This window comes from Gossypium raimondii, chromosome 10, assembly GCF_025698545.1.
Source record: "Gossypium raimondii isolate GPD5lz chromosome 10, ASM2569854v1, whole genome shotgun sequence".
NCBI lineage: Eukaryota > Viridiplantae > Streptophyta > Magnoliopsida > Malvales > Malvaceae > Gossypium > Gossypium raimondii.
This window is the reverse complement of record NC_068574.1, coordinates 16,490,349-16,562,437: the sequence shown is the minus strand read 5'-3', so window position 1 is coordinate 16,562,437 and position 72,089 is coordinate 16,490,349. Positions and strand designations below refer to the sequence as shown.

Genomic DNA, 72,089 nt, shown 5'->3' with positions numbered 1-72,089 from the left:
TCCGCGAATGGTGCAATTTTGTCTAAGTCTTGTAATGAGGCTTATGAGATCATCAAGAGGATTGCAAGTAATAACTATCAATGATCAACAAATCGAACAGCTTCAGGAAGATGTGTAGCCGAAGTTCATGAAGTTGACTCTTTCATTTCGTTATCAGCTCAGGTATCGTCTATTTCCTCTATGTTAAAATAGATAATCGCTAATAGTACTAATAATTTTGTAGCTCAGCTACCAAGTCCATTTGAAGTAGTTTCCTGTGTGTACTGTGGGGAAGGTAATTCTTTTGAGAATTGTCTATCAAATCCCGAATTAGTTTACTATGTGGGGAACCAATATCAAAATAGGAGTGGACAAGGACCCCAGTCTAACTTCTACAATCCTTCATGGCGTAATCATCCTAACTTTTCTTAGACCAACCAAGGAAATGGACCAAACAACAACTTATTGCAGCAAAGACCCAACCAATCTTAAGGGTTTAATCAGCGAGCTCCAAAACCACCTCAAGCTAAAGCATCAAACAGTTTGGAAAACTTGTTGAATGCATACATGGAACAAAATGACGCTTTGATCCAAAGCCAAGCAGCAACACTGAAAAATTTGGAAAACCAAATGGGTCAGTTGGCTACGGAGCTTCGTAATAGACCGCAAGGAACCTTGCCGAGCAATACTGAGAACCCAAGGAATTTGGGTAAAGAACATATCAAGGTAGTGGCATTGCGAAGTGGTAAGACTGTAGAACCCTGATTGATTGATGTCGAAGATGAGCATGTTGAAAAGGAGGAAAGTCAACCAGATGTTGAAGTTCCTACACCAAAGGAATTAGAATCTACAAAGTCTGACAAGGTAAACCCTGACTTAATGAATTCATATATTTTAGCATCTTATTTGGATGCAGATTTACCTACTCAGAAAAGTTGTCCGGTTCAACCAAAATTTCCATCACCTCCATATCCGTAAAGATTGCAGCAACATAAGCAAAAATAGGAGGTGCAATTCAAGAAGTTTTTGGATGTTCTGAAGCAGTTACACATCAATATTCCGTTGGTGGAAGCTTTAGAACAAATGCCAAATTATGTGAAGTTTTTGGATGTTCTGAAGCAGTTACACATCAAGAAGAAACGATTGAGTGAGTATGAGACTCTTGCCTTGACAAAGGAGTGCAGTGAGTTCTTGCAGAACAAATTGCCACCGAAATTGAAAGACCTAGTAAGCTTTACTATACCCTGTAACATTGGTGAATCTTACTATGGTAAAGCTTTGTGTGACTTAGGAGTGAGTATCAAATTGATGCCTAAGTCTATTTTCAAGATGTTAGGGATATGTGAAGTAAGACCTACAACTGTGACGCTTCAGCTAGCGGATCGATCATTAGCATATCTAGAAGGAAAGATTGAGGATGTTTTGGTAAGAGTCGATAAATTTATTTTTCCTGCTGATTTCATTATTTTAGATTTTGAAGCACATGAGGAAGTGCCAATTATCCTTGGAAGACCTTTCCTAGCCACAGAGAGAACGTTAAGTGATGTGCAGAAAGACAAACTCACTATGCGAGTTCAAGACAACTAGGTATCTTTTAACATTTTTAAAGCGATGAAATTTCCTGATCTGGCAGAGGAGTGTTCAGTTATGGAAGAGATAGAAACCTTGGTTTCTATGGAAAGCAATTTTAAGGAAGATCTATTGGAGAAAGCCTTAGAGTTTGACCCTTTGGATGATGAAGAAGGTGAAGAAAACATGGCTTTGATGGAAGCCAATCCAAGAAATTTTATTCAATCCACACGATTTAGACCGTTGAGTTAGAAGTTAAAGAATTTGTGCAACCTAAGTTGTCAAATAAAGAACCACCTAAACTCGAACTAAAGGTACTTCCTTCCCATTTGAAATACGTTTATTTAGGTGACTGTTCAATTTTTCCTGTGATTATTTCAACAGAACTAACGAAAGATCAGGAGAAGCAACTAATTGCTGTTGTATAGAAATTTAAGAAAGCAATTGGTTGGACCATAGATGATATTCGAGGTATAATACATTCTTTTTGCATGGATAAAATCATTTTAGAAAAAGGTGAAAGAGCTCGAATTGATGGGCAAATGAGGCTCAATCCTATTATGAAAGAAGTTGTGAAAAAGGAAGTGATCAAATGGTTAGATGCAGGAAACATCTATCCTATTTCAGATAGTTCGTGGGTAAGCCCGGTGCAGTGTGTGCCGAAGAAAGGTGGAATCGCTATTGTTGAAAATGAGTGTAACGAGTTAATTCTAACAAGAACTGTTATCGGTTGGAGAATCTGTATTGACTACAGAATGCTGAATAAAGCCACTCGGAAGGATAATTTTTTGTTACCTTTTATGGATTAGATGTTAGATTGACTGGCAGGTAATGAATTCTTTTGCTTTTTAGATGGCTATTTGGGATATAACCAAATAGTTGTAGCCCTGGAGGACCAACATAAAACAATCTTTATTTGTTCGTACGGTACGTTTGCTTTTAGGCAAATGCCTTTTGGTTTATGCAATGCACCTGCAACTTTTCAACGGTGCATGGTGGCAATATTTACTGATATAGTTGAAAATTTTGTTGAGGTTTTCATGGATATTTTTCTAGTTTTCGTAATACTTATGATATCTGTTTGAGTAATTTGGCTAAGGTAATGAAGAGATGCGAAGAGACGAATCTTATCCTTAACTGGGAGAAATGCCATTTTATAGTTAAGGAAGAGATTGTCTTAGGCCATAGAATTTCAAAGAAAAGATTTGAAGTCGACAAAGTAAAGGTGGATGTAATTGAAAGATTAACGGCCCCAATTAATGTGAAAGGATTCAGAAGTTTCTTAAGCCATGCCAGTTTTTACCGATGGTTTATCAAGAATTTTTCGAAAATTTCTAAGCCACTGTGTTTGTTGTTAGAGAAAGATATAGTGTTCGATTTGAAAAAAAGCATGTTTGGAAGCTTTTGAAGATCTAAAGAAATGGTTAATCTCAGCCCCAATAATCATTACACCTGATTGGAACTGACCTTTTGAGTTGATGTGCGATGCAAGTGGCTGTTGGAGCTGTGATGGGTCAAAGAAAAAATAAAGTGTTCCACCCTATTTACTATGCAATTAGAAACTTTGACGGGAGCCCAACTCAATTATACGATAACTGAAAATGAAATATTTGCTATAGTTTTTGCTTTAGAAAAATTCCACTCATATTTTATAGGTACCAAAGTTACAGTATTTACTGACCATGCGGCCATTAAATACTTGCTCACAAAGAAAGATGCGAAACTGAGGCTAATTCGTTGGATACTTTTACTCCAAGAATTTGACCTTGAGATCCAAGACAAAAAATGTGTTGAAAATCAAGTAGTTGATCATTTTTCGAAGTTAGAGCAAGATAAGGTAACACGATCACGTGTGCCTATCAACGAGAATTTCCCAGATGAGCACTTATTTGAGGTGAGTCGAATTCATGAAACACCTTGGTTTTCTGATTTTGCCAATTATCTTGTATGTGGAATAATTCCTCGAGAAATGACATACCAACAAAGGAATAAATTCCTTCATGATAGTCGGTATTATCTTTGGGAGGATCCGTTTTTGTTTAAACAGTGTGTAGATAATATAATCCAAAAGTGTGTAGCTGAAAGTGAGATTACTGAGATCTTATACCATTGCCATTCATCTCCAAGTGGGGGACACTTTGGTGGTTCACGTACTGCAGCAAAGATTTTGCAAGTAGGTTTCTTTTGGCCTACATTATTTAAAGATGCTTACGCTTATGTAAAGAACTGCGATAAGTGCCAAAGAACCGGAAATATATCAAGGAGGAATGAAATGCCTTTAACAAATATTTTGGAGATTGAATTATTCGACGTATAGGGCATTGACTTTTTAGGCCCGTTTCCTTCTTCGTATTGGAACAAATACATCTTAGTTGCTATGGACTATGTATTCAAGTGGGTTGAATCTAAAGCATACCCTACAAATGATGCTAAGGTAGTCATGTGATTTCTACATAAGCATGTGTTTACACGATTTGGGACACCAAGAGCTATTATTAGTGATGAAGGTTCTCACTTTGTGAACAAATGGCTTAAGTGGTTGCTTGACAAATATGATGTGAAGCACAAGATTGCTACTGCCTATCACCCCCAGTCCAATGGGCAAGTTGAAAGAGTGAGTTGTGAAATCAAAGGTATCCTTGAAAAGGTAGTACGCCCTAGCAGAAAAGATTGGTCTCGAAAGCTCGATGATGTATTATGGGCCTATCGAACAAAATTTAAGACTCCATTAGGAAGGACTCCTTATCGATTAGTCTTTGGAAAGGCATGTCATTTGCCATTAGAATTGGAGAATAAAGCTCACTGGGCTTTGAAGCAGTTAAATTTTGATCTTAAGCAAGCTGGTGAGAGAAGGATGTTACAACTGGTTAAGTTGGAAGAGCTGAGGCTGTTTTCCTATAAGAATGCTAAAATGTGTAAAGAAAGGTCAAAGAGATGGCATGATACTCATATACAACTTCGCGAGTTTAAAGAAGGTTAGAAGGTGTTGTTGTTTAATTCAAGGCTGAAGTTATTTCCTGGGAAGCTGAAATCCTGATGGAAATGACCCTATACCATCTACCGAGTTTATCCTTACGGATTTGTTGAATTATATGACAATTATGGAGGTATGTTTAAAGTTAATGGTCAACGTCTCAAACACTACTGGGATGGTGAAGTTGAGTGAATTGAATCCTTGCTCATCTTAACAGACCCTTAATTTTTCATGAATTCATTGTGTAAATAAATAAATAGTTAGAACTTATTTTCTTAATTTATTACATTTAATTAATTCTGTCTAAGGAGATTGGAAGTTAAGCGGGACCATTGTGACCCCTCCAACCTTTACTGGGAATTAATTTAATGTAATTTGTTAAGAAGAAATTTTCTAATTAAAAATTTGTAAGTTTCATTTTGTTCAGTTTAAATTTCAAATTTTTATGTTAATAAAGGGCGTCAAATTTGACCCAAGTACTAATCAGTTTTTTTTAAGATACAGTCTAATTTTGAGGCCCAATACAGCAAAAAGGAGGGAAAAATCTATGCCTTGCCGTCACACCCATTACTTGCCGCCCAACTTTAGTGTAGCTAAATTTTTGCTACATGTTGCCCTAACTTTTCCCTATATGAACCCCTTTCCATTCTACTAATTTTCATATCCCTCAAAGAAATTTTCTTACACCTTAAAAATCTCTAAATCTCTCTTTTGTGCCGTCAACCTCAAATCCCAAAAGAAACCTTAGTTCTTTTCTTCATTTTTCTAAATTCCCTACTACCACCGTAAAGAGACTGCCGCCGTACCATCCTTGCTATCGTAAGATTTTTACCGTAGCAAGTTCTACCTACTTTGTCGATTTCTATTTTCTCTCTTGTGTAGAAACTTCACCAAATTTTTGGGAAAATACCATGTCTCGGAAAAGAACTAGATCGTCAAAGACTACTCTTGAAAACCCGATTGTGGTTGATGAAGAAGTGAAAGAGTGATTTGATTCAATTTTCAGGCATCAACCTATGATGCCTGAAAAATGTTTTAACCTGAAGAGAAATGATGTGATGGTTGTTCCTATGCCAATTAGAAAGATAATCAATGCTCTCAAATGGGAACGATTCTGTGATGCTCAGTTACTTCCCGATGATGAACTAGTTCGAGAATTCTATGCTAGTTTGATTATGCAAGATGTGATTGAAGTCATCGTTCCAAATAAAAAGGTACCTCTTACTTCTAAGTCCATCAAAGATTTGTTTAATTTACCTGATGTTGAAGAAGATGAGTACTACCCTATGAAAAAAAATATCAATTGGGATTTTCTTCAACAAGTGCTTGATGTTTTGACAAATTCGGGATCCCAATGGATTATAAGAAAGTATGGGAGCCATTCTTGTCGAGCAAAGGTATGATTTTATTTTGTTCACTATAGTTTTATGCCTATCTTGTTGGAACGTCGGTACCCCCATGGTGCAGCAAAAATTAATAAAAAATATAATTCCGGTGATTCAACCCATGGATCCATATGTGAGGAACGAATCGGGGTGAAATAATGGTTTTGAAATTATCGAAATTTCAATCTGAGTAGACAGCGACGCCTTGGCAACGAGAATTCTTATCTACTATCGAACCAAGCCGCAACCTTTTATGATTCTGACCTCTACGTAATCCACCCAGTTTGACAATAAACGGAAGAAATCTCCAAAACTGTTTTTGGAAGATTCTTTGCTTGACGGCTGCTAGACCTCACAAGCAAAGTTTTCTTTTTTTTAGGGTTTTTGTTAAAAACTATATCTCACCCTTTTATAATTGATATATATATGATGAATCATAATTCATAAAATTTTTATCGGACATAATAATCATAATTAAAAATAAATAAATATAATAATGTTTTTAATAAAAAATTATAATTACATTAATTATAACAAGGATTTGATAAACTATATTTATTTAAATTTATATACTGAACCAAATTCATATATTAATAGAACTATGTTCTTATTATGTACAATGACCTTGTACATATAATATGTTCGATATTTGATTGCCCAATTAAATTAATTCTATAATTAATTTAATTCATGTGACAAGCAAACACAATACCAACTATGTTTTATTCCGTTCATTTCAACCATAGGGTGTGACCCTGTAGGTTCTTATAACGTTAGCAGTAATACTAGAACAATTCTAATGTTACAAACAATGAGTGGCATCTAGCAATGCATCATTGCTACCTAAGTTACAAGAAGTCATGATTCGACATAACTTTTTTGTGATTAACCTTTCATGCATTAATCCTTAAGTCTTTTATCTCTGGAATGGACACAAGTCATGGGATAGTCACACTTGCATAGTCCATTCCATGTTCCTTGATATCTTGAGTAGATTATGATATATAAATAAGTATGACATCTCATATCAACTTATTTGAGCATGGCCATGCATTTCTAGTCTCACTCAATCAAGTGGCCTAAGATATTACTCCCATTATGTAGGAGGGACTTATCCTATATTGATCAATCATATCCCTCTACATAGGTTGTGGTATATACAACATCAACCTTTATAGAACAACCACTTACGGTGTACGTTTGAATGTATCAAAATATACAACTCACGATGTTGGGATAATGATGATTTCAAGTCTGAGGATCATATACATATTAATCACTATGAGTAATGTTGTGACAATTACATAATAATCCAAGAAACATACTTATAGCGGGTCAGTCCAATATGTTGTTCTCGAACACACATATTCATGCATTGATTTTGACACTCCATATTAATGACAACTCTTTATCATCAATCAACTACATGTTAGTCTTAATGCATTATTGTTGTCCTAGTCAACAATAATACTTGACTAAGGATCTTTTAAGAATAATCATATTATTCTCAGGACATTATTATAAAACAGTTTATATATACGCATAGAAAATAAACTGAAATAATAATGGCAACGCCTTATATTAATTAACATGGTAAATCAAGTATGTTATTACAACCATCTCATGATTGATCTTTGGGCACACTCTTACATATCTCACACAGTTCCACCATCTCGATGGAATGAATGTCCTTGTTATATGCAATCTTGACAGAAAAATCCATTAATGTTGGGAAAATTATCCTCAAGGAAATTCATGATTTTGCTAAAAAGAAGGCAGGAAGTGCTTATTTCCCATCATTAATCACTTCACTTTGCTTAAGGGCCCGTGTTAAAACACAAGCAAATCTGAAGGGGCAGTATGTTCAAGGGTGTATTACAAGTCATGATCTAGAAAGGTTGGTAGAAAGAGTGCATGAGTTGAACCAAGGTGAGCAAGAGGAACCAACTGAGCCAGAAACTGAAGAGTCAAAAAATAAAATAGAAACTGAACCTGATTTAGTTACAGACACTGAACTATAGATGTTGCTATTGCGGGAATTTGATTTGAAAATCAAAGATAGGAAAGACACTGAAAATTAAGTTACTGATCACTTGTCATGACTAGAAGTAAAGAGTGAGTATGGTAAAAGTCAAATCATTAAAGACGAATTTCCTGATAAGTAGGTATTATTGGCTATGACATTGCCATGGTATACTGATGTTGGTAACTTTCTAGTCAGTGGATTACTGCCACCTGCGCTCAATCATAAAGGACAAAGGAAATTCCTTCATGATGTCAAGTAATATTACTAGGACGAGCGATTTGTATTCAAGCAGTGTGCAGATCAAATAATTCAGAGCTGCATTCCAGATGATGAATTTCATAGTATCCTGCATCACTGTCATTATGCACCTTACGGTGGACATTTTAGAAGCATAAGAACCGCAGCAAAAAATTTCCAGCATTTTTTTATTGGCCCACCATGTTTAAAGATGCTAATGAGTTTTGTAAGAACTGTGACTGATGTCAAAGAACTGGTAACTTATCAATAGGACACGAGATGCCGTTGCAAAATATTCTAGAGGTGGAATTATTTGATGTTTGGGGAATTGATTTCATGGGTCCATTTCTATCATCCTAGGGGAAAAATCTATATTCTTGTTACTGTGGATTATGGGTTGAAGCTATGGCTTTACCTACAAATGATGCCAAATTAGTTATGAGATTCCTGCATACAAAATTTTTACAAAGTTTGGAACCCATCATGCTTTAATTAGTGATGAAGGCTCACATTTTGACTGCAGATTAGTTGCCAACGCTCTGAACAAAAATAAGGTTAAACATAAAATTGCCACGGCATATCACCCCCAAACAAATGGACAAGTTGAAATTTCTAATAGAGAAATCAAGCAAATTCTGAAGAAAGATGTCAATCCCAATCGCAAGGATTGGTCAGTAAAGTTAGATGAAGCCTTGTGGACTTATTGCACAACTTTCAAGACACTGTTGGGAATATCACCTTGCAAGCATGTCTATGGTAAACAATGTCATTTGCCAGTTGAGCTAGAACACAAGGCATTTTGGACAGTCATGAAACTAAACATGGACTGGGGTGCTGCTTCTACTCATCACCTACTAGAGCTTACTGAGATGGATGAATTATGAGCTGAAGCTTATCAGAATGTGAAACTATACAAAAAAAAGATAAAGCATTGGCATGGCACAAAAATTTTGTCACGACAATTTGTACCTAGACAACAAGTCTTGCTTTTTAATTCCAGACTTAAACTATTTCCTGGCAAATTAAAGTCAAGATGGTATGGACCATTTAAAGTCAAACGTATATATCCTCATGGAGTTTTCGACGTTAAAGATGGAAAAATAGGACCCACTTTTAAAGTCAATGGTTAATGCCTGAAACATTATTTTTGGGCTTCTATAATGCATGACAAAAAATTTGTTTCTCTTCGAAATGCTTAATAATTGTCTTTTGCAAAAAAAAATTATTTGTTTATTTTATTTTTACTTGTTACCTAATAAGCGTATTTAACTATTTATTTTCTTTTGTTACAGGTTCTTTTTGCTCGAGTAAAAATAATTTGAAAAGCTACTTCTGTTCAGTTTGACGAAGATACTATTAATGCCTACAAAAATTTACCTAAGGGTTCTGATGAACATTCCGAGTTTATGTCAAAGATTGTAGTAGAAGGGTTACAACAGGTTCTTCAAGATCTTTGTATTAAGGGAACTAAATGAACTATATCTTGTCATAATTGTCACACTATTGATAGAGTTGCCATGAAGCCTCATTGTAGAGTCTAGTATCACTTTCTGAAATCCCTACTGAGTCCCTCCACTCATAATTCTACTATTTCCAAAGAAAGGATGTTATTACTACATTCTATTATGTTTGGTAGAAGAATCAATGTTGGAAGAATAATTTTCCAGGAAGTTCATTGTTGTACGCAAAAGAATGTCGGCATTTGAAATTTCCTGTCTCTTCCTATGGCCCTTTGTCAGCCCGCGAACGTCCCTATCCATAATAATAAGGAGACCATAAGTAACAAAGGAGTCATAACGAAATCAATTGTACTATGTTTCTTGGGCAAGGATATGCCACAACCATATGGGCAAACATTTACATTATCACCCTTAGCTGAAGACCTACACACTTTTACTGATATGTTGGAAAAATAAGTAATAAATACTCTCAAGAAAATCCAACATCAGTTAGATATGGTGGCAAAATAGAAAAACTAAATCTCCACTAATTTTGCCATAGCAAAAGCCAAAATGACTTTATATTGGGAGTATGTCAAGAAACGCGATGTTGTACTCAAAAAAGCTCTTCAGAACAACTTCACCAATGCAATGCATATATTTCTTTTGTTTCTTGAAGAATTTTTACCTAATGATGAAGAAGAAGATGAGGAAATTTCCACTACAAATAAGCATACTAGTGAACCCACGAGAGATGAAGAACCAAAAGAGTTTTCACACCTTGACTATGATAAGGAGGACAATGACCGACAGAACACTTTTACACCAACCACTACCGTACCTGAACCATAGTCCAAGGTACCAATGACTAACCAAGAACGTGAACTCACAACGTTAGATACTGACGATGCTGATGAGGTGCCCATAAACCAGCTTCAAAGGAAAAGATTCAAGAAAGCTGTTGGAAAAATAGTCCAAGAAGATGTTTTAATAGAAAAGAAACAGTGTTACAAGCGAGCTGCTAGGAAATCCACCCAACCTAAGTGAACTAATTTCTTTCTCCTCCAAGCTTTGATTTTTATATTTTCATGAACCATCATTTTAGTTTTTATCTGTTCATGCATTCATGTAGTTTTTATTCATTTCAATTTGTAATGTTCATGCATTGAGGACAATGCATCCCTTAGGTTTGGTAGTGTGTTGTGATATAGACTGCATTATTAATTGTTCATACAGTCCATTTGCCATAGCATTCAAGTGCCATTTAACTTATGGAATAGGTGAGTATATGGATATCAATGATGTTCATTGAGGATAATAACTCTTCTTTGTAAACTTAGAAAATATGGTGATAGTTGTTTAGGCACATTTAGTTTAGGACAATTGTTGAAAACGACTTTCTAAAAGTAGAATAATTGAAATATAAATGTAATTAGGCTATAGTAGCATTCTTTGAATAAAATTAGGATTTTTAACTTAATTTTAGTACAGTAATAGGGTATAATTTTTTTATGATAATAATATGAATACTCCAATGTTTGAACCTGTTGAGTAGGTCAGTAATATTTTGTATGCTCCATTATATTGTTGACCAAAAAATTGAGTTCAAATATGAGTGTTTGTCTAAAATATATATATAGGCACATACTCTAGGGACACTCCACTGAATCTTAAGGCTAAATTGCTAAGAAGGTAGTTGTTTGTTTCATCCATCATTTTAGTTAAAGACTTTTGTTTCATGAGTGATTTATATTCAAATTGTGACATCATATAATACGTGGTAGTCTAGTGTATGCTCCATTGAGGTTGTCAAGTATATAATCATATGACAATATGAATTCCCTAGAAAATTTTGTGTTGAAAATTGAATAATTGCCTAAAAAAATGAGTTTAGGGATAAATAACCTAAATATATTTAGAGAGATCTGCTATAGTTTTAATTGCTAGAGTATTTAGAAAATTTTACCTGAAGGAACCATTTTTTGCATTGCAATTGCTAAATAGGTTTACAACAATTGGAAGTATTTTTTTTCTGTGTTTCAATAGAAGATTGCTAAGAATAGAGATACATAGTATGCTCATTACGATTTGGCAGTACATTTGTTGACTGATTTTTTTGGCCATTCTATGCATTCATGCCTATTCATAAATCATTTACTTGAGGACAAGCAATAATTCAGGTTTGGGGTGTGATAACTCTTTAAAAGATTTATATTTAAGGCCTCAAGATGGAATTAATTGTTTGAAATAAAGTGAATACATCTACATTTTTAGGATAATTTTAGAACATTGCATAAAAAAAGCTTGGATTGCGCTACACTGGCCATTGTTTGTTACTTTTATTACTCGAGGAGGAAATGTGTGGTTTTGTGTGAATACAAGTGTAGGAAGAGCAAGAAGACGAAGAGGGAAACTAAGGGAAGTGAAACATTGATATGGCAATTGGCAAGATTGACTGCCAGCAGAGTTGCCATGGCAATTCCAAGAAAATGACTCAGCATTCTATCCACGTCACTCTCAGCCAACTAGACGTGTACCAGAAAAACCAACCTAAAAGGAGGAATGAAAAATGTGTGTTGAGTTGGGATGGATCTACCCAATAAAAGGAGAGAGAAGAAGAAAAAGAGGAGGAGAATTTATGTGAGAAAGAGACTGGTGACAACAACCTCTCTATACAAAAAAAAATTCCATTAGAGAGTTTTAGAGAAAGAAAGGTTAGCAGCTTCAGATAGCAGAATGCAGACGTGAAGAAGGGGAAGAGACCTCTATTCTAGATTCACAAACGATCGAAAAATAAAAGAGAAGCTGGAGTGTGGTGAGAAATCCTACTGTTCTGCCTTTAGTTTTCTTGATTTCTATGATTCAAACTTCTTTAAAATATTAATGAATAATTTAAATTCGGTGTTTACTTTTCCACCCATGAACTAAATCTTTTCTGAGTTAGAGTTATTTGGATGGATGTTGATTATTTTTAATGTTCATGATTTGAATTTTCCTATATCATTGTTTCATTCGATTTATGCTTATTTTAAATACATGCATGCAAGCTCTAGACATAGTTGATTGTATATTGTGTTCATAGATGTATTGTTAATTCTAAAAAGGTTAAATATATTGGATCTAAAATCATGTGATGCAAGCAAATATTCGACAAAATACTTGTAGCACTCTAGACATAGATGTTGCGAATTGTGCAGAGAAGATCGTTCATTGCAGTTATTAATCCAGAGTTCTGTAGACATATAGTAACTCAGATTTCTAGCTTAAATCTAGCTATCAAAAGAGGCAGGTTATAGTATTAATTCTCTAAGCAGTTGATTAGACAATATTTTGTCATGACATTATTTTGATATGAACATTTCACATGAATAATTCCAGCCCTGTCCATTCAACAATAGAATTACTCTTGCTTTTCTCTGTAATTTGCCACTACATTTTATTTGCCATATCAATTTTTCTATTTTTAGCATTAAATTACATTCATGCATTATACCAAATTCTTATTAAGTTTAAAATTATTTCATGCAATTTAGTATAGTTAATAGGATTATAATAACTTAATCAATTTCTTACCAAAATATCGATCCATGTGGAGATGATACTTACTTATCACTTTATTGCTGAATGATGTGTACACTTGCACAATTGCATTAGTATTTTACACGTAACACTTCCCTGGCCCGATTCTTGTACCCGTTTTTATTCTTTTCCCTAACCTACTTTCAGCCCTAATTCCACTCAATTGTTCCTCTTCCGACCTTAACGCATTTTTCAATGTGTTCTAACATTTTTCATTATCATTTGATTTTTCAAGGGTAATCACATTAATTGCTTCGTCCTCCCAGCGTTATGGCTCCTCTGGATCCTGTTCCAATCTTGGTCTCATCATCAATTCAGATTTTGATACGAATATGTCGTCCCTCTCCTGTATTAATTCCCAATCTTCTCTTCCCTTCATGCCATGGACCTTCCTGTTATCACCTAAAGCTTCCAATAATCCTATTTCAACGACTCTTATAGGAAATTTAACCTTCCCCACCTCTAAATAGATTAGATCACCTATTCTTTTCGACAGATTTATTGATACCAGCATTGACTGTAACAGCCCAATTTTAACCCTAATCGGACAAAGTGGTTTTGGGACAAAAAATTTGAGTCAAAAAAATATTTTAAAATTATTGTTGGCATTTACAATATGTGAATTACTATGTGTGAAAATTTTGTAAGAAAATTTGATCGTTTGAGTGATCAATTTGATACTCAGGTCAAATTTAAAAGCATCCAATTTTTGTTGTTGTTTAAAATGGGAGGATTTAAGAAGCAATTAGCCCATAAATTAGATAGTGGGTGGCATATACATTAGTGACCTTAGTATATGTGTTTTATAAATTTATATTAATAAGGTTAATTTGGTCATTTGGTAAATTAAACTTTATAATTAAAATTAAGTTAAAATTTCCTATTCATTCATCTTTCCCAAGCCTAATATTAGCTAGGAAGAACTCAACTATTGCTTTTAGGGTTTCAGCAATTGTTTAGCTTGATTAAGGTATGTTTTGGTCTGATTTTTTGATGATTTTTACGTTTTTGTGATCGTTGCTTCGTGTTCTATCTAGCCCATGCTATAATTTTAGAATTTAATGGTGATTTTGAGATATACCATTGATGAATTCTTGAGCTTTTTGTTAGTTGATGATGAAATATTAAAGATAGGTGAAAGATTAACATGTTTTGTCTTTGAATTTTTGGTGAAATTGAGTAATTAGGGCTAAATTATGAAATTCAATTTTTGGGGGACTAAAATGTGAATTAAATGAAATGTGTGGACTTGTATGAGTACTAGGAATATTCGGACCTTATATAGTGTGGGAAAATTTTGTGTATTTTGTGTTTTATACAATAGGGACGAAATTGCAAAAAGTGTAAATGTCAGGGGCAAAATGGTAATTTTCATATTTATGTGTTTTTGGACTAAATTGAATGTAATTATATTTAAACTAGCTCATTTTGAATATTTTAGATCAAGAACTGAAGAAATAGGAGTTGGATCGGGGAAAAGCTAAAGTTGTCGATTAATCGTTTGGTTTTGACTTTTCACCGTCCGAGGTAAGTCTATTAGCTATTTAATTTTATTAAAACAGTTTATATGTATGAATTTCAATTATAATTATGTTGATTTAAAATTAAAAGTATATAAATTGAATGGAAAGTATGAAAATTATGTAAATATATGTGTTAGGTTCGAATGAGTATGAAAATACATATATATATATATATACATCAATGACCTTGTAAATAATTTAGGTAAGGAACTATACGGTATGTGGTATATTCAACCTGTATGTAAATATGTGAATAAAGTTTGAAGTCGATTAATGTTGTTTGTTATATATGTTTACATAATGTTCGAATGAATATATAAAGATATATATATATATATATATATATATATATATATATGAGTATCAAATATTTGTATAAGTTGGATGGAATAAGCATGTATATATATATATGAATAAATACTTATATTGAGTATAAATATGCAATTATATTTATATATATGTGTATTAATTTCGAATATGTATGTGTATAATGTATAAAGGTATAAGTCTTTGTTTCAAATTAAGTATAGAATTATATATATATTTGTTAGATTCAAATTATATATATGTATATATATAAGATCTTGATTTGAATTAAGTACGGATTTATTTATGTATTTTATAAACTCGAACATTTATATATATATGTACAGTATAATTTATTGTGTCGAAGTTAGGTTGGAATTATATATGTACATATGAGGTCGAATGTATATGTATATATATGTGTAAGATTTGCATTGAATCAAACGTATGAAATGGTTAGCTTAATTTATTATAATGTATTCAAATGTTAAATGTATATTATTTAAGTATAATATAAGTTGAATATTATGATAGTAATATTAGAAATCTATATTATAAAGATATATAAATATATGTATTTGGTTGAATCATTGAAATAGTAAGTTGGAATTGATGATCGAGCTTATTATATATCCATGTGTATTAAAGAATATGAGTTATGAATTTTAAGCTGAATCTTTATGCAGGGATTTTGTATGCATATATAGTTTGAAAAATGAACTATATCTTATGTAAGTTGATTATTCAGGCTCAGTGCCTAGCAAACTTATTGCTGGTGAAACCATTCAGACTTTACGTCTAGCAGGCTAAATGCTGGTGAAACAATTCAGACTATAAGTCTAGCAGGCTTAAAGTCTGTGTACTGAATCAGGTTTTAACCTAGCAGGCTAAGTGCCAGTGAATCTATTAGATTATGTGTGTACATGCACTTGATATGTCTATGATTTTTTTTTAATTATAGGAAATTGATGAAACATAATTATTCAGTTCTTACGTGTTTGGTGAATATATACAAACATTCAGGTTTTGCATTGGTTAAATATAGTTGTATGCATTCGGTATATGCATTTAACAAAGGCATATATATATAAATACGGTATATGCGATTGTTGAATTTATAAAATGCATATGGTAATATGTGGTTGTTAAATATACATACAAGAAGCCTATGTGTTTAAGAATTATTATGTATGAAATTGAGAGTTAAATATAAATGTATTCATTTATATATGTATATAAACTAATTTGAATTGTGTTTGAAATATATAACATGATCGATTTTATGCACATGTTAAGTACATATGTGCATTCGGATGTATGCATAGGACAAATGTGTATATACATTCGGTTTTAATTGTTGATTTATGTATGCATTTTTCTATAAGTATTTGTTAATATATATGGTGTTTACGAATTCACTAAGTGTACCAAGAAATTTTATAATTTTTTATATATATTTTTGTTATGCTATAGCCTTACTAAGATATAAAAGCTTACTTGGTTTGTTTATTTCTTTTTGTTTTATAGTTTTAAAGATCAAGCTTCAAGCTCAGGGATAGTCAGCAAGTTCATCACCCTATCTATTGTCTTGGTATTTTTAAGTGTTTAAATTTTAACTATGGCATGTATAGACTAGATAAATGCTTTGAAGGTCGTACTTTGTTATTTTTGTATATGAATTTAATAGCCATACGAAAATGGTTTATTTCCTTATGGATTTGTTGGATTGTAATTCTTTATTTTGTTTTGAATGATCTAAGTAAAGCTTATAGTATGTTATATATATTATTAAATTAATTTTGTTAAATTTTAAATATTTATTTATACACCATGTATATGCTTTGATTTTTAAATGGTTGGGTTTTATTCAGTAATGCCTCGTAACCTTAATTCGGTGACAGATTCGGGTTAGGGATGTTACATAGACATTTTATCGAAACTATTAACGATTGTCGGATTCTCTCCAAGGGGGATTAACTCACCCCACACACCAGCTATCCTTTGAAGGAAGTATAGTTCCAACAGTGCAGGGAGATGTCATACGCTTCAATCTATGACACTCTTTCCTCGACCATTTTTTTCTTTGACCAAAGTTCGATTTTGATAAAAAAAAACTCTTTAAAGTGCGCTTAATCGTTCTGCTTCAATACATCGAACAGTTCCACATCTGGTATTTCAATAAAAAAAAGGTACCTTTCTTGAATTCTTCTGATTTTAATTTCCTCTAATCCATTCCTAACTATTCTTTCAAATAAGCTCTTTGTATCACAACATGTTGCTATTGTTCCTACCAAGCATCTTTGAAGCTTCCAAATTTGCTCCTCTTCGACATGTCCCTGAACCATTATACTAGTATTCTTCGCCTTGCAATCCTCCCTTTCTATCTTATTCAGATTGTTGTTAGTTCTCAAAGAGTTTTCTCTTACTTCCATTCTACTAATTTCCTGCGACTTTCAGTTCTCCTCCCTTTTGTTTTTTTCATTTTGCCTCTATTATGCATTTCCTTCCATTAAAGTTTTTTTCCATATCTGTCTCCTCCCCTTACACTTTGTGAAGTCCATCAATAATCTATTTCCTAAAATCACATAGTCATTTAACATATTTATACTTAAAAAGTATTCGATAATCATGTGACAAAAAATGGCATTCTAATGGACCTAAATTTTTAAAAAAACATTTTTAACAATTGTAACAATTCTTAAAATTCTCATGTCAACTTTTTAGTTAGAATAAAATATTTAGGTTGACTAATGGCATTATAAATGTTAAGGTACCAAATTATATAAAAATTAAAGTATAAAGATTAAATTTTAAATTTGAGTGAAATATAGGGTTTGAAATTGAAATTTGACAATTTTATATAATTTAAATAAATAGAGATATCAAAATTGAAATTTAACCATTATTGTTAATAATGAAAAGAAAAACAAGAACACTTGTCAACGAAGGAAGGCTCTAACATATAGTATTAAGGTATACATCATTTCCTTGAAATTATTGAAGTAACAATTTAGTGCAAAACCATGTTGAGAAATGAACAAATTGTATAACTCAAAATTTCACAAAATGGATATTGTAATAAATAAAAAGAACCAAAATTCCAATTTAAGTTATGATACATATATGTAACTAGCATGATTGGTTACGCAATTCTTATAAAACTTAATTATCATTTTTTAATCTGAAAAGCAAAAAAGCTCAGATCCAACAACCTCTGTAAGAACAAGCAAAGATTTAATAATAAATAGGTCTTATGGACATTGATAAGGACGAACCATGTAACAACTTGTTTTTTAGTGGTATCAGAAATAGTGGTTTCAGGGTCACCAAATCTGATGGGTAAGTTCGTAAATATTATTATTTAATATTTACGAGTCAAACATGGTTTTATAGAGGTTTTTGAGACAGTGATTTTTGTTATATAAGCAATTTATCAAGTTCAAGTGGTAAGACCCTAAGGTCAAATGGTTTTAGAAAATGAGGTATCGGGACCTCGTTTCTTTAAACAGAGTCGTAAATATTTTTATAAATATTTACGGAGTGTCATTAAGGTGATATTAAAGTTTCTTTGGAAAATTTAACGTTTTGATGGTTAATTAATTAAAAGGACTAAATTATAAAAAATGTAAAATTTGATCACATTTGATTTGAGTGATTAAATGGTTAATTGAATAAAGGAAAAGAGACTTAAATGGTAATTAAACCATGGTCAAAGTTTCCAAGCTGTGGTGTTATGATTGAATCCACTAGCTTTTGGATTAATTGTTCTTTTAGTCCTAATTAGTTTATGATTAAATTGTAAATAAGTTTATTTAGTTAGAATTTAATTTAATTGAAAGACCAATTGTGAAATTAAACCTTCCTTTTATGGTAATTATTTCATATATTTATGTGATGGACAATTATGGTCATGAAATTGGTGTTTTATTTGTTTATTAACCAAGTTTATAATGGTAATTTGATAAATTAAATTAAAATAAAATAAAACAAAAGGTTAATTTGATATCATCTTTTTGGTTTCTTCTTCAACAACTGACAACACCATGGATTTTGATATGAAGCTTTCAACCATGTTTCATTTCATGCATGTAAGTAAGTTTTAGCCCCGTTTCTAAAAATTTTTATGTTTTTAAGATTGTTGCAACTAGGTCCAGCTAGCCCGTACCTTCGATTTTGAAATTGTTAAAGATTTTGAATGTCTTCATTGATGAAACTTGTGATTTTAGATGTCAAATTATAAATTTAAAATATTACTTATTATTTAAAAGTATTTTATTAAGTGATTTTTGATGAATTTTTCGATTAGGGACTAAATTGTTAAAATAGTAAAAATGCAAGGATTAAATGTGAAATTGTTGCATGAATGGGCTGTTTTGGATACCATGAACACTTGGATAAGCTCAATTTTGGGTAAAAATGGTTAATTTGCATGTTTTGGGCTCAGGGACTAAACTGAATAAAAGTAAAATTTTAGGGGCAATTTTGTAAAAATTTCAAAAATGACCAAATTGCATGAAATGAATTTTTTATTGTCTAAATTAATATTGAATGAAATTGTTAATTTCGATCAAGATCGGATGGAAAATCGAGGAAAATGGGAAATTACCAAAATTCCCCTAAACTTTGGTATGAATTGTATTTTGAATAATTTTGATTAAATTGAATTTTAATATGTGATTAAATCAATATATATATATATGTTAGTATGCAATTTATCGTGTTATGAAACGACATAAATCCAACGACGTACTACGATTACTGAGCCTCGTGTAACAGCCTGATTTAGGGCTTAGTCGGAACAGTGGTTTTGAGACCACAAATTCGAAGAGGAAAATTTTATTTTTACAATATTTTTATGGTCTACAATTTCACGGAAAGATTTCGTGAAAATTTCGTTCGAAAATTTTGACGTTTGGGCACTCAATTTAGTCAAAATGACTAAATTGCAAAAAGTGCAAAAGTTGAGTTTTATTTGTTAAAGGTATTTAATTGTTATGGAATTATAAATTAGGGGTACTTATGTGGTAATTAGACCATTAGTTAGTGATGGAAAAAAATGGACGAGAAATAAGTGAAATAGGATTTTTTTAAGTAAGGGCATTTTGGTCATTTAGTAAATAAATAGAATTAAAATGGGAAAAAGATGTAAAAAATGGTGTTATCATATTTGCTTGCTGCCGAAACTTGAAGGACTCCATAGCTATGGTTTTGGCCACTTTCAAGTTTGATTGTAAGTGCATTTTAGCCCCGTTTTTAATGTTCTTTGCATTTTTGAGATTCCCGTAGCTCGGTTTATCTATTTCTACTGTTATTTTGAGCTAGGGTTAAAATTTGAAAAATTACCCACGTGTGAAATGTATGTATTTTAATGTTTTATGAAATAATATGAAGCTAGAATTTATGTTAAAAAAACTTTTGCTAGTCGATTTTAAGTGAAACCGAGCAAAATAACATAATCGGTAAAAATATTTAATGTTCATAAGTAAGAGTTAGAGTGAGAATTTGATGTTTCCATAGAAGGGAAAAGTGTTCAGCATGTTATAAAACATAAGAATAAGGAATAGAATTTAATTTCCAAACTTTGGGGCAAAAATGTAAATATGCAAAAGTTTAGGGACAAAATTGTAATTTAGTCAAAAGTTGAGTCGAGGATTATTTTGATAAATGTGAATATTAAACAAGCTAAATTTGCTATTATAGATCAAGAAAGACGTGGAATCAACCCCGATAAGGGAAAGGAAAAGATTGTGGATTGAATTGCAAAATTCCTGTATTTTGCACCGAGGTAAGTAGTATGTAATTAATACATTGTTTATAACTATTTCTAATATTTTGTTAGAATATATGAGAAATAGTTGAATACGAAATAGTTATATAACAATTAGAAATTTTGAATTGATAGTTGAATCGATTAAAATCTACTTGAATTGTGGATATATCATTGACAAGTAATAAGTGAAGTAGTTGAATTGAATTATTAAATTTTTTATGGGATTGGATTGAAATATTGAAATTGTAATTTGTGTACGGATAAATTGTAAATCCTTAAAAATTAAGAATCTCTGTGGGACTGTCGGAATAAGAAAGGCTTGAATAAAGTGCCTATAAACACGTGTGTAGTACTAAGTGTAGGCTACTACGTGTATCGATAGATAATGGTCACATGTGTAGTACTATGTTAGGCTACTATGTGTACCAGAAGGCGTTAGTCACATGTGTAGTACTATGTGCAGGCTACTACGTGAACCGGAAAGTTTGATCACGTGTGTAGTACTATGTGAAGGCAACTACGTGTATCGAATGATAATAATTACACGGGTGGTACTATGTGCAAACCACCGAATATTCGCTATTATACTGACGTGTTCAACGGGATATGAGTATTGATAAACAAATATGAGTATGTGATTTAAGTGTGAAAATTTGCTAAACAGTAAATGGAGTGATGAAGTTTTGTATTGTGCTTACAAAATAAATTGTTGTAATGTTATGTAAATGAGTGAAATTGAAACAGAATAGATTCGAACAGTGGAAGTGATGTTAGTTTGAAAAATCACCAAAAATTTTAGAAATTGAGTTATTGGTTGAATAAGAAATGGAATTAAATGTTAATCAGTCTACTTTCATATAAAAGAAGCAGATTAGGCAAAAGAGTTGTATATTTTGAGATATTTGAACTTTAGTGAGGCAGGGTCGGATTGATTTCGGAATCCCCTATTTTGAATTGGAAAAATCATTAAAAATTGTAAAACAATAATTATGAGATATAATTTACATGCTTAGAATCCTTAATGAGTCTATTTTCAAAAGAAAGAAACAAAAATATCATCCAAATTCTGTACAGTGAGATAATTCATTTTTAGTGAAGAGAGGTTAGAGATGTTGAGCAGTGAAATAGGGGTTACTTTAGAGAATAAATTGTGCCGGGTCAAAAATTCTGAAAATTTTATGATAAGACGGTATATGAGTCTAGTTTGAAGGAAAATTTTCGAAACATAATTTGGAGTTCCGCAGCTCTGGATAAAAATAATTTAGTGACTGCAATGCAGAAAAACATTTTGCTAGAATTTGAATAAATATCAAATTTATGGTTGATTAAAATTATGTTATCTATAGAAACATGTTTTAAATTTGTTTATCAATTACATACGTACTTACTAAGCTATATGCTTACGTCTCTCTTTTTTTTTTCTTGTTTTATAGTGTTATAAATCATCTTGAAATTTGGATGAGTGGGGATCATCCACACTATCTACATCTTTTGGTATTTTGAAACCAATATCTCTAAATTATGGCATGTATAGAAGACTTAATGTTAATGTGATGTATTTATACACTAATTACTACTTAGCTTAAGATATTAATGTATATTAATTGATAGGTTGTTTTTTTAAATGCTAGCGAGATTACTTTGAATGTCGTGAATGATTTAATTATGTTTAAGTATATAGTTGTATTAGTTGAAATATTGAAATGGTTTGAGATTGCATTTTGAAAATTTGCAGGAGGGATTAGACATTTGTAAAAGGGATTATGCCAAAAATTTTATAAAAAAAATCCGATTGTATGAAAATATGTATTTTATGTTTATGATTTATTTGATCAGTTGAAAGGTACGATAGTGTTTTCGAAAATAGTTATCAGATTTGGTTATTATCAATTGCGAGTTAAATATGTCGACGTTCCGAAAAATACTTTCCAAACTCATTATGGTTATTATGAATTTCTGGTGATGACATTTGGATTAACCAATGTCCCTACTACTTTTATGGATCTGATGAACCGGGGTTTTCAACCTTATCTGGATAGATTTGTGGTTGTATTTATTGATGATATACTGATCTATTCTAAAACAAAATTCGAGCATGCTAAGCATTTAAGAATTACTTTACAGATTTTGCGCAATAAGCAATTGTACGCAAAATTTAGTAAATGTGAGTTCTAGCTCAGAGATGTTGGATTTCTTGGTCACATAATTTCTACAGACGAGATTCGTGTTCATCTGAGCAAAATTTCTGCAATTATTAACTAGAAAGCTCCAAAGAATGTTTCAGAGGTACGTAGTTTTTTGGGCTTAGCTGGTTATTATTGTCGATTTGATAAAAATTTCTCGATAATTGATTTACCAATGATCAAGTTATTACAGAAAAATATTGGGCTTGTTTGGTTAGATAAGTGCCAGCAAAGTTTTGATCAGCTGAAATCTTTATTGAAGGAAGCTCTTGTATTGACTTAGCCCAAATTAGGGAAAGAGTATGTTGTTTACAGTGATGCGCCACATAGTGGGCTAGGCAGTGTATTGATGCAAGCGGGAAAATTTATAGCATACGCTACTCAACAGTTATTGTTTTCGCTCACACGAGAGAAATTACCCGACTCACGACCTAGAACTGGCTATGATTGTTTTCGCTCTGAAGATTTGGCGATGTTATTTGTACAGTGAGAAATGTCATTTATTTACTGATTACAAAAGTATGAACTATTTAATGAATAAAAAATAATTTAACTTGAGACAACGATAGCGACTCGAGTTACTATAAGATTATCATTTAGTAATTGATTATCACCGAGGAATAGCTGATGTGGTTGTTGACATATTACGTTAAAAATCATTGTTTGCCTTCATAGCATTATATGCTCATTTGACTTTGAATGGTGATGGTTCTGTTTTAGCTAAATTGAAAGCTAGACCATTGTTTCTTCAACGAACACGGGAGTTACAAAATGATGACCCAAAATTGTTATCTAAATGAGAACAAATTTAGAATGATCAATCTATGAAATTTAGAGTTGACACTAATGATATGTTGTACTTCCGTAACAGATTGTGTGTTTCAAATAATGTAATTTTAAAACGAGACATTTTATCTGAGGCTCACAGTAGTACGTACTCTATTCATACGAGTAGTACTAAAATATTTGGTGATTTGAAACAAATATATTGGTGGCTGGGTGTGAAACATGAAATTTCAAAATTTTTGGCTAAATGTCTAGTTTTCCAACAGGCGATAGTCGAGCATCAAGTTTCATCTGGGTTATTACAGCCTATTATGATTCCTAAGAGGAAATGGGAATGAGTTACGATGGATTTCAATCGGGGTTGCCTATAATAATAAGAAAGAAAGACTTGATCTGGGTTGTTGTTGACAGATTGATGAAATTGACTCATTTTATTTCGGTCAAAATTGATTATTCACTCGAAAGGTTAGCCGAGTTGCATGTGTCTAAGATCATTAGATTGCATAGGCTATCGATATCTATTATCTCTGATCGAGACCCAAGTTTCACCTCTAAACTTTGGGGTAAACTTCATGAGGCTCTAGATACTAAATTCAACTTTACTAAAACATTTCATCCATGGACAGATGGACAGTCAGAACGGGTAATACAAATTCCGAAAACATGTTATGGTGTTGCATCTTCGAGTTTGAGGGTAGCTGGGAAAAATATTTATCGTTGGCTTTTATCTTATAATAATAGTTATCAATCCAGTATTAAAATAACATTGTTTGAAGCTTTTTACAGAAGCATATGTAGAACACCATTATACTGGTCAGAGTTATACTTTTATATTGATCGTTAGAAATTGTATGTAGACTTGAAAAGAAAAGATACCGAATTTGTCGTTGGAAAGCGAGTGTTTTTAAAATTTTCATCGTGGAAAAAGGTTCTATGATTCGGAAAAAAGGAAAATTGAGTCCGCGATTTATCAGGCCGTATGAGATTGTTGAAAAAATTAGTCTTGTAGCATACAGATTAGCTTTACCTCCTGAAGTTCAAAAGATTCACAATATTTTTCAAGTTTCAATGCTGATACAGTATGGTTCAAATCCTTCACATGTGATTAATTCCAGTGAGATTGAATTACTGTCTGATCTGTCGTATTTTGAAGAGCCATTATGGATTTTAGCTCGTGAGGTAAAAGAGCTCCGGAATAAACAAGTACTTTTAGTAAAAGTTTTATGGTATCGACACGATATTGATAAAGCTACCAGGGGAACTAAGGAATGAATGAAATTTCAATACCCAAACTTATTCTCAGGTAAAATTTCAAGGACAAATTTCTTAAGAGGGGAGAGTTGTTACAACTTGTTTTTTAGTGGTGTCGAAAATAGTGGTTTTAATACCACAATTCTGACATGGGAGTCCCTAAATATTATATATTTAATATTTACGAGGTCATTATAGTTTCAAATTAATTTTTGGTCTAGTAATTACAATTTTTGGTTAGTTAATTAAAGAAAAAGTAAAAAATTGTTATAATTGCAAAAGTTATTCATTTTTAGTTTAATAGGACTAATTTAATGCAATGACATAATTTAAAGGTTTTAAGTAGCAATTATGCCATAATTATTTATATGGATGGATTACATGTAACTTTTGGTTAAAATTATTTGTATGTTAAGGTTAAAATGGCAATTATGAAAATGTCTTAAATGATTAAATGAAAACAAAACAAGTTATCATCTTTTCAAGTGTTTTCACCGTTTCTTCAACCTAACATCAAGAGAAGCCATTGTTTTCAAAGCTTGAGGTTCGGCCATTGCATATCAAGAACCGACAAATAATCGTGGAAAAGGAAAATTACTGATTAGTCCCTGACATTATAATCTTTGTTGTTTAGCCTTAGTAAGTTCATAAGGTATTATTTTGTGTATTTTAGTATTGTTAATATTAAAATTCTATGATTTGTTGATAATGGTTTTAAACTGAAATGTTACGATTGAAAAGGTAAGAAAATGGATTGAAATGTAAATTGTTATACGGTTACGTGTATTGAGCCCAGATGAACATAGGATAGGATACAATTGGCATGCCAATAGGTTATATTGCACGTTCTGTGGGATTGACTTGTGATGAGATGATAATTCTCGACTTGTTATTATTCACTAAATATACCGTAGCTTAGCATTTGTTGTGAACCATAATGATATATTTACAGTGATTTTGACGTGTTACCAGGGGCAGATGTAAAGCCTACGAGCTTGGCACTTGTTTCCCAGGTGTGTTTTTAGAGGGATGTTTACCTCCGAGATAAGGACTTGGTGCCTAGGCGTGTTCTCAAATGGTTTGGCTTGTTTGAGCTTTTTAGTTGTTTTGGGTGGATAACTGCGTATCCGTATCTATTATATTGTTCATCGGGCAAATTTTTAATGGTTAGATGACTTGTTATTGAATTATATAAATGTTTGCATGATTTTTTGATATTATCATGACTTGATATTGAATGATCTCATAAGATTGAATAGATTTAACTTCAAATCCGATTGGCTTACTTGTGTCATTTTCTCGTTTCTTTGTAGATATCATTTTGTGGAATAGGCCAATCGGGTCAACTTGAAGATCACACTATCTATATATCTTTTGGTAGATTTTGACATGTTCACTTTTGGGTTTTATGGCATATATATATCTAGGATACTTACTTTTAGTGATATATCTTATACTTGGAAGATATTGTTTAAACTTGTTTTTAGCTTACTTGTATATATATTTGGTTTTGTCTTGTAAAGGTTTATATATATATGTTAGTCATTTTGTTTATGCTATTTGTAAATGAATAGATTATGGTGAAATTGGACATGAATAGAATGGATGAAATGGTAAGTTTGGTATGTGTTTATGGAAGAACTTGGGAACTTTGAATGTGAGTTGGTTGATGTACGAAATGTGGTTCCATTGAAGGCAAATTGGTTAGGCACTTAGGTAGTCTGTTTTGGTATGTTTTATGCTTTTTTGGATGTGTTTTTGAAGGCATATTGATGGTTGATTTTGGTTTGGCTTGGTACCTAAGAAATTGGTATTGTTTTCCCTTGTTTTGGAAGCCATTTTCGTTGTACATGACTTCAGACACAGGCTGACACACGGTCGTGTGTCACACACAATCACACCACACAGCCTTGTGGACTATTTAATTTTGGTATAGGTTTATTACACACAGTCACAAGTTGTTAAACGGTCTAAAGACACGACTGTGTGACCCTATTTTGAATTACACACGGTGTGCGACACGTTTATATAACCCTATTTTAATTAGCACACGGGTGGGCATGTAACTGCTCGTTTTCTGTGAAATCAGAACAGTGGTTTTGGGACAACAAATCTGAAGTCAAAAAATTTATTTTATTATTATTTTATTGTCTACAGCATTGTAGTAGTACCGTATAAAAAATTCATTAAGAAACTTTACCATTTACATGCTCAATTTGATAAAAAGGACTAAATAACGTAATGTGCAAAAGTTGAGTTTTAGTAGCTAAATGTATTAAATGGCTATAGAACCCTAAAGTTTGAGTTCTTAAGTAGTAATTAGACCATTTTTTTAAGTGGAAAAATATGGGCATCAAATTAAGTGATTTAAATATTAATTATAAAGGTTAAAATTGTAAATTAATAAAATAACTTAAAATAAACTAAAGTAAAGAATGATATCATCTTTCTTTTCTGCTTCATTAAACAAAACTAGGGCATAAGGAAGCCATAACCAAGCTTCAACTTTAGGTTAGCATTAAATTCCTTGCATATCAAGATAATCCACGTACGACTTTAGATCGAGGCAAGGAAAAAACTTCGGATTAGTCGACTTCATTTCCTACGTTTATCATTGAGGTAAGTTCGTACATTTAAATAGTGTTTTCAATTATGATTTAAATGTTATTATTGCATAGTATTAAATTGTGTGTTGACGAAAAAACTCAACGACGTAACGACGATCATCGACGAATGAAAAGGGATAGGTTCGACTATCAAATTATGAAAAGGGATGGTGACGACCATCGAACAATGAAAAGGGATGGTGACGACCATCAAATTATGAAAAGGGATAGCTTTAGCTATCGAACTATGAAAAGGGATAACTTTAGTTATCGAATCACGAAAAGGGATGTATTAACCATCGTATTATTACCTTGTGTGAGCTTCCGTAAGAGCTTTCAATGTAAATTTCATTATTATGATGAAAGGTAGGTAATGTGTACCTTTGTGGAAATTAAGAGTATGAATGTGTATATATTAGTTTTTGAAATAGTTGTTCTCATGTTGAATTTGGATATACATGATATGTGGTTGTTTAATGTATTGACAAACTTAATAAGCTAGGAATGCTTACTTTGTGTTTTTTTTTTTCTGTATTTGTAGTTATCAGAAGCTCGATCGGGTTGGAAAGTCATCAAAGATCTATCACACTATCCATCGGCTATATCGGTACCTATGGATGTTTTTAAGTTTGGTTATAATGGCATGTATAGGCTTTTGGGTTGTTGAAGTTGCCATTTACTTGGCTTGTATTTAGGATTTTCTGTGTTAATGTGAAATTAGTTGGATATGTAAATATTTAGTCTTTAAGTGGTTGTTACCTTTGATCTTAATGCTTAGATGATTAAGGATGAAATGATAATCTAAAATGGAAACTATGAGTGTCTTGTGATGTGTTGGAAATGTGATGTATTGGTACCTTGTTTTATATGAAATATATGTACATTTTGGTACTAGTTGTTGAATGGGAATTTTTGTACCAATTGGTATGTTTTAGTAGGTGAATTCAATGGTTTGGTTATTGATGTAAGATTAGTTCAAGTTTAGTTGAACATTTTAGTCAAATTGAGATTTTATTTTTTACAAGATTAAATGTTGAGTTGAGGTTCCCCATGGGAATATTGGTTGTACGATTGTATACCTTAAATTTATAGCTTGATTATGCTTGAATTTGGTGCCCTGTTTTGGCTTGCTTATATGTGAACTTTTTGTTGTAAGTTCATGGCATGTTGGGTAAGATAAATGGCTTGTAAAATGGCCTATTTTCATCCACATAGGCGTGTGTCTCAGTCGTGTGTGACACACGGCCAGATGACACAGCCGTGTGTCCCCTGTATCTTTCAAAGGGTTGCAAGTTAGGCAGTTACACGGCCTAGCACACGGGCGTGTGGGGTTATTTCGAAGTGTACATGGCCTGACACATAGGCGTATGGCTTGGTTGTGTGACCCAAGTCAGTGAGTTACACGAGCACAGACACGGGTTGAGACACGATTGTGTGTCCCTACTTCAAATGGCCACAAGGTCGTGTGACCCCTGTAGCTTCAAAAATTTTCTTTATTTCTTGAAAATTTTTCTAAGTTTCTGATTTAGTCTCGGCTTGTTTGTAACATATATTTAAGGCCTCGAAGGCTCGTTTAAGGGACAATATGTATGTTTTGAATTGAATTTAATATAATTATTGATGTGATGTGAAATGTTTGAGATTTATGTTCATTTAGTTTAAAAAATTTAGTAATGCTCCGTAACTTTGTTCCGGTGACAGTTACGAGTTAGGGTGTTACAGGGCACACATTCGTGTGACCAAAATTTTGAATTTTACATGGTTTGGCCATACAACCATGTTTCTAGGACTCACGACCTGGACTCTGTTACATGGTCGTATGACCCCTGTTTCCAAAATTTTCAAAATTTTCCATGTTTTTCTATTTTTTCAAATTAGTCCTTGATTGTTTCCAAACAATTTTTAAGTTCCCGTAAGCTCGATCTAAGGCCTATAAGTGAATATATGATATGTTTAATTTGTGGATTGAATATTGATATTGAAATTAATATTTGAATGGTTTTGTGATGTCATTTTATTGAAAGTGTGTTGTAATACTCCGTACCCTTAATCAGGTAATGAAGACAGGTTGGGGGTGTTACAAGTATAGCATCTAGAAGGGGTTCAATACCTCATTAGTGTATCTTTTAGAGAAATTACTGTTTACTCTCTCTTTTTTCGATTTTACTTTATTTTTAGTTTTTAATTTTAAAACTTATACAACAACATTTACTTTTCTTTAAAATGTCACATAAGCTTTTACAGGCCATTTAACAGTTACATTAACAGTTTCAATAATGACAATGCCTGATTGATTTAACATCGATAGCTTGGAAATGTAATTAGAATGTTTTGAAATTTGTGGACCAATTTAAAATGAGAGACACAGTTCGAGTATATCTGGTGCAATTAACTAAAAATTTTATGAATAATTTAGGAAAGGAATAAATATCAAATTTATACATGAACGTTGGTTCAATGTGTAATTTGATACATGAACTTTAATTATACACATGAAACTTGAATTTTGGTTCATATATATACATGAAACTTTTATTTTGATTCAATTATACACATTTAAAAATGAATACATACATTATTTTCATTTTGGATTAATATAATTGTTTGTGTATGCAATATATCAACGTAAAATTATGCTAATTCTATCATGTTGTTAGTGATTTGTGAAGATTGAATCAAACAAAAATTTCATGTATGAAATTACACAAAATTAAAGTTAATGTATAGCATTACACATTAGATCAAAATTCATGTATAAATTTGATATTTATACCATTAGTAATGATATAAAATGAAATTAATTTTATCTATTTTTGGCCATTCTAATAATTAACATTCACCAATCTGATTTTCAATGACTATATGATTGTCGAACTTAAAAATCGTACGATTAGTGGTTAAGTTTAAAATTAAAAGAGAATTAATTGCCGCACGATACGGTAATTTACTAGTATTAATACACTAATCATGATTACAAATATATTGCATCTCTCCCGTCCTAATCACATTTTTTCTTTCTTTTCTTAATTTTCTTGCTTAATAAACACAGACCACATTACGAAACAAAAATGGCACGCCAACTTGTTGTTCTTGCATTGGTTTTGATTGCGCTTGCTGGCGTGGTTTCTGTCGCCGCCTCATCCCCCGGTGGAAGCCCTCCAAGTGCACGAACTGGAGCTTCTAGAGATGGTAGTGCTACTAGTTCCTCCCGTCCTTCTCAGGCTACCGCTACTAGTCCTACCGGCGATGTCCCTCTTGACCTTGAAAAATACAAAAAGAAATAGAAAGACCAAATTACGCAAAGTTAAATATAATAATTAAATTCTAAATATTAGTGGACAAAAAAGCAAAAATTAACCTTGATAAATTAAATAATTTTATTTTAGAGTTGTACTATTTGGATTGGTCAGTTGGTTGTTTCATAATGGAGTCCTAGTCATAAGGTTCATTCATAGAATGATTGTTAAGGAAATGCTGACAAATCATTAAATAATTTGTAATTTAAAAAAATGGTGGGGTTTTGGCAAATAAATAATTATTTCTATAAATAGAGTGTTATGTTTTTCATTAATTTTATGAATTGTTTTTCATATATATAATTTCACTTAGAATATTATACTCTTAACAAATCTACTAAAACCAGTAGATTGGTGAACTATGTTTTTTTTTTTTTTTGTGTGTGTGAATTATGAGATGAGGGTAAAGCCCTAACAACAACACAACTAGTGCGATCTAAATTTAGGCCACATCTGGAATGGTGAACAACTTAACCATTAAGTCAACACACTTAATTCAATGACCTGTGTTTTAAGTATTAATTATAATAATATTTAAAGCATTAATTGAGTAAACAAAGAAAGAAACCATCGGTGGTTGGGAATGGCGGTTGGAATTTGGTATTTGTAATGCTCCCATTATGTAGTAATTTTTATATTAAGAAAAAAAGATATATTGGTCAACAAATCTAATTTATTTAACTAATGGAAGGTGGACTTTTAAGTGAAAATGTTCATAAAGGCATCGATATGGTGAATTGAAAGAGGGCTTGCCATTCTACAACCTCGTTCAATTTAGAACATGTCCATGTCTAGTCTCAGAATTTCTCAAAACTCTAAGGACCAGCCCCCTGAGCCTTAGAATAAGCACACAAGGTTCCATCATGCCATGTCTCTACAATAGTGGCTTTCAATAGTGTGAAATGTTAAATCCTAAACTCTAAACAAAACCCTAACCATATAACAATCAAATAATATATTCATAGTGTTAAATGTTAACCACTTTGAATCTCTCTTCACTATCGTATCTTGCATCAACAAATACATATAATTATTGTTGATAGATTCATTAACGGTGTAAATGAGACGTTAGTGCTTGCAAGCTAGTTGAGTTCAATTCAAAAAAATTTCAATTTGATTTGGTAATTATCAAATTGAGCTTGAGCTCAAATAGCTCGGGCTGTCAATCGAGCTAAATTCAACCATCATAATACTTGATTTCAATTGTTCGCAAGCTTAATCGAGCTTTTGTTAATATAATTTCATATTATAAAGTTACATTTTTACCCTTGTTATATAGAAAGAGCTTAATTACAAACTAATCTAATCGAGCTTGAGTTCAAGCTAAAGTAGGAAATTTATTTAACTAGATTAATCAAGCTTGAATAACTTGATTAGAATGTCTCAAGCCAAGCTTAAATTTAAAACTTGATGCTCGAGCTAAGTATCTAGTCCCGATTTTCAAGTCAAGTTCAATCCCAAACTGACCATTATTCAAGCTTGACTCGACTCGATTACACGATAGACTCATGTGCCTTTGATAGGATGATTCCTTAGGGTTTATATCTTTTCAATTAATACAACACGGTAGAAGGAGTAGGCAAAGTAGACTATTCATTTGCAAGTCATGTATTGTTAAATGAAAATAATATAATACCTCTCTCCCATTACTTAGTCCACTATTTAATTCCATGGTTATTAATAAGGAATTCGAAAAAGTTGTACAAAGCTTCCCCATATATATATATATATAAATATATATACGTAGTGCAAAACAACGTTATAATTTCTTGATGACCAAAAATTCTCCCCAGCCTTGTCCTTTTTAAAACAATAGAATTGTGCTAGCATTGTTTTCTTTATACAGGACATCCATATCCCTACCTTATCCATATATAGTTATGATAATCAGACAAATTAGTTAGTAAGGCTGTAAGAATCCCAGGTAAGAATTTATGGTTTTCGATTTTTTTAATACCAAAGATATATGGTTTCAGAATTTGTTATATTTCTTAAATGACCCTTAGACCTCACAAACTATGAATGAACCAAGCCCACAAGAACTATGGCAAGAAAAAAAGTGAGGGAGCTGATAGCGATGATTCATTAAATGAGGACATAAGGCGAGCCAAACCCCGACTAGACAAAGGGTGCCCCGATGCAATTATGAAGGAGGTGGGAGAAAGAAAGCTCCCCAGTTGCCTCTTACATGAGGATCCCTATAACGTGCAAGATTGCTCGACCAAGGCCAACTTTTCCATGATTGGGATGCCCTTGGAGGAGTCTGAAGCTGATGGTAGTGGAAGTGACCGAGAACTTCAAGTAAGTAGGCTTGGTGGCATTTGAGTGGTAAAGGATGCGCATGGCATGGAGCTATGGGTGTTAAGGTTGGGTGCCATCCAAACGTGTCCCATAGTAGAGGCCAATCAGGCACCAAGGGAGAATGTGAAACCGAATGAGAATAAGTCTAACCCTACTCATGTAGAGGTGTAACGCAAGGAGTAAAGAGAGCATCGACAACATGAAAGTGAAGGAACCGAGAATGGAGGTTCCCAGAGTAGCGATGGTCATGCAAAGACGAGGGTAAAAGACTTGGCACGGGAGTGGGAAAGGCATCAACAAGCTCGAAACTAAGCAAACACGAGAGAATTGAGCCACAAGATTCTCGGAGTGCCCTAAAAGACTCTAGAAGTCTGAATAAAGGACTAGATCCTTGTATAATGTTTCGGTAGTTCTAGAATATGCCACCATTGTATAGAATTTAATGAGTTAAGTAGGAAGGTTCTAAAATTATATCTTGGTTGTCCATTGAGATTAATAGTAATCGTTATATTGAAAGGGGCTTGTCTATATAAGGAGAGGCTCCCCTATTTCATTTGTATCCAAGCTAGCTTTAGTAATAGAGATAGTTCCATGTTCTTCCAACTCTCTTCCATATTTCTAAGCTCTTTTCATTGTTTACTTTCTTAAAGTAAGTTTGCTAAACCTCTCCCAAATATGGATAGAAGGTTGATTTAGGCCTGTGGACGAGAAATCTGAGTATAAGGCCACATGCAATCGAAACTAAAGTCTCAACACATGCCATTGCCATATAGTTGGGAAAATATGATCTGTAACACCCTTAACCCATATCCGTCACCGGATTAGGGTTATAGAGCATTACTAGAGTTTACATTTCAAAACTATCAAAATATAAATCATTTACTTCACAACTTCAATCATAGAAAATTCCATCAATAACATACATATTGTCCCTTATACGAGCCCTCGAGGCCCTAAAAACACATTAGAAATAAATCAGGACTAACTCGGAAACATTTAGACTTTTTCGAGAAAAGATGAAAATTTTCAAACTGTAGGGGTCACATGGCCAAGCCATACGGCCAAGCCACACGCCCGTGTGCGAGGCATGTACCCTACGAAATGACCTCACACGCCCATCTTCCAGGCAGTGTACTAGGCCGTGTAACAGCTTGACTTGAAACCCTTTGAAAGCTACAGGGGATACACGGCCGTGTCGCCAGGCCATGTGTCACACACGGTTCAGACACACGCCCATGTCTCTGCTCGTATGGATGAAAAATAGGTCATTTCCAAGCCATTTTTCTCACCCATTCATGCATGTACCTACAATCACTTTTGCATACGACCAATATGCCCAAAGGGGACCTCAATCTCAAAACCTAAACATCTATAACCATATACTCCAATTTGCCAAAAATGTTCACTAACTTCAAACTAAGTTTACATCAAAACATACCATTTGATTTACCTATCAATAACACACCAAATGGTACCAAATATGCCATTGAACAACTAGCACCAATAGCCATATAGGTCATTTATAACAAATGTACCAAATCACCACACCATATTAGTTTCATGCCATATGTAGTTCAAAACATTTCCAAAGCATACCATATCTTGACCATGTTGAGGTCAATTCAACATATATCACTTTGGTCATTCAAACATGCTTTAACATATTATCAAATTAACACATATCAACAAGACACCAAATGTACCAAGGCTATATCACCCAAAATGGCATATACGTGCCAAACACATCAACTAACATTCAACTAATCGTCAATCATAATTTCACATATACATGCCATTATAACCTTAACCAAGACATCAAAATCTACCGATATAATCGTTGGATAGTGTGATAGATCTCCGACGAGCTTCCAGCCCAATCGAGCTTTCGATAATCTAAAAAGAAAGGGAAAAACAATTATACATAAGTAATGAATGCTTAGTAAGCTCGTATAAACTTTAGTCATGTCAATCCATTTCAAATATGAAATTTATACAAATCAAGAATAATCTTATACCAATACCGCAGGATTCCTGAAACCATATTCAACAAATCACAACGTGGTTAAATCCACAGTATCATATATACATATCATCCCTAGCATAGTAGGATTTTATAAAACTTTAAACCCTTTCAAATTTTCTTATTTTTATTTGCATTTCATTACATTCCATTGCATTTACTATCTTTAGCTTAAATAACAACATATTCAATTGTTCATTCCCTTGTTCATCATTTTACACTTCAGGTATGATTTGCTATTTCATTACCTCTCCACACTCGTTTCATATGCGTATCACACAAGACATAAGTATATCATTCAACCATAACTATAAGCTAGTGCATTTAAACAAAGTTCTTTTGGAATTAACCACATGATAACCATTTTAATAGAAATTACATAATTTAAACCTTACCACTCTTTCATGATCACCAACATATTTCCATTTAGGCACTTACCATATCAATGCATAAATTATAAGTTTAACATTGCATAATCCAACCACAACTTGGTCAAAGCCTAAGCATTTACACCAACCATGTTAGCATACAAGATATAAATCGTAGGCACATTAACAAAAATAGCCATTTACCCACAACATGTATCTCATGAGTACCGTTAGCCATTATTCGGATAAATAGCCATTTAGCATTTACACCAATCATGTTACCATACAAGATATTATTCGGATTACAAGGATGTTCATATATGTACATGTCATAAAACATATTATTCCCTTACAGTTTCTTATCTGAATAATGCCTGTTGAACCATTTAGAATATCGTTGGATGCCCGAGATAGCTCACACATAGTGTGCTAACTCATATAATTGTAATCCGTCAATTCCTACACATGTATGCTCACACAAGCTGTGAATGAGAATGCTCACACGAGCTGTGAAAATGGGCCTGCTCACACGAGTTGTGGGTCGGAACGTAGCTATAAGATGCTGCTCACACGAGTTGTGGAGTATCCGTAACACATGTCGGACCTCAGCCATTGGTAGGACGTTCAGCACCAGCACCTGAATCATCTAAACCCTAATGACATATCATTTGTATCCCACGAATTCCTAAGGTTCAAACGGGGTGTAACACCTCTTACCCGTGTTTGTCGCCGAAACAGGGTAAAAAGTATTATCAAACATAAAATACATATTTTCATACAATCGGAGTTTTTTTTATAGAATTTTTGACATAATCCCTTTTACAATTGTCTAATCCCTCCTGCAAATTTTCAAGACGCAATCTCAAACAAATTCAATATTTCAACTAATACAACTATATACTTAAACATAATTAAATCATTCACAACATTCAACATGGTAAGAGTTCAATACAGACTATTACAGGGACACATATGAATTACATGGAAATGTTGTTACATGGTATGTGGAAAATTGAATTGGATGATACATGTATATGAAAATAAATCAATTGTTGTGCTCATCCATGATTATTGGTTTACATATGTATTTACATGGCTAACATGTGATGTTGTTTGATGCTTAGGCATGTGCCAAGCTATTGATTGAATGGTACAATGTTTACTTATAAGTTGCATTGAAATGGTAAGTGCTCTAATGGAAATATGCTTGTGTTCATGCAAGAGTGGTAAGGTTTAAATTATGTAATTTCTTGTGAAATGGTTTATCATGTGACTAATTCCAAAAGGGGCTATGTTTTAATGCACTAGCTTGTGGCTATGATTGAATGATATGCTTATGTCTTGTGTGTTACGCATATGAAACGGGTGTGGAAAGGTAATGAAATAGTAAGTTCATACCTGAAGTGTAGAATGATGAAAAAGGGAATGATGAATTGAATTGATGTTGTTAATTGAGCTAATGAGAGTAAATGCAATAGAAAGTAATGAAATGAAAATGAAAATAAGAAAATTTGAAAGGATTTAAAGTTTTATAAAGTCCTACTATGCTAGGGATGATATGTATATGTGATGCTATGGATTTAATCACTTTGTGAGTTGTTGGATATGGTTTCATGAACCTTGCAATATTGTTATATGATTATTCTTGATATGTATAAATTTCATATTTCAAATGGATTGATATGACTAAAATCTATACAAGCTTACTAAGCATTCATTGCTTACGTAGTTGTTTTTCTGTTACTTTTTAGATTATCGAAAGCTCGATCAGGTTGGAAGTTCGTCAGAGATCTATCACACTATCCAGCAGTTATATCGGTATATTTCGATATTCTGGTTAGGGTTATAATGGCATGTATAGGTGAACTTATGGTTGATGATAAGTTGAATGTTAATTGATGTGTTTGCCATGTATATGTCATTTTAGGTGATGTACTGTTGGTACATTTGGTGCTGTGTTGATATGTGTTCATTTGATAATGTGTTAAAGCATGTCTGAATGCCCAAAGTGATATATGATGAATTGACCTCCACATGGTCAAGATATGGTATGCCTTGGAAAGGTTTTGAATAGATGTGCGTGGTTGATATATGGTTTGTATACATGTTGATTGTTGGAACCATCTAGATATGGTTAGATTTGTGTCATTTAAATGGCCTTGATGTTTGGAGTTGATATGGTAATTTGAAATGGTGTTTTGAATAACCAAATTGGTATGTTTGAATGTAATTTTGGCATGTGGCCAATTATTGTATAACTTGGTATAGAACTAAACTATATATATATGGATGAGTTACGGTTAATTATGTATAAGTTAGATATATGTATATTTGAGATGCATAATAACTATATGATAGAAGTTCAAACACTACACCAAAACAGGCTTTTAGCGGCGCTTTTTTAAGCGCCGCTAAAAGTATTAGTGGCACTTCGAGAAGCGCCGCTAAAGAACAAGACCTTTAGCGGTGCTTTTCCCACAAACGCCGCTAAAGACCAAGACCTTTAGTGGCACTTTTCCCACAAACGCCGCTAAAGACCATGGCCTTTAGCGGCGCTTTTCTCACAAACGCCGCTAAAGACCATGACCTTTAGCAACGATTTTCTCACAAGCATAACCTTTAGCGGCGCTTTTTATCACAAACACCGCTATAGATCAAACCTTTAACGGTGCTTCTCGTAAAAACGCTGCTAAAAACATAACCTTTTAAAAAATTATTTTAATCAAATAATATTTATTTTTATGATAAATATTATATTATGTTTTATTTTTTAAATTTGAACGTTAAATATACTTTTAAGGATAAATAAAAAATATTATTTAAATTAAATTTTCTATGAAAATTTGAACTTTAAAACTACATATAAAAATTAATGAATTTAGTTTTAGAATTTAAAATAATAAATTAATAACACAATTAAAATCCAAATTTTAGAACTCAAGTTGTCGTAAATATTAAAGTAAAAATAAAAATTTAGAATCAAAACTAAAATAAATAATACATATGAGAAACATACTGACTAGTTGAACCTGCCTATGACTATACACATCGCAAGAGAATTGAGTTCAAGCTCTATCAGCAACATCTTTAGTTTCATTGGCGCCGCAATTGGCACTCTTTTCCACCTCAAGATTGGAGGCAAAGTCTATGTCATCTAGAACTTTGGTGAAGAATCGAAATTCGTGGTCTGCACAAGGCTTTTGCACTTCTATTGCAGTTGAAAACCAAGGTATACCTTGTTTAGCATAGAGCAAAATGTAGGCTTCCCGACAAAGACAAACTTCTTCTTCAACACAAGTAACCTACAAAAGATGAACATGACCATTATGCACTATTATTCTAAGTACCATCAAAATGTTACCGAGTATATTACAAGTTGACACTTAAATTTCAAACTTAGGATGGAAATTTGCAATATCATTGAAATTATCAGATCCAAATGCTTGAAGAACAAGCAAAATATTTAAAGCAGTGGGGAAACAGAACCCTCTGTAAGTACCATCAGTGATGATAATGTATAAAGAATTTTCCATGATCTGTGAACATGGAAAGAAAAAGCTTCAATTTTCATTCTTCAAAAGGAACTGTGGTGCATGGAACACCAATTTGAAAAATGAAGGGCACTAGAGAGTAAGAAAGAGAGATGTATAAAGAATGAAATATTGTCTACACTGCTCAACTTCAACCATTTTTTCTTTTACACTAATTCATGTCAGATATGTAATTTTACAAGAATAAGAACACATAAATAAATCAAGAAAAAATTATGTATAAGAAATTTGTTTGTTGTCGTGTCATGACATGCTTCATTGAACTTGATTTCAGAAGTTAGATTACCCCAAGGTAATTTCTATTCTTGGTCTATACTTGACAGACACTCTACTTACCATTGCATGTTTGTAACAATGCAGATTACTTTTTATTCCAAATATTATGAACACAATTAATCAAGAGAGTTTATTTCCTCAATTATCAATATTTTAAAGTAATAAATATAAAACTTCCGAAATATTATTAAGAAAATATATAGCATTAGCAAGACAAATTCGAGATTTATTCCTTTAGTACCATTCGTAATTGAATAAATTTGTATTAATAAATAAACCAACCCTTCTAAACTCCTTGCTTTTCAAGTAATAAACACCAATACATACATGGATGCCCAATTTGTATTTCACGAAATATGGGGACTCCACCCTTTCAATGGATTACCTTCAAATTTTTATAATTTTATAATTTAACTTTAATGTATTTTTTATATTTATATATTTTTACAAATCTAATTATAACTTTTTTTACATATTTTTACTATACAGGTGTACATACCTGCAATGCAAATAAGGGACAAACTAAGTTTTTCCTTCTAAACAAAAAACACAAAAAAATCATAGAAAAAAATAAGAAGAAAGAGCCATTCGAAGGCCTAAAAAACTGTCCATGCGAAGGCCTATGGGTATCATCCATATGAACGTCACAAACTCGCTTAGAAGATTCAGAAATAATGGCAAAACTATTCAGAAATGCCTGGTTATATCCTCTGAGCAGAATAAAGTATCCCAACCGATTTAGCAAAAACTAATCATCATGGAGCATTCAATTCACATAATTTATAACTCATATAATCAAACACCATTCACATAATTTAACTTACATAATTCACATAATTTAACTCATATAATCAAACCAACCTCTGTGGAGCAAGAGGCGGATACGACCAGGAGTTAACACTCCCTGTTTCATTGGGAATCCCTGCTTGTCACATCCTCCATTGATTTTGAAAACATAGCCCTTGAATTCCTGTCAAAAAAGTAAAACGTCTTTTATGAAACTAAGAACAAACAATAATACTCCATTGAATCCAATTTTGGAAAAAGCATACCTCTCCAAGAGCATCTCCGCTGACCTCTTGTGAGATTCTCTTGTCAAAAAATGCTCTGATGTACAATATAAAAACAAGAAATCCATGGTGAACAAACGAGGCATAAGTAACCAAATGAGTTATACTGAATTTTTTGAAACATTTCTTTCGAAACACGAAAATATATTGATTTTTTAAAGAAAAAAAAGAAGAGAAGAGATTCTAACATATTGTAAAAAATTTATTGTTGCAAATACAAGTAATTAAAACAAAAATCATATTCATAAGATTTTAAAGAAATCATAGACATACCAACTCCACGTGTTAAAAATACCACAATCTGCAGACATAAATATGTTTTTCTATTAGTTCAACAGCATGGAAAAGAAAATAAAGAAAGAGCAAAGCAAAAGATACAACGATAAACTATGGGCATAACTTGATTTAAGTAAAACAAATGCATATTATATATTCACAATTTATTATTCATCTCATAATCGCCTCGAACTTTGTTCATCAATACGAACAAGAAGAATTACCTCGCACAAATGAGGATAAAGACCATTAATGCAACCTTCACCAACTGCGCTAAGAGCCAAAACAATGACTTCCCTATCTTTCCGTGCTTCATCACCAAGAGCACTAACTTGGCCTGAAAAATCAGCATAAATATTAGAAATAGATACAATTTCCATGCTCTAACTTTAACATCCCCAATGTAAGTTACCTTAATAATAGGCATCAAAGTTGGAAGAATTTCATTCCGAACACATTTAATAGAACATCAAGAGTCAGCTGACCGCATTTCCTTAAGTTCCATACATTGAATGAGTCATCATCCTGTACCAAAATGATCACTTAAGAAAAAGTTCCACCGAAAATAGATCTTTCTAAAGCAAAAGGGTTATAGAACTTATTTACAATATCGATTGATCGGCACAAAAGGAGGAAAAAATACTTACATCATCTTCCGCATCCTCGTAACCATGAAATCGTGGCGTATGAAATTGAGGTTTTAGGTCCCGAAGGAAAATATTAGAGAGAACCACATTCAAAAAAATGTCGATGATGAATACATTACGGAAAACTAAAATGATTAAAACAAATTATATCAACTCGATCTCATCGGAAGAGACTCATCTTCCTACAATAAAGAGTAGAAACTTAAGTGCATGTTGCTTGTCTTTCCAAACACTCAAACAGTTTACATCTCAAATTCAAGTCCAGCAGAGTTCACCAAATGCTTGATCCTTAAAGAAAGCGGCACTTCAAAAATAAAAAGGGTTACTGATGAATGTCATAAACCCTAATACTTATGTAAATTGTATATGCAAATCCTCATAGATACTGTAAAATAACATTCTATCTTAACCCTTTGTTTGGTCAGTAGGAAAATGTGAAACAAAAAGAAAATCAACAACATTTCTAGGGTGGGGGGGACTTCGTCAATACAGTGACTTCGAAAAATAAAAACCCAAATAAATTTTCCTTTGGGGCACTTCGTCAATACAGTGACTTGAGGAAATAAAAAATTAGGAAGAAGAAGAAGAGATTTCTAGGGTGAGGGCTGCCAATTTGGGGAAATTGGGGGGGAATAAAGGGAATCGGGGTAGGGGAGAAATGGTTTGGGAAAAATAAAATGGGGAAAAAAAGAAAAAGATATTTCTAGGGTGAGGGGGATCGATTTTCATTTGAAATTGTGCGGTAAAAAATATAATTAAAAAACGGCACCGTTTTGCAAAAAAATTTGTGGCGTTTGAAGCAAAAATGCCGCTATTGACCTGAGCATTAGCAGCGCTTCTTTAAAAACGCCGCTAAAGCCCCGAGTATTAGCGGCGCTTTCTCAGAAACGCCGCTAAATACCCGATCCTTAAAAAGCACCGCTAAAACCCTGAGCATTAGCGGCGCTTTTTCAAAAACGCCGCTGAAGCCTGAGCATTAGCGGCGCTTTTTCAAAAACACCGCTAAAGCCTGAGCATTAGCGGCGCTTTTTAAAAAATGCCACTAAAACCCTGCGCATTAGCGGCGCTTTTTAAAAAACGCCACTAAAGTCCTGAAATTTAAAAAAACGACGTCGTTGGGCTTAGGTTTTTTGCGGCACTTTTTGAAAAACGCCGCTAATGCTAATTTTTAGCGGTGTTTTCCAAAAAGCGTCGCTAATACTCAATCTTTAGTGGCGTTTTTTTAAAAGCGCCGCTAATGCTTGATTTTTAGCGGCGTTTTTTATCCAAACGCCACTAAAAATGCCGCTAAAAGCCTGTTTTGGTGTGGTGAAATGGTAAATAAAAACGTATATTATAAATGGTCTTTTGATATGTGTGAATGTGGTGAATTGGTATAATTGTTATAGATGACATGAATGGCTATTGGTGCTAGATGTAAAATGGCATGTTTGGTACTTTTAGTGTGAAATTTGATAGGTAAACATATTGGTAAGTTATGACATAAGTTTAGTTATAAGTTAGTTGAACTTTTGTCCAATTTATGTTATGGATATACATGTTTAATGATTTTGATTGAGGCACTTTTTGGACACATTGGTTGTATGCTTATGTACCTTATTTGGATAGCTTGTTATAGCATGGTTTGGTGCACTTTGGAGTGCTTGATTACATATTGTAAATTGGTTATAGGTGTGTGCAAGAATGGGTGAGAAAAATGGCTTGGAAATGGCCTATTTTTCGTCCACATGGTCAGAGACACAGGCGTGTGTCCCCTGTAGGTTTTTAAAGGTTACATTTCGAGAGTTACAAGGCCTGGCACACGGGCTAGGACACGGTAGTGTGTCCCTATTTCAAATATCCCCACGGCCTAAGAAACGAGCATCTCTCTCAACCGTTTCAATCACACGACCTGGTCACACAGCCGTGTGACCTCTACAATTTGAAGATTTTCATCTTTTTCTAAAAATTTTAAATGTTTTTTATTTAGTCCCGACTTGTTTCCAATGTGTTTTTGGGGCCTCAAGGGCTCATATAAGGAACAAATGCATGTTATTGTTTGGTTTTGCTATGATTAGTGGTATGAATTAAAATGTTTAAATTTTTTGTTTGTTTTGAAATGTAAACTCGGGTAATGCTCCGTAACCCTATTCCAACAACGGATACGGGTTAGTGTGTTACACAACACCATCCTAAACATGTCAAAATTACCACATTTCAAGCATCACATCCTAGCTTAACACTTACTAAAACATACCACATATTGACCATTCTCAATCCATTCAAAACATGCCATAAAGGACCTTATAAACATGCATAACAAGGTGACCAAAAGGACTTACCTAAACAAACATTATAAGTTCATCAACCATACAAAAACATCAAAGCACAAATAAACCAAGTTACCATTTACATATTTATCAAAATCACCATTATACCACCCTATACATGCCATTATAAACCTTGTCCAAAATTCTCAAAAACTGCCGAAAAGACTTCTAGATAGTGTGATAGATCTCCGACGAGCTTCCAAACCAATCGAGCTTCTGATAATCTATAAAACAAAAGAAAAACAACTGCGTAAGCAATGAATGCTTAGTAAGCTCATATAAACCAAACTTAACTTAGCATATCATTTGAATAATATAAATCATAAGCACAAAATCAACCATAACCATAAGCTTGACATAAGCCTAAACAGCAACATCAAGTTCACAAGTTAGTACACTTGTTCATGTATATATGAAATCATCCATAAGATATGTGATTCATCATGTATAAACATAACATTTTTCACCTTTAATGTTCCATAATGTCATGATTCATTGTATTTACATACTTACCATTTCATTTCCCTTTTCTTTCCCATTGAACCATCTAGAATTACATCCAATACTTGGGAAAGCTCACACGAAGTGTGCCTTTACATATAATCGTAACCTTTCCTTTACATCATTTCTCACACGAGCTGTGAAATGGGCCTACTCGCACGAGCTATGGGTCAGAATGTAAGCTACACGATGCTGCTCACACGAGCTGTGGAGAAACCACAACAAATGCAGGACCTCAGCCATCGGTAGGACATTCAAGACCAACATCCAAAATATGAAATCCCTAATGACATGCCATTTGTATACTTAGAATTCCTAAGGTTCAATCGGGACTCAATATTTGTCAACTCCTCATCGTATTGATATGTTTATTTATATATCGATCCATTTATATTAAAAATAACATAATAACATTCGATTTAAATCACACAAACACGATAACCTTTCATACGAACTTACCTCGATGACTAGGGGCGTAGAAGTTAGGTCGAACTAATATGAAGCTTTCGCCTTTCCTTAATTTAGGTCTGGTTAAGGTTTATGTTGATCTAAATAGATAATTATATTCAATTAAGTTCTTCAATTAACCTCAAACATCCATTTCAATCCATAACTCACATTTATACAAAATTACCAATTTGCCCTTAACATTTTAATTTTTCACAATTTAGTCTTTAAGCTCGTAATTTGAAATCTAACCATTTTAACCCTCCACTAAAGCTAGCCGAATTTCATAGGGACCTATACCAACTCATTTAAACCAACATTTCACAATAAAACCCTATAATTTATACCTTTAACTATTTAGTCCCTAATTCCAAAATTCATCAAAAAATCACTTAACAAAACTTGTTTATTTCTCAAAAATGACTCATAATCTATCATCTAACATCACAACTCACTCAAAAACATCCATGGAATAACCTTCAACCTTTAACATTTTTACAAATTGACCCCCCAAGCTAGCTAGATTAAGCTAAAACGAACTCAAAAACATAAAAATAATTAAAAATAGAGTTCAAAATCATACCATGCACTAGACTATATGCTTGTCGAAACTTGTGCTCATCAATGGTTTTCTCTCCTCTTGAAAATTGGTTGAAGAAGAAGAAATAAAGATGATACATATTTTTCCATTCTTTTGTTTTAGGTTTTAATTACTCAATTACCATTTTAAACCTTTAAAACTAAAAAAATTTAATAAAACCATGCCATGCACATCCACTAATTCATTAAATGGTTTATTTACCCTTCAAGTCCTTTAGTTTAAGGTTTCATAGCTATTTGACCCTTTTAAATAATAGAACTCAACTTTTCACCTTTTATGATTTACTCATTTTCACTTAATTAACCAATTAAACATCAAAATTTCTTAACGAAACTCTAAAACGACCTTAATATAGTCCTGAAGACATTAAATTAATAATAAAACAATGACTAACTCATCAAAATTGTGGTCCCAAAACCATTGTTTTGATATCACTAAAACCAGGTTGTTACAAAAGATTTCAGCCATGCTGTCGCTCGATTTCTTAAAGAATATAGAAATAGTTTAAGTCACAGAGCATCTTCAGGCACACCTTTCTACCTAAACGAGTCACAAACCTCTAGAAAAATTCATAAATATAGTCTTGGATCTTCAGTGGGTAGTCCACCAAACTGTCTTACTATTTTTAACATCTGAAACATTATCAGTTTCAGCTCAATTTATTGTGTTTGTATTTGTGGTCTGACTATCCCTGGATTCAAGTCATCCAAAATTGGCACAACATGCTATCAGATTAGCCTATCTCGGTCATCTATCACCCCACGAACATGAGGATTAGCGCCCTGACCATTCAAATTATCATTCATACCAAGTATCACCCTACGAACAGGAGGATTAGTATCTTTCCATTTGAATTATCATTAAGACCAAGATCATTCTCATTCCTAGCCATTTTTTGTAATTCTTTCCACCTTCTTCGTAAAGTTCTTTCGATCTCTAGGTCAAAAGGATATTCTTTGTTAATAGGAATGTCTTTTCTCATGCACTGATGGCAAACCTGTAGAAATTAAAAATAACTAAGTTAAATAAAACTAATGGAATTAATTAAAACAACCAAACCAAATTACACCAAATTGCCGATCCCCGGTAATGGCGCCATAAACTTGTCGCGTATGAATATGATATGCAAATTATGCAAGTATACACGTCAAATCTAGTAATAAAGTGATGAGTGAGATCGTTTCCACAGGGATCGAATTAGGTATAGAAATGTTCAAGTTATGATAATGATTAATGTTATGGCAAAATCGAGTTACGTACGCAATAATAAATTAAATTAATAAGGATGAGTTAGAAACGTATACTGACTTTATTGTAAAATGCTAAGGTAAAGCAAGAATAAAAATGCAATGGCAATTACGAGAATAATTACGTGAATAAAATACGAGCGAATAAATAAATAACTAACAATGTTATGGCAAAGATACTGCAGCAATGGATTGAAAGCCTGCGACGTTGATTTGGAAGGTTGGGACTACTAAGAATCTACCCTTGCTTTTAGTAATTCCTCAGCATAATTGTACTTAATCTATTGCTTAAAATAGACCTAAAGTGACCTGCTTCTTTTGAGAGTAAGGTCTCAAGTTACCTGGCATGTGTCTATTGGCCTTATCATGATACCCTGCACTATTTTGTCTTCATTCTATACAAATGTTGCTCTATGCCTAGAGTCTGCTATGAGTATTAGGTTGAATACTCACTTGTATCATTCAATTTTGGTCCAACTAATCCAACCTTTTCAGAATTCGATTCAGTTTATGGGCATGTTGCACAATCATTTATGTCTAGAGAATATACGCATACATTTAGAAAAAAACAATTAAATGAAATAGTAGATTAAATAAATTATATGCTTCAACCATTATAGAAAATAAAAATTTTCATTGTGTAATCACAACCCTATAAGATTTAGCTCATAGATTGGTGGTTAAAATTCAAGTTTGAAATAACATCCAACATCGTTTTGAACAAATTAATTCAAGGAAGAACAGATTAAGAAATAAAGTAAGAACTTAGAAAAATGATTGTTGCCAAATCAATCTGCAATCCAGTAGCACAGTGTCCTATGGTGGCTAACAAGGACTGCCTTTGGGTTCCTCTTTCCCCTCTCTACTCAGCCACTACCCTCTATTGTTGCCTTCGACTCTCTCTCCCCTTTTTTTAGGGCTTCCTCCTTTGGGTTTTTATAAGCATTTCGTCCTAAGGTAACTCCAACAACCCATGATATCCTTTCCTCTTTTTTAGGTAGATTTTTTTGGTACAAGTAGAGTTGGGAAGAGACTGGTATGCGCTGAATGTTGACTCGCTTATCCTTCTAAATTGTCATGGCATTCAAGGTGGCAAACTGTCCAACATTTTGCCTCGACAAACCTTTACTCCTTTATTTCTTTCTCCACAGCCTGCACATGCCAAACCACAAAACACAACCCTTCCACACGTAATTAAAAGTATCTAATATGTAAACACAATCCATGCTCCTAATGCAAATGATAAAAATACTAATAAGATGTCCTAAAATGCCACTAAGTGTACCTAAGTACAAACATTTAACTAGGTCTAAAGGCATGAATTATAACTCTTTTCAAGAGTTATCAGTTATAACATCCATTTAATGTGTCGTTGCAAAGGTATGCTTGATAACAAATTTACCAATTGATCTTAGACTTTAGACATTGTATTCTAGATAGATACAAATAAGGGAGTTCAAATATTGCAGGAAGCCAAAAAGAATAAAAATGGAATGGCTTCTCATGCAGACTGGTGTAATTATGATGATCTCAACGAGTATTTCTGGTAAGTACGGTTTTAATATAAAATTTTAATTGGTTTCTACTTTGTTTTTTTTTTATTAATGACAAATTTGGTCACTAACGTTTACATGTTTTATCAAAATGACCCTAATTGTAATTTTGAGCTTTTTTGGCCATCAACCTTTACTATTTTCTTCAAATTGCTTTTTTAACAGATTTGATGAAAGTACAATTTAAAAAGTTAACGGAGTGCTGTGTAATTTCATTTGTGAAATATTTTAATGTGATGTAATTTATTACTTAGATAACCCAATAAAATAATTACATATGAAAAATAATAAAATAAATAAATAATTCTTGAAGTTAAAAACAACTCTTAATTTAAAGAAAATAAACACAATTATCTAAAAAGGTTTCAAAATGAATGCACACATTTAGTATTTTCTGTTTGATTTATTAATTATCTTTGTGAAACCTCTCAAGTAAACAAACATATGCATTCATTTTATGGAGTTTTTATATAGGTAAATTGAAATCGGTCCAAAAATTTTGGTGATTTGATAGTTAATTAAAGAAAAGGACTAAACTATAAAAGTTACAAAAGTCAATCGTTATTAGTTTAAAAGGGTTAATTGATTATAAAACATAAGTTGATGGTTTTAAATCATAAATAAACATTATTACTAGATAGTGGACGGTTATGAATGAAATAATAATAATATATATGTTATTTTTATATTAAAATGTTAATTAATTTATAATAAAACAAAAGAAACGAAAAACATTACCATTTTTTGGCATCTTCCTCTTAAAAGTTGAATTCTCCATTTTTTGGAAGGAAGATTTGGTCCATACTTCAAATCTCTTGCATGGTATGTGTTTTGAGTCTATTTTAGTTATTTTATGTTTTTGATATTGTTGTCTTTTAATCTAGATAACTCAATGACTAATTCGTAAAATTGTTAAATGTTTTGAATTATGCCATTGATGATTTTATGATTTTTTGAATTTTAATAATAGACTTATAATCTTGGTTGTTAAATAGAACTATTTTGTAAAGCGATTTTGGTTAGTTTTAAGTTTAAATACTACATTGATAAAATAATAAATTTAGCATGAAATTATTGTGAAATTTCAAAATTTTGGGTTTTATATGTATAATTAAAAATTCAGCTAGCTTGGTTTTAGGCCTAATTGTGATAATTATAAAATTTTTGAGTTTAAGGACTAAATTGAATAAAAGGTAAAAGTTTAGGGTAAAAGTGTAAAATATTGATAAAGAGTTATATATGTGAATTTAAGTGTTTTAAATTATTTGAATTGATTAATTGAATGGAAATATTATATTTAGATCTAGAATCAATCAGTTGGTTGATAATTGGGGGAAAGAAAAGGTCGTCAAGTAGTCGTCGTTGAAGTGTTTGTAGCTATTGTGATTAGGTAAGTTCATAAATTAGTTAAACTAATTAGTTGTTGTTTTTGTGATATAATATCTATCTATATATGTTGTGATTGAGTTCATTTACTTGTTAAATGGTAAGGGGTGGAATGGACTAAGTTGTAATGTTAATTAAATTAAAGGTTATGTTTGAAAATGGGAAACTAAATGGATGAATTCTTGTGATGAAATAATGTGTATATGACTAAATGATATAGATGTGAAACACGGCCTGTATGAACCTCATGAATGCTAAGGATACAAATGACATGTCATTAAGGTTATTTACCGATTCGAGTGCTGTTCTTGGATGTCCTACCGATGGCTAAGGTCCAGCATTTGTTGTGAATTCTCCACAGCTCGTGTGAGCAGCATTGAGTAGCCTAACATCTCAACCTACAGCTCGTGTGAGCAGACCCATTTCATACCTCGTATGAGCAATTACACTTACAGCTTTTGTGAGCATTATTCCCATGTATCCAATGTTATTTTATTATGGTTAATCGAGTGGAAAATGAATATATAAAATGATTATATGAATCAATTATATGGAAAATGATTATATAAAATGATTATATGAATTGGTTATATGGAAATAGTTATATGAATTATGTATATGAAATGTTTATATGGATATATATGTAAAAGGGACATTTGAAATGAATACTTGGAATGAAAATGTGAAATGTTAAGTGAATATGAGATTATTAAATTAAGCTTTGAATGTGTTTACTTGTATATGTTCTATGACATGAAAAAGTTACACGTTTTCAGATATGTGAATTTACTAACCTTGTGAGACTTGTGATATATATAGACAATTAAATGAACTCATGATCTTAATTATGATTTTTATTGTGAAAGGTTTAGGTTAAGTCTTTTCTGGTAAGTTACAATTTACATTCAATATGAACTTACTAAGCTTTACACAAGCTTACCTTGTTTTGATTTTTTTTTCCTTGTAGATCATCAATTTCGAGCTGTCGATTGGATTGCTTTTGGAGATCACACTATCTAGCAACTTGTTTAATAATTAATTATTCACTTTGGTCCGGTTATAAGTGGCATGTAAATAGGGTTTTGTTGTATATATATGCTATGAGTATTTGGTTATGTTTTGAGCCTTCTGGTATATGAACCACTGTAAAGATGGTAAGTTTTAATGGTTGTGTTGATGAATGTAATGGTGTAAATCTATTTGGTGTTGTTTGTGCTATTTAGGTAAAGAAATGTGTATAATTTTTGGTTATTTGGTGAACTTAGTTTATGAATGTGAACATGATATTATGACAATAAATTTGATAGTTGAATAAGTAATGAAATTTTAATTTGTATGCTTGTCTTGTGCTTTGGTGATGAAATTGTCATTTTGTTTTAGGTAACTTGGTGAACTTTGAATGATGTTATGCTAGCAATTTGGGTAATGGTGTTATGTGTTTAATTGGGTATTGAATTCATGGAACGGAAGGTATGGTTAACTAATGGTTGATGTTTGAACAATCTTTGTTTAAACGTTTGATTTTGGTGTCAATGAGGGCATATTGATTAGGCACTTAGGTTAATGTTTTTGGTATGTTTAAATGTGTTTTGAATAGGTAAAAATGGTTGGAAATGGTTTGGCTTGAGAACTAAAAAATGGTTGTTAAAATGGCTTTTTTTTTAAGTTATTTTAGGTGCACATGGTCTAGGACACGGTTTACCACACAGTCGTGTGTCACACACGATCACTTCACATGGCCGTGTGTCTTAATGATTTTTGGTATAGGTTTGTCCTCACGGTCTCAAAGAGTTACACGGCCTGGTGACACGACCATGCAACCCTAAGTTACACAGATTCAAGTTATTACACGGTTCATGTTTTTAAGCCACACGATTTGGGCTCTGTCACATGGCCATGTGACCCTTGTTTTCAGTTTTTGTCATATTTTTCTGTTTTTTTCAAATTAGTCCACATTTGTTTCTAAACTAATTTTAGGGTTCTAAATGCTCGATTAAAGTCTCGTTTTTGAATATATGCTATGAATGATGATTGTTTATTAATTCATTATGTTTAAATTAATTTTTTAATTGTGTTACTGTATTATCGATCTTGTTAATTGTTGTAATATCTTGTAACCTTAATCCGAAAACAGTGACGAGTTACAGGTGTTACACAATGTGACGGCTAGGGTAGGAAAAAGAAAAAAAGGAAGGAAAATGAAAAAGAAAATAAAAAGAAAAAGAGGTACAAACAAGATGACACGTGGAGCTGAGCGAGTGGCCAGCGCTGCCACGTTAGCAAAAATGTAACATTATTAGGCTCGGATACCAATATAGTTGGCCAAAAAAAGTCCGGGTATTAATCTAGAAAAAAAATAACCATAAGTACCAATCTGAAAGAAGTGGGCAAGTTCGAGTACCAATTTTATATTTAATCCTTCAATTTATTAATTAAATAAAATTTTTATTGAAAATTACAAAATATATAATAAGAAAATCAACATTAAAAACCAGCTCAAATACAAACGAACAATACCAATGTTTAACCAACTGAATTTGGAAATGCAAAATAAGTAACCACGAAATCTAGCGATATGAGATGGTTGTAACAAGCCCTACAACATTGTGGACCGGACGGTTGTCTCACAAAAGCGGGTATACATAATAATATAAAAATTAAAAACCAAGAAAGAAAAAAAAAAGCAATAAAACAGAACAAAACTAACATAGAGCTGAAGCAACAGACCAACAGACAATCGAAAGCTAGAAACCAATCATCAGTCAATTTAGCTGATGAAGAATCGCTCCAATAAAAAGAACTCCCACAAGAAAGCCCCCCGCCCACCAAAATCGCTATACTAAACCTCTCGTTGTAAGGCACGTGTGGTTAGCAGCACGGAATTCGGATGCACCCTTCCCCTTTCCAGCTCCTCTGCTTCAGCTCTTCTCGTACTCTTGTCCTAACCTCCTCTCTTACCGCTAACTAACCAAGTCTCCTTTTTATATTAATTTCCTCCATAAATTTCCCTTCTCTCAAAACGCTTTTGCATGGGACAACTCCCTTCCCTCTCTTTTTTTTTCTGCTTTTCGGATTAAACGTATGCTTCAAACTTTCTTTTTTTTTTTCATTATTGCTTTGTTTGGTTTAAGCCATAATAAGCATTTCGAGTTTTTCATTTATTTTATTTTCAGCATTCTAAATGCTTTGTTTTCAGGAAAATGTATTTTATATTTAATGAGAAATTTGATAATCCTTTTTTAATTTTATTTTTGGTGAAAATTGATAATCCTGGCAATTTTTAACGTCTCGTTGCATTTTTATTTATGATATACCATATAATATAGGATTTTGAGCAGTAGAGAGTTGAGAAGATAACGAGTTAACTCAGTGCGGGATGACGAATACCGAACCGGGTGCGGGAGCATCATCAACGCAAGGGCTGACAAGGCGGCCGTCGCGGAGCGCTGCAACCACAACGTTCTCAACGGAGGTGTTCGACAATGAGGTCGTACCTTCCTCTCTTAGTTCCATCGCTCCTATCCTCCGCATTGCCAAAGAGATCGAAACTGAACGCCCTCGTGTCGCCTATCTCTGTGCGTCTAATACCTATTTCCTCCTCGTTTCTTTTATTCCTTGTATTTACATGCTCTCAATTTTCTAAACTGAACTGACTCTTTTTTTTTTTTTTTTTGCAAAATAAACAGGCCGTTTCTATGCTTTTGAGAAAGCACACAGGTTAGATCCCAACTCCTCCGGTCGTGGAGTAAGGCAATTCAAGACTGGTTTGCTGCAAAGATTAGAGAGGGTATAAATTTACACGCATTCCTTCCAAATTTCAATCGCATAATTTCCCTTTTGTTTTGACATAAGATAAGATAATATGTAATGCATGTGATTTACTAGGAAAAAAAATATAAAAACTAGAAAATTTGAACGAACATATCGTGTGATAAATCACGTATGAAGTCGAGTATATGCCTTGGCTGTTTGTTTTGCTTATTATTTATTTTGGATGATCTCATTTACTGATTCTGATGAAATATAGATAAATGTCGGATTTAATGAAAGGCAAATCTTAGTTGGAGTTGGGAGTTTACATCATCACTGATTGATTTTGATGTATGTTTGCATGCATGCATCTGTTTTCATCGTGTTCGTACATATGCTTCTTTTACACTGCTTTCCATGTTTTATATTTTATTCCCAGTATATAAAAATTTCTGCTACAATTAATTACAACCTTACAGCTTAAGTTTAAGAAATAAATATTACTAGCATGTGGTGAACAAAGGGTAAATATTTTGGACTCAGGACAATGCATCCAGTCTTGCCTCTCGGGTTAAAAAGACAGATGCTAAGGAAATTGGGAGCTACTATCAGCAATACTATGAACACTATGTTAGAGCATTGGACCAAGGAGACCAGGCAGACAGGTAATTAATAACGCAATAGTTGTCTTAAATGTATGAACTAAACTTGGTCTGCTATGTCAACAAATTTCTTTTTCGGATTTCTTGGCAGAGCTCAACTTGGGAAAGCTTACCAAACAGCCGGTGTGCTTTTTGAAGTGCTCTGTGCCGTTAATAAGACTGAGAAAGTTGAAGAAGTTGCTCCCGAGGTTAGTCCTTCGTGCAGTGATTCCTTCAAGTTTCTTCCGATTATAGTATTGTCAATCTGATAGCATGCAAATGCATTTTCAATGTACTTCCTTGGGCAGATTATGGCAGCGGCCAAAGATGTCCAAGAAAAGAAGGAAATCTACACTCCTTACAACATTCTTCCTTTGGATGCTGCCGGAGCTTCTCAGTCTATTATGCAGCTTGAGGAGGTAATAATACATATTGTCCTCTATCATTCCTCTGATTAAGAGGTAGACCTAAAAGTTAGCCGCTGAGTTCATAATTAGCATCATATAATAAAGATATGCAAACCTTAAATTATGAAGAAATTGGCATAAAATTCAGAACATTTAAAACATAATAAAAGAATAGTTACATTGCTTTGTTATAAAAGTGTCTACTACAATTATTATTATTATTATTATTATTATTATTATTATTATTATTTGCAATACACGACCATCTAGTATTTTCATTTATAAAACATTCGTATTTTTAATAAATATAATGGTAATATACATGCATAAAATTAAAAAAATTGATACATAAACTTCTTTGAAAGTAGATATTTAATATTAATTTATAGTTCATTTATGTCATTTATGATGACATGTGTATTTGAGTTCCTATTCATATCTAGTGGGAATAATATGAAAAGAACTATGAGCTTGAGCTTTTTCTTTACAAGTTCCATGAATGAATGATCCCTTAGAGCTTTTTCTCAGTGTCATTCCGGCATCTACTTGTTGGTGCATTGTTTTTGGCTGCAGCTAGAAGTCTTAAACTTTACTATAATGCAGGTTAAGGCTTCTGTGGCTGCACTAGGGAATGTTCGTGGATTGAACTGGCCTTCGGGATTCGAGCCACAAAGGCAAAAAACCGGAGACTTGGACCTTTTGGATTGGTTAAGGGCCATGTTTGGGTTCCAGGTATGTTTTGAACAACCCTACTTCCACACGCAAATAAAGGCTTGTTGTTGAATAAAAAATTGAGCTTCTTTCCAATAATCATGAGTTTGACTTACATTGTTCACTGCAGAGGGACAATGTCAGGAACATGAGGGAGCACTTGATTTTGCTGCTTGCCAATAATCATATAAGACTCCACCCCAAGCCTGAACCTCTTAATAAGGTATGCATTAGTATTTGAGATAGCCTGAACCTCTTAAGAGCATGGAAGTGAATATCTGTCTGGCGTGCATTTGTGATAGTCTCATAAGGAATTTCCTTTATTCTAAATGCCTGTATATTGATTAAACTTATTTCTTTTGTGTAGCTTGATGAACGAGCAGTCGATGCTGTTATGAGCAAGCTTTTTAAGAATTACAAAACATGGTGTAAATTTTTAGGACGTAAACATAGTTTAAGGTAAAAAATATTTAACAGCTTATACATCTAATTACTACTGGATATTTCTATACATTACCGTGTGCTAATTTGTTCCGAGTTATTTATGTATAGGCTGCCTCAAGGCTCTCAAGAAATACAACAAAGGAAGATACTATATATGGGATTATATCTTCTCATCTGGGGTGAAGCAGCTAATGTTCGATACATGCCAGAATGTCTATGTTACATTTTTCATAATGTGAGTATTCTTCGAATATCTAAATGCTACCCTTCTGCTTTTCTTCACTTAATGTTTCTTTGAATTATATCCCACGATTTTCTCAGATGGCATATGAACTCCATGGCCTGTTGGCTGGAAATGTTAGCATAGTGACGGGGGAAAATATCAAGCCTTCTTACGGTGGAGATGATGAGGCGTTCTTGCGGAAGGTTATAACACCCATTTACTGTGTCGTTGCAAAGGTATGCTTGATAACAAATTTACCAATTGTTGATCTTAGACTTTAGACATTGTATTCTAGATAGATACAAATAAGGGAGTTCAAATATTGCAGGAAGCCGAAAAGAACAAAAATGGAACGGCTTCTCATGCAGACTGGTGTAATTATGATGATCTGAACGAGTATTTCTGGTAAGTACGGTTTTAATATAAAATTTTAATTGGTTTCTGGGTGTTTCTTCTTCTTTTCTTTTTTTTTTTTTTTTTTTGTAGTTGTAATTAAGTTATGCTGTATCTTTTTCAGGTCTGCTGATTGCTTCTCTCTTGGATGGCCTATGCGTGATGATGGTGACTTTTTCAAATCAACCCATGACACGGTATTCCTTAGTCTTTGTCATCACTTTTCTTGAATAAGCTAGTGCCTCTATACTTAATTGCAACTAATATGCCAGGGAAAGAAGAGTGGTGCAAGAAAATGTGGAAGCACGGGCAAATCAAATTTTGTAGAGATTAGAACATTTTGGCACCTCTTTCGAAGTTTTGATCGACTATGGACTTTTTATATTCTAGGTTTGCAGGTATTAAAATGTGACCTTTCGCTCTTCGTTTTGGTGGCCTGTACATATTCATATTCCAATATTTTGTGTGCAGGTATTGATCATTATTGCATGGAGTGGAGCTCCGATAACAGAAATCTTTAAAAAGGATTTATTGTATGATATATCCAGTATTTTCATCACAGCAGCCATTCTGCGTTTAGTTCAGAGTATGGTTTTCTTACTTGCTTTCTGCCTTTGGCTTCTTAACAGTCAATAGAATGTATTTGGTGTTATTATATAAACTAAAAAACATGGAATCATGAAAGTATTATAAGTACTATGTTTTAACAAAGTTTCTAATTATTTTAAAACCTTGGCGTACTTGTTTCAGGTATTTTGGACCTTTCTCTCAACTTCCCTGGATATCATAGGTGGAAGTTCACTGACGTATTGAGAAACGTTCTGAAGATAATAGTCAGTATTGCTTGGGTCATCGTTCTTCCTCTCTTCTACGTGCGTGAATTCTCCTTTGTCCCTCAGAACGTCAAGGATATGCTATCGTTTCTTAATCAAGTAAAGGGGATTAATCCTCTATATATCATGGCTGTGGGGCTATACTTGCTTCCAAATCTACTGGCAGCTTTTCTGTTCATTTTTCCAATGTTCCGGCGTTGGATTGAAAACTCAGATTGGCACATTATTAGGTTACTGTTATGGTGGTCGCAGGTACTGAATATGTTCCATTTCCATATTCACTGTTACATTCGTATATCATATGAGAAGCAAGACATAAGAGTCCACTAGAATTATCATGAAGCTATACCATCATCAACTGGTTTGTGTCATCTCTTGACTGACTTTCCCTGTGTGCAGCCGCGAGTTTATGTTGGGAGGGGAATGCATGAAAGTCAGTTTGCGCTTATAAAGTAAGTATGAAAATAAATACATACGCCTGCCCTATGCCATCTCCAGTTATGCATTCCATTTTTCAGCTGGTTGACGTTTGATCATCCTCTTTCAGGTATACTCTCTTTTGGGTATTACTTTTGTGTGGCAAGTTTGCATTCAGCTACTTTGTCCAGGTGATCTTGGTTGCAATTCAAAATAGACAGTTCAGTCATTGAGTTCTGTTTTAACCCCTTACGCACTTTTCCTCCAGATAAAACCATTGGTGCAGCCGACAAAAGACATAATGAGCATTCGTCGTGTTAGATATGCATGGCATGAAATTTTCCCTAATGGTACTTGTTTCTTTTCTTCCTCTATTTGTTACAAGAAAGTTTTATGTTTTCCGCTTTATTTAATGGCTATATTGTCATTACAGCTCAAAACAACTTAGGAGCTATTGTGTCACTTTGGGCACCGGTTGTATTGGTGCGTTACCATTTAGTTCCTTTTCTGTTCTTTTGATCAACTTATTATACCATATCTGCTGAACATGCCATATAATTTTTTTACTATCTTGCAGGTTTATTTTATGGACACTCAGATTTGGTATTCTATTTTCTCAACCATATCCGGTGGTTTCAGTGGTGCTTTTGATCGCCTTGGAGAGGTAATCCTTTTGGGATTCTTTTTATTTTAATTTTGTACATTTTCTTTATTTCTTACACTCTTCTTTTCATCAGATAAGAACTTTGGGCATGCTAAGATCACGGTTCCAGTCCTTGCCTGGTGCATTTAATGCATGCTTGGTGCCTACTGAAAAATCGCGGCGTAGAGGATTCTCTTTATCAAAGCGATTTGCTGAGGTTAACCTCTTGCCTAAATCATTATATTGTTGTAGAGTTATGCAGGTGATCAGAATAACATATACTCTAATGATTGTAAATCATATTCATGCACAGGTAACTGCAAACAAAAGAAGTGAAGCTGCAAAATTCGCTCAGTTATGGAATGAAGTCATTTGTAGCTTTCGTGAAGAAGACCTAATTAGTAACAGGTAAGGTTTCCTTTCATTCATGTTTTACTCGTTTAATGTTTATGTTTTACTCTGCATGGCATGCAGTTAAACTTAAACTGGGTATTTCTTTAAAACAGGGAGATGGACCTTTTACTAGTTCCTTATACATCGGATCCTAGCTTGAAAATGGTTCAGTGGCCACCGTTTTTGCTGGCAAGCAAGGTTTGAAAAGTCCCTCAGACTCCTATTTGATTTAGTTGCTTCAGTTTATGTTGATTCGATCTGTCTTCTTCTACAGATCCCAATAGCATTGGATATGGCAGTTCAATTCCGCTCCAAGGACGCGGACCTTTGGAAGCGCATCTGTGCTGATGAATACATGAAATGTGCTGTGATTGAATGCTATGAGTCTTTCAAAATTGTCCTAAAAACTTTGGTGGTTGGAGAGAACGAGAAAAGGTTGGTATTTGTTGTTGATATTTGTTTAAGCGTTTTTAGCCTGAATGCTAGTATTTCTGATTGTACATACTTATAATGTAACAGGACCATTAGAATTATCATCAAAGAAATCGAGAATAACATCTCGAAGGATACTCTTCTTGCAAATTTCAGAATGGCTCCTTTACCTGTTCTTTGCAAGAAATTTGTGGAGCTTGTTGGGATCTTGGTCAGTTTGATATAAAAAACAATCAATATAATTATCTCTTCATGTTGCTTTTTATACATTTGTAGTTGATACTTTTATTTTCATTGTATTGCAGAAAGATGGTGATCCCTCCAAAAAGGATGCTGTGGTTTTCTTGCTGCAAGATATGTTAGAAGTAGTTACCCGTGATATGATGGTGAATGAGATACGGTTAGTGAACTCTGTTTTCCACTATATGGAAGAAAATGTTCTACATCGGCTGCCTTTTTCTACAAAAGCTTAATTCCCTTTTTTCTTGTCATATTGTACAGCGAATTAGTAGAGCTAGGACACAGTAACAAGGAATCGGGAAGGCAACTTTTTGCTGGTACTGATGAAAAACCTGCTATAGCGTTCCCTCCTGAGCTAACTGCTCATTGGGTAGAACAGGTACATCATAAAGTTACCTGTATTAGTCGAAGCACAAATGATAGTTCAAAGAACATATATTTAATTGGAATCTTTTACATCTTCTAACAACATGGTCCCATCTTCTAGATACGACGCCTTCATATCCTTCTCACAGTCAAAGAATCTGGCACTGATATACCATCAAATCTTGAGGCGCGTCGAAGGATTTCATTCTTTGCAAACTCATTGTTTATGGATATGCCACGTGCTCCTCGAGTTCGTAACATGCTTTCATTCAGGTATGTAGTCATTGAATATATGTTCTGGTTGCATGCCATATGAATTGCAATTCTGAAACGTGATTGTATACTTCTGTGTCTTAGCCTTTTTTTTCTCAATAATTGAATTCACCTTCTTGCCGTTGTCAGTGTCCTGACTCCGTACTATAGTGAAGAGACTGTTTATTCCAAAAGTGAACTTGAGATGGAAAACGAGGATGGTGTATCTATCATTTTCTATCTGCAGAAAATATTTCCAGGTTTGTAATATTGTAAAGTTCAATACTATGATCTCTTGAGGTTCTTTTTTTCTTTATATAACTTCAACTCCATTGCTGTCATTGGCTTTGTTTAGATGAGTGGAACAACTTTATTGAGAGACTCAATTGTAAGGAGAATGAAATTTGGGAAAATGATGAAAAAATCTTGCAGCTTCGTCACTGGGTCTCCTTTAGAGGACAAACTCTGTGCAGGACAGGTACTCGACGCTTTAGTTTCTCCCTTTAATATTCAGGAACTATTTTCTTCCTTGACTAATTTATTGTTGGAACTGCAGTTAGAGGGATGATGTATTACAGACGAGCTTTGAAAGTTCAGGCTTTCCTTGACATGGCTGATGAAAAAGGTACGCGCATCATATTTCTGAGCAAAGTGTTTGTGGAGTTACATATGATGTCTGAGCTTTGAACTATTCTCTTGTTGGCTGAGCAGAAATATTAGAAGGATACAAAGCGATCTTAACACCATCAGATGAAGATAAGAAAAGCCAGAGATCCCTATATGCTCAGTTGGAGGCAGTGGCTGACTTGAAATTTACTTATGTTGCTACCTGTCAAAACTATGGAAATCAAAAAAGGAATGGAGACCGTCGTGCAACTGACATCCTTAATTTGATGGTTAAGTGAGTACCTTGGCTGATAATATGTCTTTACGTCCTTTTTTTTTTTTCTGACATCTTGACCTCTCCCTTTCTAACTCCTTTTTTGTTATACAGTAATCCCTCTCTTCGTGTGGCATACATTGACGAAGTTGAAGAAAGGGATGGTGGAAAAGCTCAGAAAGTTTACTATTCTGTACTGGTTAAAGGTGTTGATAATCTTGACCAGGTAGTGGTCCTTATAAACTGAAAAATTAGAGCAACCTGTGTCAGTATGGTGCTGACTACTTCTTTTATCTTCTTTGAAGGAAATCTATCGAATAAAGTTGCCTGGAAATGCGAAGTTAGGAGAAGGAAAACCTGAAAATCAGAATCATGCTTTAGTTTTCACTCGGGGAGAAGCTCTTCAAACCATTGATATGAATCAGGTAAGGCCATATATAAAGTTGTTTAATCATTCAAGTAGTACCCATTTTTTAAGTAGATCCAATGACATTTCGTGGCAATATTTTCCAGGACAATTACTTGGAAGAAGCATTCAAAATGCGTAATCTTTTGGAAGAATTTAATGAGGATCATGGAGTAAGGCCACCTACGATTTTAGGAGTTCGTGAGCACATCTTTACGGGAAGGTCTGAATGAACTTGTTTGTTTATAGCTGTTAATTATTTATCGAATATCTGTCGGTTTTAATTGTATGTTTTGGAATCTCCATGTTGCAGTGTTTCTTCTTTGGCTTGGTTCATGTCAAATCAAGAAACAAGCTTTGTCACCATTGGTCAAAGAGTTCTTGCAAGACCACTCAAGTATGTTTTCCACCTCTTAAACTCTACTTTCTATTCCTTTAACAGTATCAACTATTAAATTTTTTCAAGCCATATCGATTAGACAATACTTTATTATAAACGAATGGCAGTATATATAAGAGGTAATACTTGTATCTGAGTTAGCACATAAATATCAGCCATATTGAGTTTCTTGCACATTTAATGCTAGTGATGTCAATGTTGGTTCCAGTATATGATGATATTTATTGTTGGGTTTTAGGGTTCGTTTCCATTATGGTCATCCAGATGTGTTCGATAGAATCTTCCACATAACCCGAGGAGGCATCAGCAAGGGTTCTCGTGGCATCAACTTGAGCGAGGACATCTTTGCTGGTAATGATCTTAAAGCAGTTAAACTACTGTGTCTTCAATGAATTTATATTTATATATAAATATCTTTTTTCCTCTCTAATATTTATTGTACTTTTAACAGGTTTTAACTCAACCCTGAGACGAGGGAACATTACTCATCATGAATATATTCAGGTTGGGAAAGGTAGGGATGTTGGGTTAAACCAAATCTCACTTTTTGAAGCGAAAGTGGCTTGTGGTAACGGGGAGCAGACACTCAGCAGAGACATCTACAGATTAGGCCATCGTTTTGACTTTTTCCGCATGTTGTCCTGCTACTTTACCACCGTTGGATTTTATTTCAGCTCAATGGTAATTCTTTATCCTTGCAAGTTTCAACTCATGATTAATCTAATTAAATAACAGGATAGTAGATTTCTAGTCATTTGAATCTTCATAACTTTGTAAATATGCCAACCCATGGAGAGTCCCAACAATGAGAGATTAAGATCAATTAGAAAGTTAGTAATGGGGAGTTTGTTGTTTATTTTGAATCTTTTATGTTGAGCTAATGTGAATCCCTCCTCGTTATTGTGCAGTTGGTTGTCTTTACAGTCTACTTTTTCCTGTATGGAAGACTTTATTTGTCATTGAGTGGTTTAGAGGAGGCAATACTGAAGTATGCTTCAGCTAGGGGAAATAATTCTCTAAGGGCAGCCATGGCTTCACAGTCTATAGTTCAGTTAGGTATCTTAACAGTACTACCCATGGTCATGGAGATTGGATTGGAGAGAGGATTTAGAACTGCATTAGGTGACATCATAATCATGCAGCTTCAGTTGGCATCCGTGTTCTTCACTTTCTCCCTTGGAACAAGAGTCCATTACTTTGGGCGCACTATTTTGCATGGTGGGGCTAAATACAGAGCAACAGGTCGTGGTTTTGTGGTGCGGCATGAGAAATTCGCAGAGAACTACCGCTTGTACTCAAGGAGCCACTTTGTAAAAGGGCTGGAGCTAATGGTATTGCTTATATGTTACAGGCTGTATGGTTCTGCAGCAGATGATGGTATCTCTTACGCACTCCTCTCATTTTCAATGTGGTTCTTAGTTTTATCCTGGCTGTTTGCTCCTTTCCTTCTGAATCCATCGGGATTTGAATGGCAAAAGATAGTAGAAGATTGGGAAGACTGGTCAAAGTGGATAAGTTGCAGAGGTGGTATTGGAGTTCCCTCCGTTAAGAGCTGGGAATCTTGGTGGGAGGAAGAACAGGAGCACCTGCGCCACACTGGATTTATAGGACGTCTCTTTGAGATTATACTTTCAATACGCTTCTTCATTTACCAGTATGGAATTGTGTATCATCTAAACATGACCACCAGTAGCAGACAAGGTATTCGGCTGAGCATTGTGGTGAGTATTAGTATCAGTTTCTAATGAAAAGCCATTTTCAAATGTTCGGTCTTCTTTTGATTAATCTTTGCAAATAACAAGAATATGTTCATAATGTTGCTTTTTGTTCTTGGTTTTAGGTTTATGGTCTTTCCTGGCTGGTCATTGGTGCGGTGTTGATTATTTTGAAGGTGAGACTCAAACCCTGTCCATATAATATATAAAAACTGAGAATCATCTCTTGGTTGGCTTGGCTCTAAAAGAAACCGATACCCACTTGTTTAAATTTGCAGATAGTGTCGATGGGGAGAATGAAGTTCAGTGCGGATTTCCAGCTGATGTTCAGACTTCTTAAGCTACTACTGTTTATTGGGTGTATTGTCACCATTGCAATGTTGTTTTATTTCCTTAATCTCACAGTTGGAGATATCTTTCAGAGCATACTGGCCTTTATGCCGACAGGGTGGGCTCTTCTGCAGGTACATGTCATGGCCTTAATTATTTGTCAATGGATTATTGATGATTGGGTTTAATTTATTTGTGTTGAAATGATTATTGGTCAGATATCACAAGCATGCCGAACACTGGTGAAGGGAATAGGAATGTGGGGGTCAGTGAAGGCACTAGCAAGAGGGTATGAATACATGATGGGTGTGTTACTGTTTGCACCAATAGCTATATTGGCATGGTTCCCCTTCGTCTCAGAATTCCAGACCAGGCTGCTATTCAACCAAGCTTTCAGCCGAGGCCTCCAAATCCAACGTATTCTGGCTGGCAGCAAGAAGCAAGCCTAAATAAATTGAAAAAAGAATAAAAACGGAACCACGTATGTAGCAGATGCCACTAGGGGTGTAGGAATGGGAGGAAATAATTTAGTGGTTTCTAATTTTGTAGGGGGGGGGGGGGGGAAGAAGGCATGTTAAATCAATTAATGGAACGAGTGAATGGTATTTATTTGTTATTATTATTCTCTTACGCACCGCGTGTGGTATTTTGATGTAGCAGCTGTTTAGTTAATAAATTTCAATGCTTTTTTAAAAGCAATTGCGTCATTCAATGCTAGTAGCTCTTTAAATATTCCTTCTTCACATATATATTGTTTAAAATATATTAAAGATGTTCACCGTCCAGGATGTTCACAGTTAAAGGTGTGATTGAGTTTAAGTTGTGTATTTTAATGTAACAGTTGTGTTTGTTGTTCAGGCAACAATACAAATTTAAATCTATGTGATTTCATCTCTCAATCCCAATATTGTATAAAAAATTATTATATATATAAATATTTGATAAGTGTTAAAAATAGCATGTTTTAACATCATTCTTAATGTGTTTTTGGATGATTATCCAATTCTAATTGTGAATTTTATACTCCTAATCATTTAAATTCATATTTTAATTCTTAATAAAACACTTGGGAGCAAAATGAGCAAAAAATGTGTAAAAATCGGAGCGTCAGAGCAAGCAACAGGAGCCATACGAGCTGAACCATTCCACACGACCAGACCACATGGGTGTGTGGTAACTCATGTCAATTTCACATAATTATGCACCAAACTGCGGAAAATCACGATTTTTAAGTTTTCCAGGCATTTTAAGACATATATATGACAAAAATTAGAAGGTTGGAGTGAGTTGTCATAAAAAAGTCAAGAAAGCAACTCGGAAAACACCATTGAAGTCTACTCTGAAGCAGATTTCTGTCAAGATTGAAGATTCCCAATTAATTTCTTAAGAAGTTATCATATTCTTTATTTCTTTCGATTATACTGTGTCTTGAATATTTTTATTTTCAAGCATGAACTAATTTTCTAAGTACCTAGGGGAGATGAACCCTTTAATGGATTATGTTGTTTGAATTTTATTTTAAGTAATAAATATTTAGTTTCTTATTCTCAATTATGTGTGGTTAATTCTTGGTTTAATATTTCTAAATAATCGATCCATGTTTGATGTGCTTAAATCGGTGGTTGAATAGACCATGTTTAAGAGTAGATCTTGCGTAATTGAGTGAAATCGCATGCAATCCTAGAAATAGAACGACACAAATCTACCGGATTAGAGTTAAATCCAATAAGGGAATCTACAACACGAGTTAATGCGATAATAGAGATTTTAATTAGAAAAAAAATTCAATTAATCGACTTAGAGTCAGTTGCTCTTATGCTCGAAAGAGATATTAGTATGATTTAGGGATTTCTATGGATTAACTGCTAAGTAAAGAAAATGTGTAATTTAGATTGATAGTGACAGTTGAAATCAAGGTAAATCTTTCATGGGTTTTGTTTTGCTTCTTGGTTATTAATCGATTATTTTTCTAATTTATTATTTATCGTGTTTATTAGTTAGTTAATTTGGTTAATTTTAATGTTAATCAATCACTCGAATTATTCGATTAAATAATAGAAATACGGTAATTACTAGTACTTTTAGTCTTCGTGGGAACAATATCTTTGCTTATCGTAGCTATACTATTAATTGATAGGTGCACTTGCCTTTTAGTTAGTTTCACGACGCATCAAGTTTTTGACGTTGTTGCCGAGGACTAAAATATTAGGAAAATTTTATTTCTATTAATTTAGCCATTTTTATTTTTATTTTTATTTTAATATTTTTGTTTTTAATTTAATTGTTACAATTTAATTGTTATTTTGTTTGATTCCTACCAGTTCCCTTGGTTTATGACTAGAGGCAACACGTTCGAACCATTAGTTTTTTTATAGTGAGATTGAAAAGGTTGCTCGTAGAAATTGGAGAAAAGTTAGAGAAGTGAGGAAATGTCAACAGATTTTAATAGACAAACAAAAGCAAAAGGACATTATTGTAGAGATGGATAATAATCATGTTAATCTGTAACCTCTTGCACGACCTACTTTTCGGACTATGTATGACTATGCTAAGCCCACTCTGATTGGGGCTAAATCGAGTATTGTTAGATCGACTATTTTTGCAAACAATTTTGAGATTAAGCCGAACACAATTCAAATGATGCAGCAATATGTTCAGTTTGATGGGTTGCAAGATAAAGATTTAAATCTTCATTTAGCTAACTTTCTAGATATCTACGACACATTTAAGATTAATGGTGTTACTAATAATGTCATACGCTTACGATTCTTCCCATTCCCCTTGAGGAACAAGGCAAAACAGTTGTTGAATTCACTTCCACAAGGTTCCATCACGACTTGGCTCAGATGATTGAAAAGTTTTTGTTGAAATATTTTCTACAGGTTAAAATAGTTAAGTTGAGGAATGACATCTCTTCTTTTGTTCAATTTGACATTGAGACGCTTTACGACACATGGGAGAGATTTAAGGGTCTGTTGAAAAGGTGCCTTCATCATGGACTACCTTTGTGGCTCCAAGTTCAAACTTTTTACAATGGTTTGAACCCTTGACTAGACATATGATTGATGCAACAATTGACAGTACATTGAATAACAAAACACATGAGGCAACCCAATAGTTTATTGATGAGATGGCACTGAATAATTATCAGTGGCAAGTTACAGGAGTAAAACCTACCAAGGTAGCCAGAGTTTTTGATATTGATGCAGTCTCTATGTTGGCGAGTTAAGTTGAAGCTCTTGGTAAGAAAATTGATGGTTTGAGTTTGGCTAGGCAACTAAATCCGATAATGCAATGTGATGCGACTAGAGCGGGGATGATTAATCCGAAATGTTTACCCTTCAAGTCTAACATGGAGCATGAGTAAGTCGACTTTATGACTAATAATTTTAAACCTCAAAATAACCCCTATAGCAATAATTATAATCCAAGATAGAGGAATCATCCAAATTTTTCTTGGGGTGGTCAAGGAAATCAAAGGTCACAACACCCTTCGAGTTTTTAGCAACCTTATCAACAAGAAGAGAAATTGAACCTTGAGAATATGTTAGCTAAATTTATTTTGGTGTCTAAAACTAGATTTCACAAACTAAGACAACTAATACATGATGAGGAAATCGTTTTTCAAATACATGATGTCATGCGAGTTTCTAGTGAGCAAGATGATTCATGTTATTTTATTTATTCTATTGATCATGCAATTCAAGATTTATTGCAAGAAATTGTTCATAGGGATATGTTGGAACTATGTATTGTTCAAGGTGAGGAGGTCGATGGAGATAATTATGTGACAAGCGAATTGAGAACTAATCTAAATGCTAATGAGTCTTCACTGAGAAAGAAAGAGTTTGAGACCATTGAGGTAAGTAAAGAACTAAAGTTGAAGCCCTCAATTGAGGAACCTCCCAAACTAGAGCTGAAGCAATTACTGAATCATTTGGAGTATGTATTCCTTAGAAACAATTCTACATTGCCAGTTATTACTACTTCAAACTTAAAGTCGCATGAGAAAGATGAGTTATTGCAAGTGCTGAAGGAACACAAAAGAGCTATAGCTTGGAAGATTTCTGATATTAGAGGGATCAGTCCCTCTTTTGCACCCACAATATCTTAATAAAAGACGAGTATAAGTCATGTGTGCAAGCTCAAGGAGGTTAAATCCTAACATGAAGGAAGTTGTAAAGGCTGAGGTAATTAAACTTCTAGATGCTGGAGTTAATTACCCTATATTTGACAGTACTTGAGTGAGTCCTGTGCAGATTTTTCCTAAAAAATGAGGCATGACTGTTGTGGCTAATGAGAAAAATGATTTGATTCTAACAAGAATATTCACTGGGTGGAGAGTTTACATTGACTACAGGAAGCTGAATGATGCTACAAGGAAAGACCATTTTCCTCTACCATTCGTGGATCAAATGTTGGAGAGGTTGTCTGGTCACATGTACTATTGCTTTCTAGATGGACTTTCAGGCTATTTTCAAATTTCGATAACTCCCAAAGATCAAGAAAAGATGACATTTACATGTCCATATGGTACATTTGCTTACTAAAGAATTCCTTTTGGATTATGTAATGTCTCTGCTACTTTTCAGCGATGCATGTTAGCCATCTTTGACGAATTCGTGGAAGACATTATGGAAGTATTTATGGACGACTTCTCAGTATTTGATAATTCTTTCCATATATGCCTTAAAATTTTGAAACGAGCTTTAATGAGATGTGAGGAAATGAACCTTTTGCTTAATTGGGAAAAGTGTCACTTTATGATTTAAGAAGGGATTGTGATGGTCACTAAACTAACTATAATTACGACAAAGGCAAGCACACTTGTCGAACAATAGTATAGCTATGGTGAGTAGGGAATATTATATCCACGAGGACTAAAAGTACTAGTAATTACTATTTTTCTATTATTTAGCCGATAAATTGGGATGATTGTTCTAAACTAAATTTACTAATCTAAATTCACTAAGAACACGACATAGAATGAATTAGGAAAATATTTAAAGATAACCAAAGAGAAAGACAATACCCAGGAAAGAATCCACCTAGACTTCACTTATTATTCCGAATCTGAATTAAATAATTTATTCACTTGTGTCTTGATCCATAGAAATCCCTAAATTATGTTAATATCTCTTTTGAAAGTAAGAACAACTGACTTTAGGTTGATTAATCGAAATCTCTTTCTAATTAAAACCCCTATTATCGCATTAACTCGATCTATGGATTCCCCTATTAGATTTGACTCTAATCCAATAGATTTATGTCATCCTATTTCTAGGATTGCATGCAACTCCACTCAACTATGCTAGATCTACTATTAAACAGTGACTTTTGCTCTACTGAAATAAGAACATTAAACATGAATTAATATCCCTAAAATATTAAAGCACGAAATAAGTACTAAAATATTAAAGCACGAAATAAGTATACATAATTGAGAACAAGAATCAAGTATTTATCATGTAATTCAGAAATCAAATAATAAGATTCATCATAGGTTTCATCTTCCCTAGGTATCTAGGGAATTTAGTTCATAATTTGAAAAGAAAACATCTCGAAGTCAGAAAAACTACAAGACATAAAGAAATTCAAATAAACTTTGAAAGAAGTTAAAAGGACATCTTCAATCTTGAAGAAGGTCCGCTTCTGAGTTGGCTTTAATGGTGTTCTTCGAGTAATTTCTTCAATCTTCTTTGCGTGCTCCCTTAGATCTTCTTCTAATTGATATTTATAGACTTTAGAATGCTCAGAAAGCCTAAAAATTAAGTTTTTCCGTGTGTTTGGGAAGCAGGGTGTGAAATCGACACGGGATGGCACATAGGCGTGTGGCCAGCCCGTGAGGAAATGCTCAGGCCGTGTGGTTTCTAAAAATAGCTTTTTTTGTTCAATTTTGGCTTGTTTTTTGCTCATTTCGCTCTCCTATGCTCACCTAAGTATAGAAACATGACTTTAAAGGATTAGGAGCATCAAATTCACTAATTTACATCATTAACCATCCAAAAAAATGTATTAAGAATGAGATTAAAGTATGTTGCTTTTACTGTTTATCAAATATCCCCACACTTAAGCGTTTGCTTGTCCTCAAGCAAAATTCTTAGCTCACAATTAAAATTAATCTTTCTCAACTCATAATTCTCATCAATGATGTTTTGTCATAATTCACAAATAATCATACATTGATAATTCAACTAAAATAGCACTAAATATTCAAACAATCCAAGTCGAACATTTTTAAAGTATAAAAACATAGTTATTTCCCATTATCTAAGTAATTACCTTTAATTCAAAATCGAAAAGAATCAACATCCTCACTAAAGATTCACTCAAATCACTCAAATTGTTTAAGGTCCAAATATAAGCACTCAATAGTGAAACATGAAAAGTCATTACCATAGGCTTGCATGAAAATCAAATCTCCACCACAATAAAATGGGATGATACACAAATCAAAAGGTCTTTAAGAGGTTGTAATGGGGCTTAATTTAAGGGTGTGGGTAAAGGCTAAAAAAGTTGGTTAAAATCGAGATCGAATTGATAAATTACCAAACTAGAAAAATAAGCAAATGCTGAATTTAAAACAATTACATCGATCAAAAACTAATCAAGAATAAAAACGAGCTTCTTCTAAAAATATTAATTTAACTGTTCAAGCTCAATTATAGAACTAAATAATAATCAATATTTTTTTTCTTTCGATTTTCTCCTTTTTTTTCTTTTTTTCTTTTACAATAATAACTAATTCAGCAAATCAAATAAAAGAGCATAATTAGAATTAACCAAATCAAATTTCAACAAAAATGGAGTCAATAAGACAAGAAAAAGTTTCAACGAAAAAAATGAGTTATGGGTTAACATTAATGGGTAAATCAAGAAACGGTGTGTTAGGCTCAACGGGATTCACTAAGGGTTAATTATGTAGGTAGGCTTTTTATAGGATAAGTGGGTTAAAACATAAGTGTCCTTATCATCTTAGTAAATCAACTCAAAGGTATGGTCTCGACATGCATACTCGAATCAAGTTCTCAAATAACAAATCAATATTGACACACTCATAACAAATAATAAAAATGAGCAAGAAAAATGTATGCTCCAAATGCTCAAAATCTCACAAAAAATTATGGTTTTTGATGTCAATCTTGCAAATATCAAACTTCAAGGCAATACATCGATTCAGGGAAACAACCTAAATTTTGAGAGTCATCTACCGTGTAACTCACTATCGTGTGGACTATTTTAGGCCGTGTCTCTTTCAATTTTTGGAAAAATTAAGTCCCACGATCCACACGGCCAAGGACATGCCCGTGTGTCCAGGTCGTATGAGTCACATGGCCGTGTTGCCAGGCCGTGTAACTCACTGTCAATTTCCTTAAAATTTTAAAACTAAGTCTTAAGATCCACACGGCCAAGGACACGCCCGTGTGTTCAGGCCGTGTAGGTTAAAAAACACCTTTTATATTTTGAAAATTAATTAATTTTAAAAACATCATGAAATAAAATTAATAAAATTAGCAGTGTTTGCCTCTCGAGAAGCGCTTATTTAAAGTCTAAGCTCGACTTACCTTGTATTCGTACAGTCACGGTGGTTTGCAGAGTCGAAACTCCTCTTTCTCGCTGTTAATTCTATTATGAAAATAAGGTTTGAATCGAGTAATATTTACCTTAAAAGTGCCGAATTCAAAATGAATTACCTCGACTCTACCATATGAGAAAACATCCAGTACCGTAAAAGAAGTTGCTCCATTTGCATTAAGCTCTGAAGTGGCAATTCGAGGATTTGTTTTATCTAGTAGCACATTGTCCCAAACCTTAATTTGAGTTGTTTCATCCATATGCTCATCATGGTGTAGCTTTGGTTCTGCATCGTGTGTTCTAGGTTTCTCCTTGACATGTGTTCGCCATTCGTCTAGTTCATCGATCTGTAGCATTCGTTCTTCATGAGTTGTTCTATTTTTGTTGCATGGACTGGAACATGGCTCCATCACATTCTTCCGAGTGGTTTCCTGCATAGAAGTTTGAGCCACAAGGTTACTCATATTAACAGAATTCGTATAATCATCTCGATCACTAGATGTCTTAACAGAATCACGAGCTTGGAGTGTAATCGTGTCATTACCTACATGAAGTATTAATTCACCTGTACCAACATCAATAATAGTTCTAGCAGTTGCTAAAAAGGGTCGACCTAAAATTAAAGGTACGTCACTATTCTCATCCATGTCTAAAACAACAAAATCAACTGGGAATAGGAATTTATCAATTTTCACAAGTACGTCTTCAATAATACCCCTAGGAAATCTAATGGTTCTATCAACTAATTAAATACTCATCCTAGTTTGTTTGGGTTTCCCAAGACCTAATTGTTTAAATATTTTATAGGGTATGACATTAATACTCGCCCCTAAATCAACCAAAGCATTGTTAACATTTAAAATACCAATTAAATAAGGAATAGTAAAAATCCCTGGATCTTTTAATTTGTTGGGTAGTTTATTTTGCAATATGGCTGAACAAACTGCATTTAGCTCCACGTGCGATGAATCATCTAACTTCCATTTGTTTGCCAAAAGCTCCTTTAAAAATTTAACAGAATTGGGCATCTACGAAAGAGCTTCAAGAAATGGTAAGTTAATATGTAACTTTTTCAAAAGTTTAAGAAATTTACCAAATTGTTCATTTTTGTGGTCTTTCTTTGTCGCGTTGGGATATGGCACACGAGGTTTATACTCCTTTTTAACCAGTTTTTGC

At 33.3% G+C, this 72,089-nt stretch overlaps 1 protein-coding gene and 1 non-coding gene across 2 annotated transcripts; one reads left to right on the top strand and one right to left on the bottom strand.

Moving 5' to 3' along the window:
• The first annotated feature begins 52,838 nt into the window (after positions 1-52,838).
• LOC105778190 (callose synthase 5) lies at positions 52,839-64,038 on the top strand. The gene is made up of 42 exons (XM_052621698.1): positions 52,839-53,037; positions 53,149-53,249; positions 53,756-53,877; positions 53,966-54,062; positions 54,162-54,272; positions 54,864-54,979; positions 55,104-55,194; positions 55,339-55,430; positions 55,524-55,650; positions 55,737-55,874; positions 55,967-56,043; positions 56,156-56,228; positions 56,304-56,429; positions 56,503-56,617; positions 56,782-57,116; positions 57,264-57,316; positions 57,412-57,472; positions 57,550-57,631; positions 57,715-57,764; positions 57,859-57,945; positions 58,019-58,166; positions 58,243-58,291; positions 58,431-58,515; positions 58,592-58,752; positions 58,837-58,960; positions 59,055-59,149; positions 59,251-59,368; positions 59,477-59,628; positions 59,758-59,867; positions 59,963-60,085; positions 60,164-60,232; positions 60,319-60,508; positions 60,602-60,713; positions 60,793-60,912; positions 61,001-61,116; positions 61,207-61,290; positions 61,532-61,644; positions 61,745-61,974; positions 62,202-63,014; positions 63,134-63,184; positions 63,287-63,472; positions 63,557-64,038. Exons 1-42 carry the CDS (start codon positions 52,839-52,841, stop codon positions 63,785-63,787), a joined length of 5,733 nt encoding a protein of 1,910 aa, XP_052477658.1. The 3' UTR covers positions 63,788-64,038.
• Positions 64,039-66,232: 2,194 nt separating this feature from the next.
• On the bottom strand, positions 66,233-66,339 carry LOC128034317 (small nucleolar RNA R71). Its single transcript, XR_008190446.1, has one exon. It is a non-coding gene; the product is annotated as a small nucleolar RNA R71 (small nucleolar RNA).
• Positions 66,340-72,089: the final 5,750 nt, after the last annotated feature.

What these genes read in the sequence shown, in the direction of transcription:
- LOC105778190 (XM_052621698.1), top strand. Translation starts at nt 52,839, where the DNA reads ATGACGAATACCGAACCGGGTGCGGGAGCATCATCAACGCAAGGGCTG. An exon ending in TTGAAGAAGTTGCTCCCGAG is followed by an intron (nt 54,063 to 54,161) that starts GTTAGTCCTTCG and finishes TTCCTTGGGCAG; the next exon opens with ATTATGGCAGCGGCCAAAGA. An exon ending in CTTTTGATCGCCTTGGAGAG is followed by an intron (nt 57,946 to 58,018) that starts GTAATCCTTTTG and finishes TCTTTTCATCAG; the next exon opens with ATAAGAACTTTGGGCATGCT.